Source organism: Aricia agestis, chromosome 20 (genome assembly GCF_905147365.1).
Source record: "Aricia agestis chromosome 20, ilAriAges1.1, whole genome shotgun sequence".
NCBI classification, from domain to species: domain Eukaryota; kingdom Metazoa; phylum Arthropoda; class Insecta; order Lepidoptera; family Lycaenidae; genus Aricia; species Aricia agestis.
In genome coordinates this window covers 11,904,733-11,976,821 of record NC_056425.1, presented here as the reverse complement: position 1 = coordinate 11,976,821, position 72,089 = coordinate 11,904,733, and the positions used below count along the sequence as shown (strand labels likewise).

At 36.5% G+C, this 72,089-nt stretch overlaps 2 protein-coding genes, 1 long non-coding RNA gene and 1 other non-coding gene across 4 annotated transcripts; 1 reads left to right on the top strand and 3 right to left on the bottom strand.

Annotated features, from left to right (window-relative positions):
• Nucleotides 1–8,756: 8,756 nt before the first annotated feature.
• Nucleotides 8,757–8,828, bottom strand: LOC121737506. The gene has a single exon (XR_006037152.1). It is a non-coding gene; the product is annotated as a small nucleolar RNA U3 (small nucleolar RNA).
• Nucleotides 8,829–34,589: 25,761 nt separating this feature from the next.
• On the top strand, nucleotides 34,590–35,432 carry LOC121737440. Its single transcript, XM_042129118.1, has one exon. It carries the CDS (start codon nucleotides 34,590–34,592, stop codon nucleotides 35,430–35,432), a length of 843 nt encoding a protein of 280 aa, XP_041985052.1.
• Nucleotides 35,433–46,176: 10,744 nt separating this feature from the next.
• Nucleotides 46,177–47,799, bottom strand: LOC121737201. Its single transcript, XM_042128800.1, has 2 exons — nucleotides 47,780–47,799; nucleotides 46,177–47,157 (listed from the first exon to the last, which is right to left on the bottom strand). Exon 2 carries the CDS (start codon nucleotides 47,104–47,106, stop codon nucleotides 46,282–46,284), a length of 825 nt encoding a protein of 274 aa, XP_041984734.1. The 5' UTR covers nucleotides 47,107–47,157; nucleotides 47,780–47,799; the 3' UTR covers nucleotides 46,177–46,281.
• Nucleotides 47,800–49,942: 2,143 nt separating this feature from the next.
• Nucleotides 49,943–69,797, bottom strand: LOC121737190. Its single transcript, XR_006037107.1, has 3 exons — nucleotides 69,607–69,797; nucleotides 62,977–62,984; nucleotides 49,943–49,953 (listed from the first exon to the last, which is right to left on the bottom strand). It is a non-coding gene; the product is annotated as an uncharacterized LOC121737190 (long non-coding RNA).
• Between the last annotated feature and the right edge of the window lie 2,292 nt (nucleotides 69,798–72,089).

Genomic DNA, 72,089 nt, shown 5'->3' with positions numbered 1-72,089 from the left:
TCGTTGTCCACAGTGATCAGAGCTTAGTATGTTTAAGACTTCTTTCTTTAAGGAGTCTATATTGGTAAAAATATTATCAATGCATGTAGCAGAGTTGCCACTGATCCTTGTGGGTTCATAAAACAAATTTGTCAAATTATATGATCTTAACAAAGAAGTGAATCTAACAGTGGTTGAATTATTGTCTAAAATATTTATATTAAAATCACCACAAAGTAAAATGTGTTTGTTAGATGCACTTATTTTTGTTAATAAAATCTCCATGTCCTTTTCAAATATATCATATAATCCTAGTGGAGGCCTGTATACACATATAATAATAAAGTTTCCCAAGTTGTTCGTTCTGTAGAGAGGCTCACTAAGTCCTTACGTTCTTTATATTTTAAATTCTTGTTAATTAGTATGAGTGAACCACCTCTTATGGCTTTTTCTCTGCAGAAAGAACTTGCCAGCTGGTGCATACTATAATTTAACATTATTTCATTTTTCTTGAACCAATGTTCAGTAATACATAAAATATCTACATTATTGTTATTTAAAAATAAATCAATTTCTAGTTCCTTATTTGACATTCCTTGTATATTTTGATGCACCAGCGTAAGTGAACTAAGTTTACTATTTTGAATTAGATCTACAGTGCTAGAGACATCCTCTGTTGTCTTATAGTCTAATTTAAATTATTTTTATTTGGAACATATTCCAAGCTGTCATTAGATGTCATATCATTATGACCAAACTGCTCAACAGAAGCAGTTATCGTCCTACTAGCCAAGTTCTTGGCTGAATTTAAAAATAAAAAATTGAATAGCGTACTTGCTATAAGTCGTGTAAAGTAAAATGATAGAAAATATCTATCTAATGTCAACTTACATAATTTATAATTAAGAATATTATTAATGTCAATAATGTTTATCTTATTCTCAGTTTCATTCAATAATATACAATTATTATTAACAGCCTTATACAATTGGCTATTAAGCTTATATCTTAATTTGTTTTCCCATGGCAACCGTTTTATGTAGGGAAATGTAAATAAGATAACTTTACTTACATTTTTAAGTAAACTTAGTGATTCTATATACTTACTTATAACTTTACTTACATTTTTAAGTAAACTTAGTGATTCTATATATTTTTAAGTAAACTTAGTGATTCTATATATTATATTTTTACTGTAAGACAAATTATTTAGTTTAGTATAGTTAGTATTTATAATTATTACTAGCTGTTGCTCGCGACTTCGTCCGCGTGGACTTCAGTTTATAGCGCGCGGTGTCAACAAAATTGGTGTCCAAAAGCTTTTTAAAACTCTGATACCCCTTAAATCAAAATACCCAAAACTGCCGTGTAGTGTGCACATATATTTTTTTTTAAATTAAACTTTTCTACCAAATTTTAAAGCTTATTTATCTATACACAACTTAGCTGCATTACACAACTTTAGATTTACACATAAACTATTTAGTATTAATTATTGGTATGCTGTAATTTTTAAATATTTCTGATATCTATGTAGGAAGGTGAGTTATTTGATAACGTGTAGGTATAACAATCGAAAGAATCGCTAATCAAAGCCCAACATGGTACCACCTCTTATAGAAATACATATGAGCAAGCGATAGCGCGATCTAGGCGACTCTTGGCGCCATCTGTTATGAGTTTTGGAACTAACTTAATTTGAACAAATTTACGCATTTTCATCCCCTTACAACCCCTTTTTCCAGTAAAAAAGTAGCCTATGTCCTTTCTCAGGCTTTAGACTATCTTTGTACAAAATTTCATTACAATCGGTTCAGTAGTTTTGGCGCTGTTGTTTCTGATAATTATCTAAGTTGGTAGGTGAGTTATTAATTATATCGTGTATAACAATCGAAAGAATCGAAAAACGTAGTTTAGCATGGTACCACCTCTTATAGTAATATATATGAGCAAGCGATAGCGCGATCTAGGCGACTCTTGGCGCCATCTGTTATGAGTTTTTGGAACTAACTTTATTTGAACAAATTCACGCATTTCCACCTCCTTACAACCCCTTTTTCCAGTTAAAAAGTAGCCTATGCCCTTTCTCAGGCTCTAGAATAGATGTGTACAAAATTTCATTGCAATCGGTTCAGTAGTTTTGGCGTGAAAGGGAGACAGACAGACAGACAGACAGACAGAGATACTTTTGTATTTATAATATTAGTATGGATAATATCCATTCATAAGAAGACGTGAGTGGAAGAATCGAACAAGTAACATTTCGTAACATGTGGACAATAACTCATTTTTTCCCTTATTATTTTCATAGGATTTTTAACTTATCTACTTCATAACCTAGCTAATATATCTGGCTACACATATAATCCATAGTTGTTTTATTTCAAATATTTTTTCCGGCCCTTTTTTCATGTTACTTACCATATTCTTCCACTGACGTCTTGAATTATTATGATGTAAGAATATTTTTAGTATCAAATCCTTCCATTTGTATCGGCAACATTTCGTATTCAACTTAGTGTTCGACATAGGCTCTTTTTTGTGAGCACTTTAGAAACAGCCTGTATAAAGTACACAGAGCATCTACATTAGTAGACGAAGTGTTTATTCTCGCCGGTTCCACGGCCCTGTGTAATGGATTGTAAAGGCTCGCCTGGGCGAATCTGCCTCCGGTGTGGCCTAAGTCACAAATGATAGCGTATTAACAATAGCGGATGCAGGACCATGAGTTTAAAAGCTATAGTATTTTTCGATACTCGATACCGATCACCGTAAATTTTTAGTATGGCAAATTTTGCAGCGCCTCTAGCAGTTACTTGCGGAACTAAAATCGCCATACTAAATATTTAAGTAGTCGGTATCGAGTATAGACTACGTATTCGTAGAGTATCGATAAATACTATAGTTTTAAACTCATGGTAGAGCTATTGCTGTATTAAAAATCCGTTAGCTACTTCCCTGAACAACCTTTTCTGATAATCTGCGTGCTGGCAGGCCGTGAGCGGTAGGTATGAGCGTAGTGGGGTGGGGGAAAAACGAAAAAAATGTAGGTTCAGCGACTTTAATTTTTTTCCAAACAGTTGCTCTATACTTCCTGTGCACTCATTTTTTTTTAAATCGAGGTGGGAAGAGGTTGCCAGCGTTAACTAAAAGTAGGAAAATTACCTATTATTATTTTCACTCTTACTTTTTAATATTGCCAGCCCATTTCCACAGACATTATTAATCCGCTTCAGCCTGTGCCGTGTACCAAAATCACACTATTTGTTCTAAGCGCTGAGTCGCCGAAATTTTTCTTTCAAATATATTTTTGTTGGTGATATATTTTGTCGTTTTCGGCAATTTATTGTATCATTTAAGGCCTTTAAACTCACATGATACTGAATTACGTCTAACTTTATTCCCTGGGACGATAACGTCAGGGTCGCGATATAAAAATATAGCATTGTTCCTGTTAAAGGCTTTATATTTCAGCTTAGGCTGTGATCCGACTAAGGTTATAAACTAGATATATACCTACTATTATACGTTATCGTTACCTCTTTACGCCCGAATCGCTGAACCGATTTTGATGAAATTTTGTATGGAGATATTTTGAGTGTCGGGAAAGAACAAAGTATAGTTTTTATCCCAGAAAAATGTACGGTTCCCGCGCGTCAGTAGTTGCGGGCGTCATATTATATAGATGCTTATAAACTTAATATTTTGTATTGTATCATAAACTAAAATAATGATGTTTATTATACTAAGTATTTTGCATTTTTTTCTGAAAACTATGTTTCTGGTGACTTCTTTTATAACGCGAGAAACGTACGTAAAAAACATAATATTCAGATTATTTATTAACCTGTGAATATAACTAATAATTAATTGAAAACCGCTTAGGTGTTAAACACTTAATAATCTGATATGAAAATTAGTTAATCGAAGAGCTGTTTAACGCATTCAGTTAAAATTCCAATGCGATGCCTCTCCAGTGCTCTCCACTTGGGTCTATTGAATTGATACCATATTAGATTTTCTCAATAATATTATTTCATTAAAAGTAACATGCATGCATGCATTTTTACGGCAAAATATTAATTCATCCTGTCTGGGACCCAAAGTATCTTCATACTAATCGACTTAGAGATTTAATCGTGAAGAGATAAGAGAAACTTTCGAATTTATAATATTAAGAGCCCATATGACCCTTACTTGACTTTAACCTAGATCTCAAAATCTGTAAGGTCTAGAAAACTGATTTTTTGACACAAGTAACTTCAGTTCATAAAGATTAAATGCTCAAGACGAAAACACGGTTACTCAAAAAATGCTCGATAGTTTCTTTTTTACAAAAAACCTTGTTTTAGACACATTTTTGCTTGGATCTTCGAAGTTTGCTGTCTTTTCTTTAATATTTTTTAATATCTAAAAAGGTATTGATAAAACCTAAATTTGCTCAAAACACTTTTTTCATAATCATTATAGTTCGTCTTTTATTCAAGTAAAACTAACTCGGCGATGATTCCGCGCCGTCCTTTTTCACCTGGCATATGAAAGACGGGCGTGAGTGTAAAGAGAGAAGGACGATGTTTGATTTTTAGAGTCAGGTGAGCTCTTAACGAAACTATTATAAAATATTTTATACAAAACTATGGTTGAACTTAAATTAAAGAAGTTAAAAGAAAACAAAGTTATTTTTTACAACCGAGAAGGATTCTGACATCCTTCTCGTCTCTATTATATCGTGCTTAAGCTTGTAAATAGCTTGTAAATACTTAAAGCAAATAACTCGTAATTACTTTTCTACATTAGTAGACGAAGCTTCAAGATGAATTAAAATATCGAGGAAAATCAGTACTAATAATAAAAATAATCTTACGACCTTTTTCTTTTTCAGTCTAAAAGGCCAAAAAAGACAAAAGGCACCAAGTGGAACGAATCAGTTATTAATTAATTTCGCCCGTGCAGTCCTCCCAGTAATTGCTTTTCAACCGTGCTCGCTCATTGTATGTGTATATACATTTGTACAATTATACACTGGTCAGTGTTATTTGACCTGTGATAGGATGAAGGTACACAAGGCTTCCCACAAAAACTAAAAAAAAACACACAATATTCAATATTTTGTTGAGAATTTCAGTGACGTGATGTTCCCATACTTAACTCTGTGTGTATTGTGTAACGTTTTCTTTTGCTTCTTGCGTTTAAAATAATAATCTCTATTATAGGGTAGATCTTTCTTTTTGAAAATCGTATTCTAAAGTTCTTCCTATTATAAAAAATTGTAATTCCCGTGCTATTTACGAATTTCAGGAAAACGTCTTTTAAAGTAAAACCAATTTGTTAATATTTTTACATCGTGGTCCTGCTGCTAAGCTACAAGTTTCTTCGATCGTACAGTGCGACATCCCTACGTAGTACGTCGATGCTATTCTTCGTAATCGTTTAACGTCATTTAGTCAATTGCCACATTCCTATGTCACATGGTGAAACATTTTTATTTGTTTTCCTGAGAAGTGTATTCTCACACATAACGTCATGTTGTATAAATTTTTCAGGGCCTTATTGGTCCCAAGAAGAGCCTCTATTTTCGTCACTTTCTAATAATAAGTATTCTATGTCCTTTCCCGGGGATCTATATATCTCTGTACCCAATGTCAGCAAAATCGGTTTAGCGGTTTGGGCGTGAAGAGGTATAGACAGACAGACAGGCAGACCGCAGACCCAATTTCGCATTTAAAATATTAGTATGAATATTGGCGTAAACATAAGAAATCCTTTTATGTAATTGATTGCACTATAATTCTTTTGGTGAAAATTCATCTTCAACATTACTTTTCTTGCACTCACCTACCATAACTTTGTCGAAAGTCGTGTATTTTGTTAAAAAATTGTTATAAATTAAAATAAAGTAAGTACTTACCTAAATATACTGGAAATACCAGAAAGGTGCGTTTCATCAATGTTGAATAAGTTGTCTCCGTTAAATCAAGGATACGGCAGAACCTGCCTGATACCTGCGTGTCCCATTTAAGTTGTAACCCACATCGAAATCATTGCTATCAATATCTTGACAATTGCGGCGAACGGCGCGTGCGTTCTGAATATTTATTTACCATTCCCATTTAATGCGCAGATAAAATTTTATAAGATGTCATGTTGGGAATAGGAATGATGCGTAATTCCCAGGTAATCCAGGGCGTTTGTCATGTGGAGTGGGAATTCTGGACGGAATGGGAATATTATGCGAGTGTATAGTGCTATTGATAATAAAATGTCTCCTTTACAGGTCACGGTGGCAGGTTTCATTGAAATGCTAGTTACACAAGGCAAATTTTATACTGCCCAAGTATTTAAAAATAATAATAATAATACCCCCCCACACCGGTTTCGGTGACGGTGGCCGGTTTCATTGACCAAGCGGGGGCACTATAAAATTTTATAGTGCCCAAGTGTGTGCGCAGTACACAAGAGCACTCTCTATTCCATTACTCTCATAACCCAGTGGGACGGAAGACCGACACGACTGGCGAGAGATCAGGCGCAGGACCGACTTTTTACATGCCCATCCGACGCATGGATCATCTTACTTGTCAGACAATCAGGTGATCAGCCTGCATTGTCCTAACCAAACTTGGAAATAACATGTTTCCAACGCGGGAATCGAACTCATGACCTCCGAGTCTAGAGCCCAGCTCTTAACCCCAGTGGTTAAGAGACCACGGAGGCGTGTGCCCAAGTATGTACGCAGTACTCTCTATTCAGAGTAACCGACCGACAGGACTGACGATATAGGCGCAGGACCGACTTTTAACATGTACGACGCATGGATCATCTTACTTGTCAGACCATCAGGTGATCAGTCTGCATTTTCCTAGCTAAACCTTAGGAAAAACATTTTACCAAACGCGGAAATATGAAACGTTTTTCGTTTGAATTTATTCAGTGATCTAGAACTCAAAAGTATTCCCTTTTGTCATTCCACAAGATCACTCTTCGCTGCTTTTGTAATGCGCTTTTTGATTCGGCATTAACATACTCCAGTGTCGGAGTGCTCTGTTACGTATTCAAAGTACTTCCTCGGACACTCAGATCCATCATCATCACTGTCATCATCTTCATTCTCCATCACCGTTTGCTGTTTGTTCAATGTTCATCTTCACTACGTAGTACACAAAATTACTGGCCGCTTTCCCTATTTTATAATAATAGATGGACAACGGATTTTTCACACATTTAAGGGAGATCGCAGACGACAGACTTTTTGTGCGATCGAGTCTGCGGCGCCCATACAGTCGGCATGGCCGCCATGCCGACTGTCTCTCTTAAGCTATTGCATTCCGTAACGAAATAATAATCGGCCAAGTATGAGTCGGACTCGCGCACGAAGGGTTCCGTACCGTTATAGAGCAATATTAGGCCAGCCCCTAAAATTTTTATTTTCAAATTCAAATTCTTTATTAAGCATACAATAATATACAATAGTATAAAAGCTAGGTAGCGTACATCACGTCGTCTAATACCATGCTAAGTAAAAACTTGTGTTATGGCAATCAGACAACGGATGCACGCCGAACTATTTTATCCTAATAGATATTATTATTATTAACAATTTTAATATTGTTATTAATTATTAAATTGTATATACCTATTATAATTAAGGATTTTGTGAAAATTTAATGTTGTCTGTCTGTCTGTTGCCATTATTCATAGCGAGTAAAAAAGCCAAAAAAAAAACACGTTTGTTGTATGGGAGCCCGCCTTTAATATTAATTTTATTTTGTTTTTAGTATTTGTTGTTGTAGCGACAATAGAAAGGATAAAGGATTTTGATAAATTCCAATCCCAAGGTGTTCAAATAGGGGATGAAAGTTTGCGTATAATATTACTTCTTAACGCGAGCGAAGCCGCGGGCAAAAGCTCGTTCATAATAAATACGAGTAAGAATATTCTTTCAAAAATTTTAGCGATTTATATAATTTCATCGTTTCAAATACGCTTCCCTAGCTAAGTGATATTTTGACAGGCGCACTCTCTAGCGCCAACATTTATCATCCGCGCGGCGCACCTACGGGTGCAACTGTCATTCGTTAAAGTGATGTGACGTGTACATATCGATACTTTTAAATTGTCAAAAGTTGACAGGTGACATAAAAGCGGTGACATTATAGATGTTTTGTTTGTGTATTAAGACTAGTCCACACCGCCCTTTTTTCCATACAAACGTTGTCCCCTGTTTCCTCCCTGGATAGTGCTAGTAGAGTTATAATTTTTTTCCTGAATATCTACGGCCACTAATACAATGTCCCTATGTTTTCTTTTTTTTTCATAATTTAATTATTAAATAAGATATGAACGTTCAAAACCCGAAAAAATAGCCAGATTGTCCGCTGTGTTCAAACATCCAGAAAACAGATTTGGCTAGATTAAAGAAGAAAAAAAAAACAGGAACACAGCTCAAGCCTTTCATTAATCTTTAATGAAAAAAGTATTTAAATCGGTTAAGTTTTGGAGAAGGAATCAGGAGACAACGAATCGTTGATTTTCTGCAGTTGTCTCTATCGCGTTTTGCGGTATAGGCTTGAGGTAAGGGAGACATCTATAGATATTACACGTACTTTTTTATTTCTCTAGCCCCTTTTTTAACATGGGGAAATGCTTTACGCATCCCCGACAAATTGGGGATATCGGCCGGGGTATGGGGGACTCCTGTCTACCCACTAAAACCCCATGGTGTTCCACTCATCGCTTATGGCAGAGTTGCGGGTACGATAGAACCTACTGCAACTCAAAAAGTGATCTCACATAGTGTGATGATCTCGTGAAGAGGTTACTATAGAAATGATCCTATGAAGTAAGGACTTTCTCTAGCCGCTGGTGTATCCTCTTAGATACCTATCACCTGCGCTCTATAAAGTTCTTTTTGTGCGTCACTAAACCCAAACGGCATACGAGAAAGGGAAGCCAGTTCGCCAAGCTAGCCTAAGCTGTCAATGTCATCCAAGCATAATTAACGAATCAAACACCTCGGGGTCTTTTAAGTGCCACCATGATACATTCATACCTTAAAAGACCCCAGAATTGCAAGGATTTTTTTGATGATAGATACCTATCTATCATCAAAAAAATCCTTGCAATTCTGTCGTATTGATTGATATTTCATATAGAATATTCTTTTTTAACGACGCTCAATAACTGGTTACAATACTCTAAAATACATAGATACTACACTGTAATTACTTATGATTGTACGTACGGCTGCCGTACTTTATTATTTTCAGATCTTATAATTTCTATCAGAAAAAAAGCCTTTAAAACTTCAATTAGTACATTTTTATTATAGTACGAGCTTTTGCCCGCGGCTTCGCTCGCATTAAGAAGGATTATTATATACACATTTTCATCCCCTATTTTAAGCTCTTGGAGTTGGAATTTATCAAAATCCTTTCTTAGCGGATGCCTACGCCATAACATCTACCTGCATGCCAAATTTCAGCCCGATCCGTCCAGTGGTTTGGGCTGTGCGTTGATAGATCACTATGTCAATCAGTCAGTCACCCTTGAGTTTTATATATTATATAGATATAGATATAGATTTGAGACATTTTAATTTTTAACTGTTACATTTCACATAGAAACACTCAATTTTTTCAGCCCCGAGTAACAACTAACAAGTAACAAAAAATTTTTGTCCCGATACATTCCCGAGTTGTAAACTCGAATAATATCTAGTAAAAAAATTTAACTATAGGTATCTTTACTGCACAACAACATGTAAACAATTTAAGACTGAAATTCTGAGCTTATTTATAAAATAATACCTATCAATCCGTGCTGGCTTAATCCAACCATATTCCGATGACAATTTTCAATATCCAAAACGTATTGGTTTCAAAATTGTCTGCGGAAATATACGCTGGAACTTGCCACAAATCCAGAATACAAGATCCCTTGTCAGACGTACAACTAGGGATGTGACTAAACGTTGGAAATTGTCGATAAAATTTTGCTTCGATTTTTTTTTTTAATTCTTGAAAAATATACAAATTGATTATTTTTGGTTTTCGTTTTTTTACTAACGAAAATCATTTGTGCATTTAGTATTCGACGTTGCATTTTTATTGTACTACTACTACCACGTGATATAATAATAATAATATAATATCTATGGACGCTTCACACCACGTCAGTCTGGCCCAGCGCTTAAAGTACCTGAAGGACTTGTGTTACGGGTACCAGACAACGGAAATATAATATTTAATACTTTTATACTATACATTTATTTAAGATTTTTTTTAATTATAAGAATAATATCAAACAATGTCGCTTTGTCTGTCCTCATGTCCCTTTGTTCCCTTTAATCTTTAAAACTACGCAACGGATTTTGATGCAGTTTTCTTTAGATAACTAAATAGATAGAGTGAATTCAAGAGGAAGGTTATGGGTATAATAACATTCATTAAATAGTGGAGAAATACTGTTATTTTTGGGGTTTCTAATGTGATATCGTAAATAATTACATTTTTTTCCGCTTACATTGCAAACGCAGGTTGAACCCTACGAGATTTATCAAAATAATGTACTAAGTACAATTGTACAAAATAAAAAGGTCTACGGAAAACTCTGCGATGGTATATTATGTCTATCTCTTATAGATATCCCACAATAACAGTTTTTTGTCACTTACTTTTTACCATAAATAATGACTAATTTTCGAAGCAATTTTAACCATTACGGCATTAATCCTTATTTAATTAAATACTTTAAAGACATTATTGATTTAATATCGATCTATATGGCCCTTTAAAGCATATGATTTAAAACTTAAATGAATATTTTCGACGATATTAAATATTATATAGAATATAGATAAAAAAATTGCGGGACGCATTTTTTGCGGCGGTACCGGCCAATGCGGGCCACGGGTAGTACTAAATATTAAATATAAATGAAAACTACTGAATCGATTTTAACCATTTTTGCAGTTAGTGACATAGGCTATATATTTTATACCCATGCGAAGCCGGGGCGGGTCGCTAGTTATATGATAAACATATTTAATACAGATCCACGACCCAGGAACTTTGAAAACTTTTTTTGTTCCGTCGGCGGGATTCGAACCCGCGATCCCCGGCTTGAGCTACATACAGACCACCAACTGAGCCACAGAGGTCGTATGCATTTAATTCATGCTATATAATAATTTATTTACATACAGTCATTATAGAGCAGCGGTAGGCAACAGATGGACCGCGGTCCGTATGCGGACCGCGAAAGGGCGAATCTCGGACCGCGAAATATTGTAATGTATTTTATACCAAGTAAGTATCAATAATTAATACATAGATAAGGTATACGTATACTTTTATTAATTAAAATAACATTTTTAAGCTACACAGGACAAGTGTATTTTTTTCTGGACCTCGTAAAAATTTCCCACTGTATCTGGACCCCACCAAAAATTACTTGCCGACATAACAGGGGTTATAGAGTCTTTATAAAATGACGCAAGTCTGGCTGTCGCTGGCTTTCGCGCCATTATATGACTACTATAATACTTATATAATATTATACATCTGTAAAATCCAAGTCGTTGAACAATTTTAAAACCTTAAAAAGGAGGTCCTTATTATGTTCCGCTACGTTTTTTGTTAGTGGATCCCCCGTATTACAGCATTTCATCAGACAAATCAACTATTTCACTCAAACAGGTCAAGTGTTTATTATATTTTGTATGTAAATACAGGGGGAGAGTAAAAGGTAGAGGGGGTAAAAAAGGTAGGGGGAGGTAGATTTACATTCGGAGCGGGGAGTGCCTCTATTTTTATTGTCTGATAAGATACCGCCTCTTGTCGTAGTTAGCAAGCGGAACTCTTATTTGGGACGATGTTTTAGATATCAGATGGTTTCACTAAAATTTATAAGCAGAAGTATTTTCACAGTGCCAACGTGTATGCGCAATTTTTGGACAAAAACTCGAAAACGGCGGTTTTTCTTGAAATATTCGTGGAATTCCAAGGAAATATTAGAAGAGAATTGACACGACTTTCAGCAGGTCATCTAGTAAAATATTTTTTTTCCTACAACGTAGTGGGATGAATAATGACAAGACCGGCGAGAAATCAGGTGATTTTATGTGGCACAGCTATAATAGAGTAAACTACGGTTTTTGAAAATTTGCTTATTAATGTAGGTAGAGCCGCCGCGCGTCTAAGATAAATGTCTGTGTCTAATGATACCTGCTCTAATATTTCTACCGTACCGCGAGTGAGTCCTCACAACCTTATAATGAAATTGTCGCAAGCCCTCGAAATTGTTGCGACTTTACAGGCTTGTTTCACAAAATATACTTGCCACAATATAGTACAGTAGAGTAACTCGGCCGCGGCCTTGAAATCAAACATCAAGGTTGCATTTACAATGAGCTTCATGATCAGAATTTAATTTCATTTCCGACCGATTTTTTGTAAGACGTAGATTGTAGGTATGCGCAGCACTATTTCAATCGGTATATTATTAATAGTCATTGCAATAGTCTTGTTTTTTATGTTCTATTTTACTCTTTTCTTTGCAAAAAGTTGGTCGCCGATTATTGAAGGTGGATAAGCACCCTTCACATTACAGGTAGGTACAAGTTTTTCACGCATTATTGGCAAGCCATGCACAATTTTAATATCGCTCAGTGAAACTGAAAGGGGCAATAGAGTGTACAAATATCTTCCAAACAACCTACAATTATTATATCCCCCAATAACTTGTTACCGTCTGCACGTGTACCTATCACTACACTACACATCTACATCGAATATAATATTATAGCCCTTCTGTATACATTCATTATACTGTGCACTTGCTCTCTTACGAGTCATAACTTAGATATATGACCAATTTTCAAGGAAATAAAAGGATACTACAAAAATATTGCACACGCGTGGTTAAAGCTTAAGACACAACAATCCTTAGTAAAGTAAGATACTTAACTGCCCGTAACGTTTTTTCTGTAAGTAGGTACTACTAGCTGTCACAGGAAATGTTGTTTTTCCATATAAAGTATTTCACCCATATTATTATTTTATTGAAGTTACTAAATAAGTAATATGTCACCATGGCAACGTCCATCGCTATCCCGTCGCACCAACAATGGTCGCCGTCAGTCTCGAGTTGTAATAATTTACCATTATTTATTCAACAAAATATGCACTTATCAATAGATGTCCTTATATATAACACTACAAAATACTCTATAATATAATAAATCCAAATATTCAAATATTATATACTTATACAAACTCATAGTATAAAAACTATAAAAAGAAAAACTTACTCATCCCCATCTGGCAGAGTGCCTAGCAAGCTGACAGCATTGCCACGTTGGATGGCAATTGCTATCCGCTGTGCCAGGTAGCTCCCGGCTCTGGGATCTCGGGTGGCTTCAATAAGCTTCTTAGATATCTGTCTAAAAAGCTTATGTGCCCCCGGCCCCCATGCGCCTAGGGTTTCCACCCCAAACGGTTCAAATATGAGATCTCCACTGAGGTTCTCATATTTGTGCCGCTTGAGGTTTTCTGCTTGGTTTGCGGCTGCGCCCGCACAGTTCGAGGTGCCCTGAACATGGGACGAGGCGAGTGTGTCAACACAATATCACTCACTGTCACTTATCAATATAAAAAGTAGCCAGTAGACGATTATGAGGCCAACTGAATATGCATATAAAATTTGATAAAAATCCGTAAAGCCGTTTCGGAGGAGTACGGTAACTAACATTGTGACACGAGATTTTATATATAAGAGATATTTTTATGATTGTAAAGGTCCTCATACATGAGGATTGAGGAGGCGGATTGAATCTAGTCGGACTGACGCAGGCGGATCTGACGGGACTAGTTCTGTGCATTCCCGTGTATGTACCCGACTCCGATCACATCCGCGTCCTGTCAGCTCGATCAGATTCGACCTCTCCGAGGGACCTCAATTTTTTCCCCTGTTAGCTTTTTATTAGTCAAGTAACAAGATACAAGCTTCATTAGTTATTTATAATATTATACCTCTAATATTTTAATTATTGTTTATTTTATTTAGAAAACTTACAGCATACAAATAATAGCTATTACACTAGCAGTTTGCGAGCGAAACGGTTGCACGGCGAACCCGCTAAGGGTCAATTCAGACCGCAACGCGATGCGTAGATGCATTTCTAAATTTGTATGGATATGACAGTGTTGCGGATGGGCACAAAAGGTTTAAGTTTTTAAGGTTTATATTATAGTGTCAATTGCCAAAGATTGAAAATAATATTGGTTATAATATTGATTTTTAACCTGAAATAAAGAATAATTATTAAGTATATTATGTGTTTATTCTCAACAGACAGATTTGCAAGACGTCTCACGCTATAATAATTGAAATCTGTTAATTCAGTACAATACGCGTCGCGTTGTGGTCTGAATTGACCCATAGCGGGTTTGATCGCAGCGAACACGCGCTGCGAGTTGGGGCTCTTACGAAATACCTAATTAAAGAAATGTAGAGGATTTTACTCAAATAACCGTCATGTTATTTCAATTCGCATTATCCACCCCCGTGACGTGTTCTTCGACTTGTAAAGTTGTAACTTCAATGCCAAAAAATTAAAGTATTTATCCGAAACAGCACTTAAAAGTTACTCACAATTTCTGAGTCCCGCGATGCAGAACAGATTTGAAGACAAGAATGAAGTGGGTAACTAACAATTGGATAACTGTTGTTGTTAGGGTTCCGTATCCAAAGGGTAAAAAACGGGACCATATCACTAAGACTTTGTTGTCTGTCCGTCTATCCGTCTGTCTATATGTCTGTCTCTAGGCTGTATATCGAAAACCACTATATCTAGACTTCTGAAATTTTCACAAATTGTGTATTTCTGCTGCCACTTTAACAACAAATACTAAAAATAAAAAAAGATATAGGGGCGGCTCCCACATAACAAACGTGATTTTTTGGCCATTTTTGCTTGTAATCAATAAATATGTAATAGCATCAGGTAGGCACTTGAACTATTTTATTATATATTTTAATTGTATTATTAATAATAATTAAAGTACAAATATTATAATAAAGGATTTAGAGGGGCGCTCCCATACGGAAAACACAATTTACCTACTTCAACTCTATAGCTATACGGATCCCTTCGTGTGCGAGCCCGACTCGCCCTTGCCTGATTTTTTGCGTTAATGGCGGCTATAAGACCGGGAAATGATTTGAAATAAAAAATTGTGGATTGGAGCTGGTAGGTAGATATTATATAAACTGTATTCGATGGTATTAGCTAGATCAGGGGTTACCAATTAGTTTCGCTCGCGGTCCGTTTTAAGACATGAAATGACCTTCGTGGTCTACATATTTTATATATAAAAAAAAATTAAACAAAGGTACTTAATTACGGAAATTACAAAGGTATTTTTAGATATCACTGAGAAAAGTAACCATTTTTTGTAGCTAATTATCTCTCTGAAGTTTGGAATGAAATAATATTGACATTAAATCTGAGATGTTGAAGTCCTAAGATGAACGAAGATCATCTTCGAATATGCTTGGTCCGCACACAATGGGTCGAGTGTCGACGGTCCGGATGCGGACCGCGGTCCGCCATTTGGTGACCCCTGATCTAGATTATGAAATAGGTAAGTTACAAGGTTTTTTTAGTGATTGCGCTTATATTGTAAAATATTAGTTACCCTCTTCATCCACTCATGTCATCTCAGAAAACGCGCCATGACAGTCCGACTGGTTTCTGTCAACTGAAAACTTCGTTTTTAAATCAATTAGCAGAAATGATATTTTAAATACTTAAGAAATTCAAGTTTGTTAGCGCGGAAAAGATATTTTAAAAGTTTGTAAGTTGGCATGTCTTTAAAATTTGTTGGAACTTAAGATTCTTTGTTCGATTTTAAAGTTTATTTTAAAGTGGACAGCACATTAATTTTGATCTATCGAGAATGTATTTTGTGTGGAGAATAGAGATAAAATTAAATGTTGCGTCAGCTATTTACAATATTTTCTTGGATGATCGTTTTTGCTTATAATTAATTATACAACGTTAAAGAAGAAAGTTTTAATCTTAAAAAAAAACTAGATCAAAATTGGTCCATCCGTTTGGATGCTACGATGCCACGGACAGATACACACACAGACAAACAGACAGACAGACAGATACGTCAAACTTATAACACTCCTTTCTTTGTCGGGGGTTAATAAAATAAGATTAAGTGACTAGGATTACAATTAATAACTAATTTCCATACGATCATTTTGGGTAACTTTGAATTGCGGTTTAAATTTAAACAATACAATAATGCATTTTTCAAAGTTTAACCCCTATTTAAAGTTACCCAAAATGACTGTACTCATTCTACTATTATAGAGAATATAATGTTTACATGCGCCGCAGACTCGATCGCACAAAAAGGCTGTCGGCTGCGATCTCCCTATAGGTAGTGTCTACATTTCCCCATGATCGGGGTCAATTGTGCATGTCGTCTTGCGAATCTGTCGAATCCATATAAATTTAGAAATGCATCTACGCGTCGCGTTGCGGTCTAAATCAACCCTAAGTGTCTAAACACACCATGCCGAAGTTCCGCGGCAGAAGTTCGGCATGATTGCGTCAGCAATGTCAAACGCATACAATATAACGCGGCGGAATTTCGGCATGGTGTGTTTAGACCATAAAGTTAATATACCTAGCGGAATAGAGAAACAAAGGCCTGAGCTAGAGAGATGTTACTATCATGCGTGGTAAAAAGAGAAGTGTGATTCATGACAGCAGCACTCTTTTTTTGACGTCCAGTCGGCACGTGCCGCACCGTTGACAATTTAATCTCATAGAAATCATGTTCAATTGTGTAAGCGTGTACACATATTTTTACACACAGATGAAACCAATTTCGGTTACGTTTGACAGCTCGAGATTGTTGCTCTATTCCGCTAGGTATATTAACTTTATGGTTTAGACACTAACAGTTTCAGATTGTCCATCATGGCCCAGACAACTAGGTTACTAATAATGATGATAAATGATTACAGAACAATACATCTCATTTAGTTTACGAGTATAATAAATATTTGTAATTAATGTTCTGCGAATCGCCGCTCTAAACGTTTGTCTTAACGACTCATCCTCACGATTTATTCCTAAAGTATTTTTCTAATGGCATCTTCATGCTGACTGCGTAATAAAATATGACATTGAAATTTCGTAGGCATAAAATATGTGGAAAAGTTGAGTTTACTTGTATTATGCATAGTTTTCAGGACGGTATAAATAAAAAAAAATTATCTTTAGTCTCCATAGCAATCAATACAGAATCTAAACACATAGTAATATAGTATGTGATGATGAGTGATGACAGATTTTGAGATATGTGATGTAAGACATTGATCGAAAATTGTGGAAAATCAGTTAGCGTTTAACAATGAAACCTATTAAGTATTTTATCTATAATAATTATATCTTCTTTCATGTACTTTCTATGCAATGTATATGATGGGCAGAAATATTACTAAGTACATAATATTATACATACTTGAATGGGATTCGACAGGGTGAGACTACGTAGTACCTACGTATCTTTTTCTTGGGACAGGGATTGGCGTTTGACAGGAGATATTCCACAACATCTGCTGTTTTTTTACATAATGCAATATTAATTGTTAACCGCCTATTAACATAGCTGTCGCGAGATACCGGCCAGCCGTTCTTGAAACCGCAGTGAGCATGAAGGAACCCTTAATTTGCTGGCGTTATCAACATTTTCTGGTTAGCTTGTTCCGGGATAATCGCTGGTTTTCATAATTCCCCCGCTTACCTGGACGGTGGACTTACTAATTACACTTTCAACGATTTGTTTAATGTATCGAGTGTTATGAATCTAGATTCTTTATAATAGGTACTCGATAATTTTATAAATCCCATTATTTAATTTACTTATAAAGATACTGGATGCCGCAACTTTTTTGCGCCAAAATTCGTTTCGCCGAAACAAGAAATTCCGTAACGAAAGAACCTAACCGCCCTCCATTTCGACCGGCAACGCCGGATTGATGCTGCGCACGCACGGCACGGCGTGTGCACGTTGTTTGTGTGCGTGCGACTAGACGTATGCAAATTATAATTGGCAATTGCATAAGTTGATAAAAAATTATAATATGCGATTGCTTTACCGCGGCAGTCTACAAGTGCCGCGGTACGTAACAATACGTAACGTATTTTTTATGACTAAGGAGGACGGGGGGAGAATTTATCCATTTTGTAGTTCGATTTATTTGGCAGTTGGCAGTTAAAATACAACTTGAATTAATAATTGTTGGATATCACATACAGTCGATTGCTTTCATGATTCATCACATCACTGCGCAGTGCGCTATCACGCCGTATCACCACTATCATGTTCCATCACTTGCAATTCAACAAATCTCTTTCAGATTCATTATAATAATGTTTTAAATAAATAATTCATTCGTAGATAATAGTACATCCTTAAAGTTTGAGGTGGTTTGGTAGTGGAAAGCAACTGTCAAAAAAGTCCGGCAGTGGGAGAGTTTATGCGTGGGAGAGCCATGCTTCGGCACGAATGGGCCGGCTCGACCGGATAAATACCACGTTCTCACAGAAAACCGGCGTGAAACAGCGCTTGCGCTGTGTTTCGCCGAGTGAGTGAGTTTACCGGAGGCCCAATCCCCTAACCCCTACCCTATTCCCTTCCCTTCCCTTCCCTTCCCTACCCTCCCCTATTCCCTCTTAAAAGGCCGGCAACGCACTTGCAGCTCTTCTGATGCTGCGAGTGTCCATGGGCGACGGAAGTTGCTTTCCATCAGGTGACCCGTTTGCTCGTTTGCCCCCTTATTTCATAAAAAAAAAAAAATACAAAACTTTCAGGTTTATAAAATGGCTGTCGATGACATTTGGGCCATTATCTTACTAACACTGACGTACCTACCTATTCTTTTTCATGAAAATGAAATTAGTGTCATCAGATAGAGGCCGGGTGCCATCGAAATTCTCATACAAATGTAATACCAAGATCATTTCCCACACAAGAATATTTACTATATTTGAGTTATTCTTATTATTCAGCTTAGTAACTACTAGGTTCCTGTACAAAGATTCATTACAAAATATTTACATACTTACCAAAAAATATGAACGATTACAATCTATATACAGTGTGTAACAAAAATAAGTGATAATATTTTAGGGTGTGTACGTGTTCCTTGTAGATAGTTCACTGTGAAAGTAGCAGCTCTGAAAGACGAAATTTTTTTTTCACTTTTGTATGGGCAAGGGCCCGAGCGTCACGAGTTTTCCCATACAAAAGTGAAAAAATTTTTTGGTCTTACAGCGCTGCTACTTTGACAGTGAACTCTCTACACGGAACACGTACACACCCTAAAGTATTATCACTTATTTTTGTTACACCCTGTATATAAAAATGGATTTTCAATTGTGTTAGTAACGCTAAAACTCGAAAACGACTGAACGGATTGGGCTAATTTTAGTCTTAAGATATTCGTAGAAGTCCAGGGAAGGTTTTAAAGTGACACGAAGTTCACCGGGACAGCTAGTTTATTATATTAATATTGTAACCGTTCATAATATTTTTGGTGTGTAAATATTTTGCAGTGAATCTTTGTACAGGAACCTAGGTAATTACTATCTTAAGCTGAATAATAACTCAAATATGGTAAATATTCTCGTCATGGGAAATGATCTTGGTATTACGTTTATATGAGAATTTCGATGGCACCCGGACTCTTAAAGTCCAAAGGCGCCTCTTCACAATGGTCCATACACGATACTGACATGACCATCGTCCGCCATCATACATACTACCCCGTCTACACAATGGCGATGGCTTGTAGTGGACCATGATTTGAAGAGGCGCCGATTCTAACGAAAATAAAAAGTAATTTTCGATAGTAATATTTATGAAGTGTCTGTAAGATTCGTATCGTGTTCTTATTTGTTACAGTTCTTTAATTATAACTTTAATTGTATAAATATTTCCAAGTTTTCGAAACTCTTCGATACTTGAATACGTACAATTGTCAAAAGGCAGACTAACTTGAACTATTAGCTGTTAGCTGTTAATTAGAAAGTTTCGTACTTGTTCAAGTGAGCAATAATAATTATTCAATCCATAATAATTTAACGAACAAGACTTGAAACTTGAAGTATAACAAAATGAGCAAATCCATACGACGTGGGAGAGCCATGCTTCGGCCCGAATGGGCCGGCTCGACTGGAGAAATACCACGTTCTCACAGAAAACCGGCGTGAAACAGCGCTTGCGTTGTGTTTCGCCGAGTGAGTGTGTTTACCGGAGGCCCAATCCCTTGCCCTATTCCCTTCCCTACCCTCCCCTATTCCCTTCCCTTCCCAGCCCTACCCTCCCCTATTATCCTATTCCCTAAGGCCGGCAACGCACCTGCAGCTCTTCTGATGCTGCGAGTGTCCATGGGCGACGGCAGTTGCTTTCCATCAGGTGACCCGATTGCTCGTTTGCATTATTTCATTAGAAAAAACTTAACATTACAAATGCGAAAGTGTGTCGTGTCTGTCTGTTACCTCTTCACGCTGAAACAAATTTGTTAAAAGGTGTGAGATACTTAGAGCCCCGGGACATAGGATTTTTTTTAATGAAATAAGGGGGCAAACGAGCAAACGGGTCACCTGATGGAAAGCAACTTCCGTCGCCCATGGACACTCGCAACATAAGAACAGCTGCAAGTGCGTTGCCGGCCTTTTAAGAGGGAATAGGGTAATAGGGGAGGGTAGGGAAGGGAAGGGAATAGGGGAGGGTAGGGAAAGGAATAGGGTAGGTGATTAGGCCTCCGGTAAACTCATTCACTCGCCGAAACACAGCGCAAGCGCTGTTTTACGCCGGTTTTCTGTGGGAACGTGGTTTTTCTGCGGTCGAGCCGGCCCACGGATATTTATCATCCTGGAAAAATGTACGGTTCCCACACGATAGACGAATTTTGGCGCTGTCATCTAGCATTTTATAAACGGACAAAATGTACTATCGTACGTTTGCAAAAATTTTTTGTTAGTATCGCTATAACTCGAGAACGGCTGAACCGATTTGTCTAATGTTAGTCTTGAAATATCCATGGAAGTAAAGGGATAGGTTTAAATTAGGAAGGATCTGATACGAAGCTCACCAGCGTCATATAGTGTTTAATAAATACTGAATGTTATTTATTCTATTATTATGATAAAAGCGGAAGTGCATCTAAAGTCGGCACTATATAATATAGGCGAACGCGTTGGCTGATGCGTTGGCCGACGCGTTGGCCGCTGCGCTGGCCCAATATTGTTTAGAACGGGCGAAATCGCGCGAACGCCCGTTCTACACGTCCGCCAACGCGTTCGCCTATATGTAGTGCCGACAGAACTATCAGTTATTTCTTTCTTTATGCGCTGCTGACTCGATTTAGGTGAAATTTGTTTTACGATACCAAGTATTAAATATATAATAAGACAGTTTCGCGTGAATACTTTCAGACTATAAAATATAGCCTAAGAGCTGTATATCCAATAAGATCGATAACTCATAACTTCGTCAAAGTCGTTAAGTTTACGCTCGTCATAACCAACCAGGTGGTTCAACAGATGATAATGGTAATTTATGTGATCAATAACTGATGTTTAGAGCTTAGTTTGCTGTTATAATATGGACTACGGTCACAGAATACGTGGGAGAGCCATGCTTCGGCACGAATGGGCCGGTTCGACCGGAGAAATACCACGTTCTCACAGAAAACCGGCGTGAAACAGCGCTTGCTCTGTGTTTCGCCGAGCGAGTCAGTTTACCGGAGGCCCAATCCCCTACCCTATTCCCTTCCCTACCCTCCCCTATTCCCTTCCCCTCCCATCCCTACCCTCTATTACCCTGTTCCCTCTTAAAAGGCCGGCAACGCACCTGCAGCTCTTCTGATGCTGCGAGTGTCCATGGGCGACGGAAGTTTCTTTCTATCAGGTGACCCGTTTGCTCGTTTGCCCCTTATTTCATAAAAAAAATATGGACTACGGCGCAAGATGTCTCCTAAAAGTGACATTTTACATAAACCCGGTAGTTCAGATTTAAGCAAAAAATAAGTAGACTTGTAAGTGCACCGAATCTCTGTCTAATTTACTACAAAACTCTTAATCCATTTTCTTTCTTAAATTCAATAGGTACTTAAACCTTAGGGTCAATTCAGACCGCAACGCGACGCGTAGATGCATTGCTGCGAAAAATAAGTAGACTTGTAAAGTGCACCGGATCTCTTTCTAATACTACAAAACTCTTTTTCCATATTCAATAGGTACTTAAACCTTAGGGTCAATTCAGACCGCAACGCGACGCGTAGATGCATTTCTAAGGTATGGATTTGACAGATTTGCAAGACGTCTCACGCTCAAGAATTCTGTCAATTCAGTACAAATTTAGAAATGCATCTACGCGTCGCGTTGTGGTCTGAATTGACCATAAAACCTCACTCGGCCTATAGAACAATATCTAGAATAAAATATTTTTCAATACTAGATGATAACTGCAAATTTTTAGGGCCCTAGAAAAGAGTTCGAACCTTTTTGTATGGAGCGTGGCATACCTAATTAGTTTCAAGTACTTAAAATGGCATATTTTTGTGTACACCTATCAACGTACGTCGATTGACGTATCACCTATGCATGATACGTCAATCGACAGAAAAAAATAATTAAGTACAAACAATGATGTTTTATTAAAGATGGCGTATGCTCATACAAAGCGGTCCTCAGAATTTGTTCCTGTACGACATATAAATACCTACCTCTGGTATATCTATAAATTACAACAATGAATGCGACAGATAATTACGTTACGAATGATATAGAGAAGGATTGCTATATACTTTGAGTTGCACATCGGCACGCATGCGCGATTATTCTGTCACACGATTATCTGTCCTTATCACGCTGCAGTTGTCGTCCGTATTTTCTATCCTTTTTTAGTTGAATTTTTTGTATTAAATAATTTGTCGATAATGTTGGAAAATATCCAAATAAAAATTAATTACTAGATGTTTTCATATACTTACTTATGGTACGTAACTTTTTCATCCTTTTTTTACCTTATAACTATAATTTTTGCATTTCCTAAAAACGCAGCTTGGCATTTTAAGTCAAAAACGTGACACATTGATATTCTAACGTGACACCTCGTCGCTCACTCGCTGCCAACATGCAACTAATTCAAAAGAAGGGACTTACCTTCATTTGGCCGCATCAGACTGTACGCGCTAGTGCGATATCTACCTTTTTTTATAATATAATATCATAGAGTACAAACAACAAATATTCTTTGACAAAATGTCGTAAATATTATACTTTTTTAAATATTTCAGGTTCTAAGATGTTATTAATTACGCACTTATGATAGTTTTTACAATGCAGTATCAAAACCGGTTCAGTGATTTAGGGTTGATTCAGACCACAACGCGACGCGTAGATGCATTTCTAAATTTGTACTGAATCGACAGATTGGCATGTCACCTCGCGCAATTGAAATCTGTCAAATCCATACAAAATGCCGCGCCGCGCCTCGCCACGCCTCGTCGCGTTGCGGTCTGAATTGACCCTTAGGCGTCACAAAACTTGTCGGAAAACATACAGACAGACACAAGTACTATTAGATATTTTTAAATACGTGCATTCTTCTAAGCACCCTCTCAGTTCGAATGGTTTTACGTTAGCCGTAACTGCTTATTTACGGGATTTACGAGATCTACGGGACTAACTGTCACTCTAACGTTTTTATTAATCTTTTATTACCGAGTGCCGGATTTTCGTAATTGGATCTTTGACTATACGGGGAAGTATTAGTGTTAGCTGTATAGTTTATTTCTTTGATTAAATTTTGAACAAGAGTTTAAATACAGGGTAACATTTTTTTAATTTGTATTTAGGACAAGCGCCCAAGTTTTTTGGCCATTTATAAGTTAAGAAGTTACTCTCTTAGCGCTGCTACTTTCACAGTTAACTCTTTACAAGGTACACAGGACACAACCTTAAGTTTTATTGATTTTGTTACACCCTGTATAACATTAGCAGGCCCGATAGATTGACAAATTTAAATTGTCAAAAGCAATAAGAAATTACATCATTTGTTGTATTTCATTTGTTGTATGGGAGTGTGTTACCTCCAGGCAATTATTCAAACATAAAAATACTTTAAAATTGTCGTTTGGTCTGTTTGAAAAAGCGGGATAAATGATTATGATTATGACAATTTCGGCCTGTTCGGACAGCGGGACAGACTCCCTGAAAGCGGGACTGTCCCGCCCAAACCGGGACATATGGTCACGTTACGTTTACTAAACTATAGATGACGAGATCTAAATTCGTCACGCTCATACATTTTCCGGCATAAAACGTATCTTTTGTCCTTTCCCGGGACTCAAAGTATCTCCATACCAAGTTTCAGCAAAATCGGTTCAGCGGCTTGGGCGTGAAGAGATAACAGACAGACAGACACACTTTCGCATTTATATGTATGGATATCTAAGAGGGTTTACAAAGTACACCTTTACAAAATTCGGAATCCAGTTTCAGAGTAAGTCCATATTAGCATAATTCATGTAGTTCAAAGATTGCAGCCCCTAACGAGCGTAACTGACTACGCCCCTGGGACTGCACTCGACGAGAGCTGAAATAATCGAGGGGCAACCGACTTCACCTATATACTGCACTGAAATAGAGTTAGTACAAAGTAGACAAAATAATTGAAGACGTTAGTGGATTAAGCAAGTATAGTTAAAAAATTGCCGTTTTTTGCATAAATGGAGGCTTGGTGACGCCTTGATAATTTGGCTGCAGCGATATCGATTTTTCTCAACAATGACTAAAGCTAAGAAATTAAAGTTCATTGTCAGTATTCATCATGTCTTTATCTTTGAATCGCCCATAGCATAACACGATTGGTCAACTTTTATAACACAGAATAATTAATCAAAAATACCGCTATAAAAACAGGGTTACTAATTTTGCTAACCGAGGACAGTGATTTAAGAGGATACACCAGGGGCTAGAGAAATGAAAGAAAAGTACGTGTAATATCTATAGCTGTCTCTCTTACCTCAAGCCTATACCGCAGAACGCGATAGAGACAACTGCAGAAAATCCAGAAAATCAACGATTCGTTGTCCCCTGATTCCTTCTCCAAAACTTAACCGATTTAAGTACTTTTTTCATTAAAGATTAAAAAAAGGCTTGAGCTGTGTTCCTATGTTTTGCTTTTTTTGTATAATCTAGCCAAATCTATTTTCTAGACGTTTGAACACAGCGGAAAATCTGGCCATTTTTTTGGGTTTTTGAACGTTCATATCTTATTTAATAATTAAATTATGAAAAAAAAGAAAACATAGGGACATTGTATTAGTGGCCGTAGATATTCAGGAATTTATAACTCTACTAGCATTATCCAGGGAGGAAACAGAGGACAACGTTTGTATGGAAAAAAGGGCGGTGTGGACTCCTCTTAAGCTTCCGAAATTTGTACATAGATTAGTTCAAGCATACACTATAATATGAAATATATCTATGGTTTTTAAATTACGCGACAAAAACCATTTTGTCGCTTTCCTTTCTTGCTGTTCTATTTCATGTCATCTCATAGATTTTTTTTTATGATTTGAATTTAAAACAAAAGTGTATTTTATATATAGCCAGATATATTTGCTAGATTATGAACTAGGTAAGTTACAATGTTTGTTAAAATTATAAAGAAAAATTAGAGTAAGTAAATATTTCCTCATGTTAATAAAATTAATTAGTTATCTCGTTCATCTTTCATTATCATTACTCTTAGGGCCTGTTTCACCACTTCCTGATAAGTGACGAATAGTCTATACACCAATTAACTTGACAGATCAAGTATGGAGAATCTGTCAAAAAAGTTGTGAATAGCCTATTAGGCACTTTATCAGAAAGTGATGAAACAGGCCCTTAGGCTTAGGACGGCCGGGGCTAAGCCAGTTGAAATTCGTAAAACTTCTTTTCCATCTTCATAATAATATCTTTTATATTTTCATCATAAGCGGTTTAGCGCTAGTTTCAAAAGGTGACTGGACTCTTTCCGATCTAAATTTAATTTAACCTTTAAGGTAGGTACTCTCCTTCTTAAAGTATTAGCAATTATTATTTACGATCCAGGATTCTGTTTCCTACCTAGACTTAGACATCTAGGACTCAACTTCAATTGAAATCTATTAAGTTCAATTAAATGCCGTCTAGAAATTGCTAACTTCAAGTTTCAAAGGAACAGGAAAAAACCGTTCCGTGGCACTTTACAACGCAGCCTTAGGAAATCTTTAAGAGCGAAGCCTTTAAATTTTGTAATTTAAAGTTGTTCATTGGTTGGAACTTGGAACCAGAGACTTAAGGCTGCACTCAGAAATATTTAAAGACTACTTAAATTTAATTTAATAAATATTTCGAAGTAAGCTTCTATTTTTTGTCAAACTTTACAATAAATTAAAGTAAAGTTATCATTGAAATAAATCTCTAGACATCAAGCCAAGTTTCGCTGTTCAGAATTTTAATTAATAATGATTAATGATATTAAAGAGAAGGCGTTGAGTGGAGTTGAGTATGCAAAACATTTGTGAAGTATTCGACAGTGTGTAACAAAAATAAGTGATAATACTTTAGGGTGTGTACATGCTCCTTGTAGAGTAGTTCACTGTGAAAGTAGCAGCTCTGAAAGACGAAAATTTTTTTTACTTTTGTATGGGCAAGGGCCCGAGCGTCCCCATACAAAAGTGAAAAAAAAATTAGATCTTTCAGCGCCGCTACTTTCACAATGAACTCTCTACAAGGAACACGTACACACCCTAAAGTATTATCACTTGTTTTTGTTACACCCTGTATAAATAAGATTAATCTAAGAAAATCATGCCGATTATGTTTTGTTGCAAAGAGTCATATTGGTCCTTTTTTTCACTGGATAGTAAAAATTACCCATCTGACTATTTTTTTAATCGGACAATTATTGGCCCATCACACATTCCCACCACAGTAACACGCCTGTGTGGCCAGGATCAACAGTGGTAACCAACCACGAAAATGGGCCAGGTAGCTGGCGTGGGACATTTCGCTAAACTCCAGCAGATTGCGCTTGGACGGCCAAGGGGATTAAGAAACCCACATTTTGGAAAATCTTACGTGAGATTGGGGGGTGGGGGAAGGGGTCGAATAATATTATCTCACGAAATCACACCAGGGGAGGTACAGAAAATTAAAAAAATACTCACGTAATTTGTGGACGCCCTAAGTTACAAGGTTTTTTCAAATTATAAGGGGTAATTGTCCGTACTATAAAACGTTAACTACGCACTTCTTCATCTTCAATTTACATTTCTTAGAACTCAAACAGACCTTGTTAAATTACCTTTGTATTTATCCTTCACTGAAACTACAAAAGTCCCGAAAACAAAGTCATTAAATTGAATTTCTCATAATACAAACTGGCATTATTAATGAGAATGTCTGTCAGTTACATTTTGCTTACACTGAACCGAAATAAAATCGGCCAAGTGCGAGTCGTACTCGCGCACGAAGGGTTCCGTACCGATACAGAGCAAAAGTATATAACAAAAAAAAACCGGCCAAGTGCGAGTCGGACTCGCGCACCGAGGGTTCCGACAGCTTAAAGGTATTATAGACCTGAGTATTTGGTATGAATTTCAATTTAATACCTCTACGCGTTTATGAGGAAATGGGTAGTAAGTTTAAAATTATTAAAATATATTATGTGATGTAACTAAAAATTTATGGTTTTCGTAATTTTTCCTTTATCTATGCTATAAAACGTTGCTTCGTACCAAATTTCAAGATTCTGAGTTCACGGGAAGCACCCTGTAGGTTTTGATTCCCTTGCAAGTGTCGAAAATTTGCGGCATAAACGGCTGTATCTTTTGATTGCGTTGGCTTAGAAGTTTGATTTTTTCACAGCTTCAAGGGACAGTAGACCTGAGTAATTGATATAAATTTCAGCTTCATACCTCCACGCGTTCCTGAGAAAAAGGGTCTTGACAGACGGACGGACGGACAGACGGACAACAAAGTGATCCTATAAGGGTTCCGTTTTTTCCTTTTGAGGTACGGAACCCTAAAAAAATTGTGAAAAATTCAAGAGCCTCTCTCTTGCCATTATTGATATAGAGTATAGACCGAAAAAGACCGAAAAAATCACATTTGTTGTATGGGAGCCCCCCTTAAATATTAATTTTATTTTGTTTTCAGTATTTGTTGTTATAGCGGCAACAGAAATATACATCTTTGAAAATTTCAGAACTCTAGCTATAGTTCTTGAGATACAGCCGGAGAGACAACGAAGTTTTAGTAATAGGGTCCCGTTTTTACTCTTTGTGTACGGAACCCTAAAAATGTGCACAGACTACAGAGAACATTGATTGCTGAAAAGCGATATTTTTATTTCAGAAAAATGTATGGTTTGCGCACGAATAAACATAATATGACACATCCATGACCCAGGAAAGCTGAAAACTTTTTCTTCCGTTGGGGAGATTCGAACCCGCTACCCCCGGCTTGATCTATAACTCATCATCCACTGAACCACAGAGTTCGTCAAAATATTTCGTTATTCGTAGATTGTAGCCATTATGCTTAAAGTGCAGAAACTCTAGCACATTAAAAGCATAATCACGGAACTCAAAAGTGCATAAAAGATATTAAAGTTAGCAAATATGTGAAAATTCAAGCTATATATCAGGCTTAAGCAACGTGTTGCCAGGCGAGCGTATATCACATGTTATGTTATTAAAATACTGTGTACGTTAACTGGCTTAAAAATGTAGAATAATCGCGCGTTCGTGCTTTTAAAGTTTTCCATGCAGTTTACATCGAGAGGCGACAAGAGAATATAGAAACAATAAGGATGCTTTATACAAGATGTTAGTGTAAACACCGTTATCCTTGCAACCATCAAATGAGCCCGTCAAAATTCAAACAACTTTTTCTATGAGAACAATCCTGGGACCTGCCGATCCGGGCATCCGTATGGGTATGAAGACGGCATTTTTTTTAATGTCCCAGTATTGTTCTCATAGAAAAACTTGTTCATTTTGACGGGCTCATTTGATGGTTTCAAGGATAGCGGTGTTTACACTAACACACTGTGTGTGTCCGCGCGAACCAACTGCTTGGTCGCTATACCACTATGACGTCACAAGCAATTGTAATTATAAATTATGTAACAATTTGTATAGCGGTGCGGTCGCGCCGTCGTTTAATTATTAGTAAAATAGTTTAATTTATTAATTATAATTTATAAATAGTTTTAGATAGGTAATCATTTGAAAGAAATACTTACATCGTAATAACTTCTAGTTTACACGAGAAAATTTGGTTTTTATTTAAGTATGTGATTTGAACGCGATTTGTTTAATATTTTTGTAAATAATTGACGTTAAAAGCGTACATATTATCGTGTACAAAACGATTTAGATCCTAGTAATAGTATATAATAGTATAGTTTTAGTAAAACAATCAAGATAAAAATTACCTATTTATAACGGCTTTTTGCCGGCCGCGGCCATTTTGAACTTTATTTGTATTGCACTAAGGACGAAGTTTGCTTGTGTATAATACCAAAACCGGTTTTTGTTACTCTTATCTCTTATCTGTTTAATGATAACAAGTTAAGTTATTTCAAAGAATTGTTTACATAAACAGTTTGTATAGCTCTGTGTTATTGAGATTATAATAATGTATTAATATATTTGTTGCGAAATAGTTAGAAACATAGATTTCAAAGTTTACAGTGGTGAGATGAATATCACATCTGACTAAATACTATATTATGATGGCTTGATAGATAGAAAATTTAACATATATTATAATATTTTTCACACAAACATAAAATATGGATTAGATGTAAGGTTATTACATTATTTGTACAAAGAGGGTAGGCCGGGCGCATTTTTTTTTTTGCACACCACGTACCCTACATTTTTGCAAAGATTTTGGCACTTACTGAAAGGTTAAAAGCTTTTATGTAACTTGCTCGGTATATATGTAAAATGTTGGGGTGAAATTTTGGAACTCAATTTTGAAGTAGATTATAATATTATGTATATTATTATTGTTTGAAATCTCGCGGGGTATCCTCAAAAACGGGAGTTCAGGCCGACGCATAATGAATACAGCCTAAGAGAGCCAAAAAAATCGTGTACCAACCATGAAGTTAATATACCTAGCGGAATAGAGCAACAATCTCGAGCTGTCAAACGTAACCAAAAATGGTTTTCATCTGTGTGAAAAATATGTGTACGTATTACACTTACACAAGCATGATTGAACATGATTTCTATGAGATTAAATTGTCAACGTGCGGCACGTGCCGACTGGACGTCAAAAGAAGAGTGCTGCTGCCATGTATCACACGTCATCATTTTACCACGCAGTGTTACTGATAGTGACATCTCTCTTGCTCAGGCCTTTGTTTCTCTATTCCGCTAGGTATATTAACTTTATGGTACTAACAAATCACTAATATGCGCCACTATTTAGACGCAGAAGTATACTGCACAAGACGAGCAAATATGCCGTGTGAACCAAGCCTAAGTCTGTATTTCTTAGTTATACATCTCTGTATGGATTGGTTCTTAATTATTTGAAAACTGTGTCTGAGGTTTTTTGACAGGAGTTGCTTATTCACTAAGCCCTAAAGCTTTTGATTGGCTAAAATCAAACAGCTGACCAATCAACAACTTGGTTGACTACTGAACCCCTTAAACGGAACCCTAACAAGCTGATTTTTTGTATATTGATAGGTTAATATTTATATAATTTAAGAGTAACATTGTCCTACAAATATAACAATCCATATTTTAGGACCATGAAGTCAAAGTATGAAATCCTTTCTATCTCTGTTAGCTACCACTTTCAAGATTTTTTGCAGATAAAAATGTTGTTCGTCTTATCAAAATGAAGCTACTCACAAAAAATTTGCTTGATAGTAATAAAAAAAAATGTTCTAGGGTACAATTATTGTAGTCATAGTACCTAGAACAATTTTTTTAAATTATTTTTCCGTAAAAAAATCTTCACGTTCTGCACAAATGTTGTTTTAATAAGTACATAGTAACTATGTACGTATAAAAATATCAATTTATTAATATCTTAAGCCCGATACAAATTAGTAAAGAAAACCTATCGGGTTTTCCCGGATTTAGGTGCAGGAAAAACGTGATACGCACGGGATTTTTCACTGCGATCCATTTCAATCAAATAACTCTACATCTCTTTGACAAACAGACGGCTGTGCAATATTTTGATATAATCTATCCTCTAGACTAATTTCAGCTGTATATATTTTGTATTAAAAAAATAGAAAAAAAAATATACTTACTTACTAAGAAAAAAAAATGGTTAAGTATGTACTCGTAATACTTACTCGTAAAGAAAAAAAAATAGTTGCACTCCAGAAGTGCCGGTAGACTTAAAGGCATTTATAATTTTAATAAAAATCGGCCAAGAGTGAGTCAGACTCGGTTACAAAGGGTTCCGTATTATTTATTGATATCGAGCAAAAGCGGTAGCGGTCTAAGATACAGCCTAGTGACAGACAGACAGGATGGACGGACGGCAATATTTTAGAATAGGGTTCCGTTGTTACCCTATGGTTACGGAACTCTAAAAAGTAGAGACAAATTTACTCTTCTTTATGAGCTGTCGCGTAAAGTCGAGTAAAACTTTCAGTATAATGTAATGTTTACCTTTACTTACAAAATACGAGATTTTTACTTAAATTCATTGTCTGAATCGTAGAGACGTGACAGAGCAGACGACAAACTCTGGAGATAAGAAAAAAGATATCTCAATAAATCTAACTCTCTACCATAGAGTAAGAGATAAAGCGATACGGCTCTAGAAAAAAGTAATTAAGAGCCCATATGACCCTAACTTGACTATTTACTTTAACCTAGATCTCAAAATCTGTATGGTCTAGAAAACTGATTTTTTGACACAAGTAACTTCAGTTCATAAAGATTAAATGCTCAAGACGAAAAATGCTCGATAGTTTCTTTTTTACAAAAAACCTTGTTTTAGACACATTTTTGCTTGGATCTTCGAAGTTTGCTGTCTTTTCTTTAATATTTTTTAATATCTAAAAAGGTATTGATAAAACCTAAATTTGCTCAAAACACTTTTTTCATAATCATTATAGTTCGTCTTTTATTCAAGTAAAACTAACTCGGCGATGATTCCGCGCCGTCCTTTTTCACCTGGCATATGAAAGACGGGCGTGAGTGTGAAGAGAGAAGGACGATGTTTGATTTTTAGAGTCAGGTGAGCTCTTAAATATGGAATGTTGTTTCATTATGAATTTCTTAAATGAAGATTAAGACGTATAATTTATATTAAGATTAAAATGTATTAATTATAAAATGTATTAATCTGATGGCAAATTTTGACGGCAAATTTTCAAAAAATATCCTTGATTATTGGATAAATTTTTATATTTGCATGTTTCACATACAGAATAAGCCGCTAAAAGGAAAAAAAGGAACAAAATGTTTTATTCAAATTACCCCGGCATTGCAAGAGTCAATTTAAGTTGTCACTTTTTGCCATCAGATTCTGGTAGACCTATAATCTGGGGGCAAGGGACTACCTACCTTTTCTCGAATAGTTTATTCTCTGTACCGAATTGAGAGAAGCGAATTAATCTCAAGCATCGAAAATGAGTTGTAGAAAATTATAACCATCATTTGAAACAAAACCTTCCTTTATATTATGAACAAGCTTGCGTTAATTCATTTAAAGTATAAGAATTATTTTTCTGCCTAAATGGCATTATATGAGCTGTAGATCATAATATTATTATGATCTATACAGATTACAGACATACTTAATATTATTAATATTAAGTATTTCTGTATGTATTCTGTAAACTTACAGTATTCTGTATTTTTTTTAATGAAATAAGGGGGCAAACGAGCAAACGGGTCACCTGATGGAAAGCAACTTCCGTCGCCCATGGACACTCGCAGCAGGTGCGTTGCCGGCCTTTTAAGAGGGAATAGGGTAATAGGGGAGGGTAGAGAAGAGAATAGGGGAGGGTAGGGAAGGAAATAGGCAAGGGTAGGGAAGGGAAAAGGGTAGGGGATTGGGCTTCCGGTAAACTCACTCACTCAGCGAAACACAGCGCAAGTGCTGTTTCACGCCGGTTTTCTGTGAGCCCGTGGTATTACTCCGGTCGAACCGGCCCATTCGTGCCGAAGCATGGCTCTCCCACAGGAAGTTTTTCACAGCATAAACAAAAGAAGCCTCCTAGCTTAGCTGTCTATTCTTCTTAGGTCTACAGTTTGAAAGATTGTAAACTCCGCATAAAATCCTAACTCAGACAAATGAAACATATTAAGGTGCCCAGACCCCGCATAGACTAGATAAGGACTAGACACCTTAAAAACCTTGGGTATTCGCCCCTTATACGGTTTCTAGTTTATATTGTCTGGATAAGGCGCAGCGCAGACGACATACTATCCGTGACGCACTTTTTAGTCCGTGGAAATAGAACCTATGCAATTATTTGCAGTAACGCACACGCCGCGCAGCGCGTCGTGTGCGGTGTACTTTTCAGTCCGTGGAAATAGAACCTAACCTAGTTGAGGTTAGGTTCTATTTCCACGGACTGAAAAGTGCGTCACGGATAGTATGTCGTCTGCGCTGCGCCTAAAGTTGAATAATGATCATGATTCATGCATCGATGTAAACAAACTAGAAGTATGAAACAATTCAATAGGAATATTAATTGATATTAATCTATTACATACTTAATTATATAAATTACTTACTTAATTATATAAATGCGAAAGAGTGTCCATCTTTTACCTCTTCAGGACCAAACACTGAACGGATTTTGCTGAAATTTAGTATGGTGGTACTTTTATTCCCGGTAAAGGACATGGGATACTTTTTGTCCCGGAAAAATGTACGGTTCCATCGCGATAAGAGAATTTTTGCATTATTGTCTTTTGCATTACCTATTGTCTTTTTTTTTTTTTTGGGAATTTGTTCTTCTTTTGTGCTTTTTGTCTTACCCAGTTACCTTCATAGTACGAGTATTTGTCTGTATTCTGTATTATTGTTCTAAAACAATCTTGATTGTTTGTATTGTGTCGTATTTTTCCTTTTATTTTAAATGTAGGTAGTTTGTGTAATGTTTAAATTTCCGTTGAATAAACGTTTATTTATTTATTTATTCAATGGATTTGCGTCACGCTTGTGTTAAAAAGTTTTGAAGGGAAAACTTTATCTTATAAAGGCATTCGACACAGTCGACAATGACATTCTCTTGTCAAAATTGGCTGAAGCAGGTTGTGCCCCGCATACCCTGGCTTTCTTTGCTAACTATCTGCGGGATAGATGTCAGTATGTGGATTGTGGCGGATGCTTTTCTGAATCGTATTTCACGAGATCTGGAGTGAGTCAGGGCAGCAATTTAGGTCCTCTTCTGTTCATTTTGACTTTGAATGACCTACCTGAAGTTGTAAAAAAAACGATAGCCTTACTGTTTGCTGATGACCTTAAAATCATAATGAAAATAATAGAGGACGCTGATCACATAAAATTGCAGCAGGATATTGACAGGATTGTGAAGTGGTCCATAGACAATAAGCTGTACTTCAACACGACTAAGTGCTGCGTATTGTCGTTCAGCCGCGCTCGCTCACCTCGTCAGCATCAATACTGCATAGAGGGAACACCACTAAAACGTGTCACTGAAATTAAAGATTTAGGAGTCAGCTTCACATCCGATCTAAACTTTAGAAAACATGTAGTTGAAGTATGTAAAAAGGCTTACCGCAATTTAGGGTTTCTGCTACGGCAAGCGCATCACTTCTCTAACATCGCAGCTTTGAAAGCCCTCTATGAGGCTCTAGTGAAAAGCCACTTAGAAGGCAATGCCGTCATTTGGTCCCCGTACGAAGACAAGTACATTAAAATGCTAGACCGTATCCAGAACAAATTTGTTCGTTTCATATACCTCAAGAGGTACGGGGTTTACCCAGGTTACCCTTTACTGTATCCAACGCTATTTGTTCTGGGTATGGTCGGATATTACAAATTAGAAGCTAGGAGGGAAGTAGCTTTAGCTACTTATGTAGTTAAAGTTTTGCGCGGTGAAACGCACAATCCAGCTGTGCTGCAAGGAGCCAGACTGAGTGTGCCGGACGGGTACGCGGAGCGGCGGCGCCGACCGCCGCTACTGGAGGTGTCGCGCGCGCGCACCAACCTGCTGCGGATGGCCCCGCTCACGCGGGCGCTGCGGACGCTGAACACGGTCGCAAACACGGTCGATTTGTTTACGTGCTCATTGAATGAGTTCACCAAGGTCACATATTGTGTAGCAAGTAAGCTAGAATATAATTTTATGTAAGTAATAGTAACGCTCTATTGTATTAGGTTTTAACCTGTAATGATAGTTGTGATTTGTAATAAATAAATAAATAAATAAATAAATAAATCTTTGTCGGCACTAATATAGGCGAATGCGACGCGTTCGCGCGTTGGCGGTAGGTATTTCGCCCATTCTACACATTGGGCCAGCGCGCCGGCCAACGCGTCGGCAAACGCGTTCGCCTATATGTAGTGCCGACTTTAGAAGGAGGAATCAATGTCCCCTTCTCTTTTTACTGCACCTGCATCTGCTGTTTCGTGTACATTTCTGCTAGTGCTCTCGAAATACAATCCTTTGTTTTTCTACGACGGGTTTACGCATTGTTAATCTTACAATATTTAAAATAAATTACCAGACTCTTCTTATACTCTAAAAATATAACCCCCCTTTTAAAACCACGATTGGGTAATTCCACCAATAAGCTCTCAACATGTCTGGTGTTGAGCGTCTATTAGGCTATCTGTCTGCTCGTTGCCATTAAAAGTGTCAGAAAATGGAATATCGAAAGGCTGTAGTGATAAAAGAGGTTTATTATTAATTTAAGACGGAAAACTCCGCGTTTATGGTCGAAAGACCTTGCTTAGAGTGTCCGATACGATGTCTGATAGTATTTTTATAATTATTTTCTCAAATACTCCCACATAGCCAAAGTAATTAAAATCATTATGTATGCCTTAAGAGAGTAAGATTATAGAAGACTATACATATATTAGGAAACCTTTTTTGAGAGAGATATATATATATATATATATATATATATATATATATATATATATATATATTAGAAAACCTTTTTTGCTATAAGATAGAAATCATGGTATTAGAAAAAATACGGCTTGAATATTACAGGAATCAGCTGTCACCCAACATTTTAACTGCTATGTCTTATGATAGTTTCAGGCTATAGCTTGCTACTCTCGACCTACTCTTATAACAATTACTGGGTGAATTCACATAGCATAATATGGACCGAAACAGGATAAAACAGGCACATCATTATTTAGTTTTTTACAAAAAAGTACTAATGTGCCATAATAATATTATAATAAATCGTTTTCAAGTAATTTCAGTTTTGATGGTTTCAACTTTGACTATCAAAGTTGGTAAAATATCGTAAGTTTTAAATAGATAATGTTTGATGGCCGTAAACGATGTGTCGTAAATAAGATAACTAACGTGTTTATGCGATATCGTACCGTATAATATTATCATCATCATCATGATAAGAAATATAATATAATATTATAAGCCAGCAAATATAGAAACAATTAATGTTACATTTTTATGGCGCTATCCATATCGATAGTCCATACTAGTAATATTATAAATGCGAAAGTGTGTCTGTCTGTATCCTCTTCAAGCCTAAACCGCTAAACCGATTTTTCTAAAATGATTTCTTAAGTTGACGCGAGTATCAAACCTTATAATATTATCACGATTTTTCTGAAATTTGGTATGCAGATACTTTCAGCCCCGGGTAAAGACATAGAATACTTTTTATCCCTGAAAAATTAACCATTCCTGCGCGAATTTGGTCCAACGGAGTTGCGGGTATCCTGCAGTCATGTAACAAAGATGTATGAATATGCGGTCTAAGCCGCTGCACCCCGTTTCAGTGTCCGCGTATCTTCACGGGGCTATGTTGTTTTGATCTTTGGGTCAATTCACATTGCAACCTGTTATTTCCCATACGTGGGAGAGCTTGCTTCGGCACGAATGGGCCGGCTCGACCGGAGAAATACCACGTTCTCACAGAAAACCGGCGTGAAACAGCGCTTGCGCTGTGTTTCGCCGAGTGAGTGAGTTTACCGGAGGCCCAATTCCCTTCCCTATCCTCCCCTATTCCCTTCCCTTCCCATCCCTACCCTCTCCTATTACCCTATTCCCTCTTAAAAGGCCGGCAACGCACCTGCAGCTCTTCTGATGCTGCGAGTGTCCATGGGCGACGGAAGTTGCTTTCCATCAGGTGACCCGTTTGCTCGTTTGTCCCCTTCTTTCATAAAAAAAATAACACATTAAATTGACAGACTTGCCTCCTGCGCTGACTATTAAAATTTTGAATGATTGAACAAACTGTCGCCAGCAATATTTCCGGACCAATACGACCTATAAACCTTCAAGAAGAGAGCGTATTATTACATCCTAAAAGGCTGGCAAGGTGCAACTCTTCTAATGTTGAGACGACATGGGCGACGGTAGTTTCCATCGTGTGACTTGTTTCCCCCTAATTAAAAAAAAAAAGTCAATTAAAAAATGCATAGCATCGGTCCCTGACGCTGCAATGTGCAATGTAAGCTAACCCTATACTAAACGATACTTGCCCCTCGTTTGATGTATGAACATGTGCGGTCGCGGCGGACATCGTATTTACAGAATATATTCCACCGGAGGACCCAACACCTAATCCACGATAAATTTTACACAAAATGGCGACGAAAATTCACTACAAAGGTTGTTTACTTGGCTAAGAGGCCTTATTTATCTTGTGTGGTTTTGGGATTCCGTGCTGAAAATGTCGTGTCTATCCATTCAAAGCGAAAGTATGTCCGTCTGTCTGTTACGTTCACGCTTAAACCACTAAGGCCCGATTCGACCAAACTTGAAGTTACACGAGTATAACTATCATGAGAATAATTTTACTCCTTTAATTTACTCTAGGGTATTATCGTTTGCATTTTACCAAGTTACTCAAAGAGTATGAAATAAAATGTCAATTATAGTTCACAATGACACCGACCGTGACAGTTGACATCCTGTTGTGCAACTATTCTCAGTTTAATATTTACTCCACCAAAATAGCCCGTGTAAATATTTACTCCCGTGTAATTACCTCATTCTTGGATTAGAAGTTGGAAAAACGCAAAACCAGCTTACTCTTAGATTAGGAGACAGTTATACTCGAGTAAAATTTTACTCCAGTTTGGTCGAATCCGCCCTAAACCGAACTTGGTGGGCATGGGTACACTTTGAGTCCCAGGAAAGGCCATGGGATACTTGTTATCCCGAAAAAATTTACGGCTCCCGTGCTATAAGTTATAACTGATTACTGAATTCATGCGTCCGGGGCCCGGGCGGGCGTCATCTGGTATATTAAAGTCAAACGATTGGCATTGAATATTTATATATTTTTATACCTTTGCTTATGCTTGCGTATACTCGTATCAAGCTAAACCTTTGGACTACACAAAGATTTTCTAATGAGAGTTTCGTCGTAATATGCTAAGTACTCGCATAATATGGTATAATTCGATAGTTTTACTCCAAATCGAGTAAAAATTATCGTGTGGGCCGCAAAGCTCACAACTCGAAGGTTCGCATCGAGCCGAGCTCGATGGAATTAATTAAATCTAATTTCCTTTGATCTTACTCGACACGAGCCGTCGAGCTTTAGTCAAGCGTGTGATTTTTGCGGTCTACACTATAATTTTTACTCGATTTGGAGTAAAACTATCGAGTAATGCTGAATGTGTGGACGAAAGCCCAAGGCGTGGTTTTTACTCTACGTGATTGTTCGATCGAGTAAAACCATATGTGAGTACGCAGACTAAGGGTCAATTCAGACCGCAACGCGAAGCCTAGAGTATTTCTAAATTTGTACTGAATTGACAGAATTCGTGAGCGTCTTGCAAATCTGTCAAATCCATACAAATAAATGTATCTACGCGTCGTGTTGCGGTCTGAATTGACCCTAGTGCATTAAAATTAACTATTTTGAACGAAAAATATGACTTTGACTTTAACTCTCAATATCGATAAAAATATATTCAGCAGCAGACAGTGAAGCGGGAATCAAATCGGCGAACATTACGCGTGTCTCACTGACGGCGCTCATGCACCCATAACTCACTAGTGATGTGGCCTGCTTGGCAATAAATATCGATAATATATTATTATATTATTTATTTTGTATAACTCTTACTATCGAATAAAGTGAAGCCACGTGTGTGGACGATAACAAATACTTACCAAATAATTGGTAAAAAAACTATTTGCTACAGTTAAACTTTTGGGGTTTTCTGAGTCTATTATAATATTTTGAAACATTTAATAGATATATTTGGTGATAAGTATAATTATATATTTAAATATAGTTTGTATTGTTAAATGATAGAGATTTTAATAGAAACTGGTGAGAGGTTATTATTCTATTAAATAAAGTTTATCTTTTTACCAATTGGAAACAAGGAATCATCCAAAATGCATAAAAATCTATCTGTCTGCATGATATCTCTTTACGATTTAACAGCTGAACGTCATGTTGGTGTTGAAAGTTGAAACCATAAAATTAATATAACTAGCGGAATAGAGCAACAATCTCGAGCTGTCAAACGAAACCGAAATTGATTTACGTCTGTGTGTAAAAATGTGTATATTAACTTTATATATTATTAACTTTATGGTTGAAACACGTTGACCAACCTGGAAAGCATACAATATAGTTTTTAGTATTGAAAATATCCTACTTCCGCGCGATAAAAAAATTTGAGCAAAACAGCATCATAATAATATTATTACTTATTATCTAATCTATTTATTTTACATAAAATATTATATTATTTATATCTATCACATTACACATACGTATTTTTCTTAATTGATAAACATTTAAACTGACACGTGAGTAAAAAAATCGATATTGAACTCGATATCGATATTTTTATTTCACATCACTACTCGGGCGTTAGGGCGACCGCAGACGCGGTGAATGTTGTGGCCTGAGTTATGTTCTGCAATTCGACCTAACCCGTGGCACAACACTATAATTATTTAGGTGTCGCGATGCAAGTACTAATAATGATTTATCTTGTTGCCTAACGATCTATTTGAGAAATGATCTAGGCTGGAACTAAATCGCTTGTCTCGTGTGTAATGTCGATAAATCGGGATGCACAAATCAGGTGATTGGTCTGCTCGTTTTACAATTTTAGATCAAAATTTATGCTAGTATTATAAAAGTAAAATGTTTGCTTGAATCAAACAGACTCTGAAACTTCTGGAGAGATTTTGATAATTTGGAAATCTGAGCACGAATACAATAATATTATGACTTTTATTTACATACTGTAGCCACAGAATAGATAATAGTACAAGTACTGTAGCGGGAATTACAGTTACCATGGGTAACTTCATAGTTCATACGACATACTAGGTCCAGATGTCCAGACGTGGGAGAGTCATGCTTCGGCACGAATGGACCGGCTCGACCGGAGAAATACCACGTTCTCACAGAAAACCGGCGTGAAACAGCGCTTGCGCTGTGTTTCGTTGAGTGAGTGAGTTTACCGGAGGCCCAATCCCCTACCCTATTCCCTTCTCTACCCTCCCCTATTCCCTTCCTTTCCCATCCCTACCCTCCCCTATTACCCTATTCCCTCTTAAAAGGCCGGCAACGCACCTGCAGCTCTTCTGATGCTGCGAGTGTCCATGGGCGACGGAAGTTGCTTTCCATCAGGTGACCCGTTTGCTCGTTTGCCCCCTTATTTCATAAAAAAAAAGATAGACAATCAAGTAGCTGTTTCTTAAAATCTGCAGTAGTATTTTTTTTTTGGAAAAGCAAAACAGACGTACCTACTCCCCGTATGGCATTATCGCAATGTAATTTTGTTTGCGACAGATATGCATAGGAATTTGACAGCAGACATACAACGCCTGTTGCGTTTCTGTCGCAAGCTGACGTTGGAGTCACTAGTGTGAACACACCCATCATTGAGTTATCTAGATCGATTGGTAATTAGTAACGGCCGTTCCCAATATTTGATCTATCTCTGGTTTTGCCCTACTAGAGACAGGAATAGCTCAGATTAGACATTAGAGACATATATTTTATGTCAATTGTGAGCTATTACTATCTCTAGTAGGGCAAAACCAGAGATAGATCAAATATTGGGAACGGCCGTTAGTCATCACTCAAGATAGTCCATCGTTGATTGCAAGATCCATCTGTAGGTTCCGATCATATCAGATTTTATGTAATACAGAACAAACAACCCTAGGAAAGGATGAATGGTATACTATGTCAAATAAAAAATTGTTCTTGGGATACAGCCTGAAGACAGACAGACAGACGGACAGACAGACATCGAAGTCTCAGTAACAGGGTCACCTTTTTACCTTTGGGTACGGAACCCTAAAAATACGTGTGGCACTCGGGGACTGCCGCGGTAAAGCTATTGCATAGCATTTTTATCAGCTTATGCAATTATAATAATTAGCATACGTCAAGTCGCACGCACACATACACCGTACTGAAGTCAGGCAACGCGGCACGAACTGGCACAGCGATGTCAGTGGTGTTAGGATTTTTTCGTTACGGAATTTCTTGATTCGGTCGCCGCGCTCAAAGCCCTCGTTGAAAACTTTGCAATAGCTTAAGCTCTAAGCTAATAGTTAATTATACTTTGTCTCTTAGTCCCGGAAAGGGCCATATAGGATACGTCTTAAGCCTTAAGTATCCTTTAAATGGCCTTCCTGGGACTAAGAGACAAAGTATATTCGTACCAAATTTCAGCAAAATCGGTTCACCGGTTTTATTTTATTTTTTTATTATGTGATCTGGAGTAGTACCTTTTAAGTTAAGATTAGTTAAAAATGAGCAGCTGTGTACGTTTTTTTGTCGCATTGTTTTCCTAGCCCGCAATAAACTCGACTTTCGGCATCATGCATTCCGAACTTTCTAAGAAATTCGTTCTTTATTTTACAAATTGGGATTGCTTTTTTTTTTTTTAATGAAATAAAGCAAACGAGCAAACGGGTCACCTGATGGAAAGCAACTTCCGTCGCCCATGGACACTCGCAGCATCAGAAGAGCTGCAGGTGCGTTGCCGGCCTTTTAAGAGGGAATAGGGTAATAGGGGAGGGTAGGGATGGGAAGGGAAGGGAATAGGGGAGGGTAGAGAAGGGAATAGGGTAGGGGATTGGGCCTCCGGTAAACTCACTCACTCGGCGAAACACAGCGCTAGCGCTGTTTTACGCCGGTTTTCTGTGAGAACGTGGTATTTCTCCGGTCGAGCCGACACATTCGTGCCGAAGCATGGCTCTCCCACGTGTATATGCTTGCATGTGTAGGCTGTTTTTGACCTGTGGATTATTATCTATCCGTTATCATATTCTCAGTTGAACATACACTTTCATATTAATTTTCGTCAATATATATCACTGTATATTGACGAAAAAGTTTAGATTTTTCTTCTCTCCATTTAACGACAACTCTCAATAACATCATAAAATGCACAGTACCTTCAGTGTCGTTATATAGTTTACACTGTAATATTATTACTTACTTACGGTTCTCCGGCTTAAGACGGACAGAAAGACATAACTTACAGACAGACAGGCAGACACAATTTCGCATTTATAATATTATTAGTGTTTAGTATACTAGAAGATATAGATTTTCACTCGCCGACGCCACTTCGAACGGCACACCCCATGTATTAAATTAATATCGAATCGGGCTTTGATTCCACAATACAGTTTGATTACAAATTGGCGGGCATACGTGCTTACCATTCATTATGACTGCGAAAATTGTTAGTATTTTATACCCTTGGCACAGTATAAACTATACAGGGTGTAACAAAAATAAGTGATAATACTTTAGGGTGTGTACGTGTTCCTTGTACAGAGTTCACTGTGAAAGTAGCAGCGCTGAAAGACCAAATTTTTTTTTCACTTTTGTATGGGAAAACTCGTGACGCTCGGGCCCTTGCCCATACAAAAGTGAAAAAAATGTTTGGTCTTTCAGCGTTGCTACTTTCACAGTGAACTCTCTACAAGGAACACGTACACACACTAAAGTATTATCACTTATTTTTGTTACACCCTGTACACAGCAAGACCATACTTATCCTAGATTACCCGAATCCATACTAATGGTATAAGTGCGAACGTACCTGTCTGTCTGTCTGTTACTTCACGCTTAAACCGCTGAACCGATTTTGATGAAAATTGGTATGCAGGTACTTTGAGTCCCGGGAAAAGGGACTGTGTTTTAAATGATGACTTCATTTAACTCATTAACCGCCAAAATGAAATCTGTGTTGACTCAATTTAAAGAACATAGCAAAATTACACTACCGTATTTATATTGTGCTTAGGGTTGCGACCTTTTTGTACCTGACGCAAAATAAAGCCACTTTTTGACCTTTCCCTTTTCAGTTTTAGCCTATCAAAGCAAATCTTTAGGTAATCTGAAGGAAAAATACATATTATAAAGCTGTCTTTATTTTTTAATAATACTGTTAGTAAGTACCACAGTAATTACTAATTAGCATATTAATATTATGTGAATTTCAAAGTTATGCAAAATTGATCAAAAACAGATTTTGGTATAATTGTAGAGAGCTAAATTATTTTTCTTTGTCTTTCTTTTCTATCATCTTTAGGAGAATAATTTCTTAAATTTTTCTTTATATTTAATCAATTAAAACTTTAATTGGGAACATACATACAACAGCACCTTATAATCTTTACTGAATTTAATAAATATTTTACTGAAAAAAAAAGAAATACATGATATTGTACTCTAAAAATATTATGGTTTAGTCTTAGTATACGTGGGAGAGCCATGCTTCGGCACGAATGGGTCGGCTCGACCGGAGAAATACCACGTTCTCACAGAAAACCGGCGTGAAACAGCGCTAGCGCTGTGTTTCGCCGAGTGAGTGAGTTTACCGGAGGCCCAATTCCCTACCCTATTCCCTTCCCTACCCTTCCCAATTCCCTTCCCATCCCTACCCTCCCCTATTACCCTATTCCCTCTTAAAAGGCCGGCAACGCACCTGCAGCTCTTCTGATGCTGCGAGTGTCCATGGGCGACGGAAGTTGCTTTCCATCAGGTGTCACGTTTGCTCGTTTGCCCCCTTATTTCATAAAAAAAAAAAAAAAAGTCTCAACGCATCTTGAAATAGGTAATTTACTGCCCTTTTTCTTAAAACGCAGAATGCGTTTGTCAAGCTGTAACTCTAAACATATTACTAACCTCCTAGTTTAAAGTCGGTTAAAAATAGGACTAATTTCGTAGATATATAATTATGTATCTGATTTAAGCATTTTGCTTAAATCAGATACATACTCCCGAACTGAGTCTAACTCATTACCTTATCAAATTAAAACTTTTTATTTGTACGATAAGGCTTGGACTTTTGCCAATTTTTTGTGCGGAATCCTAAACGAATTGGCCAAATTCACAATCAGAACCGAAAAATAAGGAAAACCGTTAAATCTGAAAGAAATTCACAGTGAATACAAATTTTAGTTAGGCAATAATAGCCGTCTATAGTCTATACCCCAATTTTTGAGGTTTCTCGACAGATTTTTTAAAATGAAATAAGGGGGCAAACGAGCAAACGGGTCACCTGATGGAAAGCAACTTCCGTCCCGCTTTGTCTCGGGGGCTGCTATCCGTCATGTGTGCGTTGCGACAACGCAGCGCGATGTGTGAACACCTTGGTTATTTGTATGTAAAACAACGCAAGGGCAGCACTGCGTCGACGCAACGCTGACGCAAAGCGCGGTGTGGACTGGCTATAACAGCCGCTCCGTTGTTGATTTTGACGTGAGCCAATCAAAAGCGCTTGTGAAAACGTCGATCAAAAAAAAACTATGCCTTTACTTCCGTAATGGATGATTTATACAGTATTTTTCAGAGCGAAGTAACCACTCCTCAAATACTGATAGTGCCTGGGACAAGATTTATAAATGTTTGTATGGTTTTTCAAGCGCATATTACGGCATTCTCGCATCAAAGTCGGCCTAGTCCAGAGGAAAGAACTAGTCAATATGTCTGGGACCAACTGTGTGCGGGTTTCCTCACGATGTTTTCCTTCACCGTATGAGCGTCCGTATTATATATGGACGCTGTTAAGCATTAGTGTACTAACCCACACAAAAATTACGTATTGAGTTATGAATGCAGTTATGTTCTGTAGATGATTTAGAACAAGACTGCATTCAAAATTTAACAACAAAAAAAATTGTGGGTTAGGATACTAATGCTTAACAGCGATCATATAATATATTATGCAATTGAGATCAGAAAATGTCTCATAGGTACACCTACACGTCTCTATCCGGGTTCGAACCTGCACCCTCTAAGAGTGCGAACCAAAAGTCTAAAGGGTAAAGTAGGGCCACGGACGTTTTAAACATTCGATAAACGTCGATCAAACATTATGTAAAACCGGGCATGAGATAAACATTATTTTGGTGTTGCTAGTTGCTCTCGTAGTATCTAAATCCAAAATGGCTTAGCATTTAATTAGTTTCTTTCAAAATTTATCAAATTTACACTACTCAATTATAATTGAATACCCCTTAATTTACACTGCATCTACTGTAATTAATAATTGTATGGGGACTTCCCGCAGAAATATTATGGTTAGGGGAATCCCCTTTCCTGCTTGAACGCACTTCAAAGTATTCGGAAGTGTTGAGTTACGCTGCCACCTAGGATTAGCCAAATTACATTGACATTATTATTTTCTATTTTAAACAATACTCTAAGGGCCTGTTTCACCACTTTCTTATAAAGTGCCGAATAGGCTATTCACAATTTTTTTGACAGATTCTCAAAGTGAATATTCTCAGAGTGAAACAGTAAAATTACCGTAACTCGCAGGGTCGGGTAGAGTTTATTTGAAGGATGTCACAGATTTATTCGTCTTTAAACCATAGACTTAATATATACTGTCGTATTATAGGTTTATGCTTTAAACTATTCTTCTGTTCTGTCAATGCTAAAAATATTTAGAATAACTTTTGACTTATAGGAAAATCTTCGTCGCGTACGTTCATAAATATTATATAAAGATCTCTAAGAAATATAAAATCATATGAAACCGTTTACTAAATAATTTCTTGCAACAGGAACAAGTTTTTCAGATTCTGTTGACACACCGCTATGAAGTGCCTTTTTGTGATCTTCATCATCATCTGGATCTTCCTTTTGAACTTTATCTTCTTTCTTTGTATCTTCTAGTATCGACCCTTCTTTGTCAACATGAACCTGTTCTTGCGACGTTACACCCTGTTCATGTACCTTTTTATTCTCTTTTGCTATAGGCGATGTTGAAGATATCAATTCAGAATTAGCCATAACATCATCACTTTTAATACCATCTATTTTTTGTGTTTCTTCACTGTCAACATGAAGCTCTTTTTGTGACGTAACATCTTGTTTATGAGATGATTTGTCTAACTCTTCTTTCTTTTTTGTTGCAGGTAATGTTGAAGATAACAATTCAGAATTAGCTATATCATCACTTTTAATACCATCCCTTTTTTGAGTTTCTTCACTGTCAACATGAAGATCTTTTTGTGACGTAACATCTTGTTCATGAGATGATTTGTCTAACTCTTCTCTCTTTTTTATTGCAGGTAATGTTGATTCATCATTACTATCGCTATCGGCCGATGAATCTGGTGGTGACATTTTAGTATCTTTATCAGGTGATGTTTTATATTTTTCGTGATTCTTGTAAGGCGATAATGTTGTAGGCAATACATTGCTTGTTGTGGTTTGTGTGACGGGACGGGCGTTGTTTTTTACTTCTTTATCAAAAATGTTAGTAATTACAGGTCGTTTTATTTCATCTGGAGTATTTTCTTCATCACTTATGATGAATTCATGATCATCTATGTCATCGTATCCCATAACTACTGGAGGTAATACTACAAGTTTGGCAACTTGTTTGATACATTGTATCTGAAATGGAAAGATGATGGTATCGTCTCAAATTCATGTCAAACAAGGTAACTAATAGTGTCATTCATGATATTTAAGAAGCAGTTGCTAACCCTGGCAGACATTGGCTGTTTGGTGTACGTTTGAGGCTTTTGTGTTGTTTTTTAACAGTATTTTCGGGCCTATACAACCTGCAAACCTTCAAGAAGAGAGCTTATTCCCTCTTAAAAGGCCGGCAATACGCCTGCAGCTCTTCTGATGTTGCGAGTGTCCATGGGCGACGGTAGTTGCTTAACATCACGACCCGTTTGCTCGTTTGCCCCCTTATTTAAAAAAAAGAGAAGTAATTAATTGCGTATGCCATTTAAAAATTTGGTTTGTCAGCATACAAAGATTTTGTTACCAATAATTAAAATCAGGCTGCAATTCGTGTTCTGTAAATAACCATGACAATTTAAACACATAACTGGTAGCGAGTTATATTATGTATCTGCAAAATAAACAGTCACTCGGCAGAATAATTACTTGGTCGGCAAGATTATACATTCGGTCAGCAGAGAAAGCATTTCAGTATTTTATTTAATTTCATTATTAATTTATTTATTTTATTAATTAATAAAGACTTAACAGAAGGCCTACTTACCACGGATACCGAAGCGGGGGGACGGGAGGGTGCAGCCAGCCGGATAGGGGGCTCGGGGGGCGCAGCCCCCCGCCAAACAAAAACAAACACAATCTAGAAAGTCCAAAAGTAGTTAGGTTAGGTTAGGTTACAACTTAGACCACAACACAGAGGGAGCCGAGCGAGCGAAGCGGGCGTGCTGCGGTAGCAGCCGGCGACCGTTATAAAACAAAAGGGGGGCACGGGGGGCGCAGCCCCCTGCCAAAACAAAAAAAATAAATCCAGAATTTTTTGCTTATTCTCTGAGTGCTTACCAAAATTTAATTAAATATAGGCCACTCATTGCAGCTTTGATAAATACTCAGCTGTCAAAAATTTACTGCTGCTCAGAATGATATATATTGCAGACTGATTTATAAATATTTGCTGAACACAAGTTGCTGTCCAACTATCAATTTTATCTTACCAATTACATATTTCTGCTCAAAAATATTTCAATACTTTGCTAACCGTTTAAATAGCACTCAAAAAAAATGTATGAAAAATAAATTAAAAATTGGGGTTAGATCTCCCGATCTTTGATACAAGGTTAGATTTGTTACCTTTCGTGTAAAAATTTACCTCAAATATAAAGCACATAAACAATGCACAAAGAAACATTGCACTTCTAAAAAATGTATTTCCTTATCGGCTCTAGCTTGTTTTATGTGATATCATACATTTTTTTACAAATAAAACATTACACACACTACAACACAAACACCCTAGGAAAAATGACAGATTTTTGAGTGACAAGCCTATACATACGAATTATACTCTTTTATTTATGGTTGAAGTCTATTGACAACAAGGTGACAAATTGAAAATGGATTATAATTTTTTTTATTGAATCTTAGATACTATTAGACAATGCTTACACAGCCAGTCTGAGATCAGCTGAGTCCCAGAGACAAGAGTTAAAAACGATAAATTCAATATTTTTTTACAAAATATAGGTTACGTCCTAATGTCGTTGAAACTAAGGTCGAATTTCGACCATTGGGCGATCTCTAGTTAGTACAATTTGCTCAATTGTAAATTGAGAATATTGTACTACATGACCTTAAATAATGAACTGACTATTTGCTGAATCTATTGACATATTATCTACCTAACTGATGCCATTAACCATTTCAAGATTTTTGATACTTATTTATCTTCTGAATTCTGTTATTTGACGAAGACATAAAATAAATGGAATGGCTTATAAAAAATGTTTCCAAGTGAACAGATTTATATCGGTGCGTCGTAAAAAATAATGCCTTAATCGGAAGAAAACGTTCAAACATACTTTATATGTTCAGCCAATTATAACCCACATCGCTGTGTTGTAAGAAAATTGCTACTTGTAAAATATTGCTATACTTGTATTTACCAGAAAATTTAACCTATGTTTTATGTTTTTATATAAAGCGATTAGAATTGTGTTTTTGTACTCGTTTGTTAATCGCTTTGTTATTGTGATGACAAATGTAAAATTGTGTTTTTGTACTCGTTTGTTAATCGCTTTTTTATTGTGATGACAAATGTAAAATTGTGTTTTTGTACTCGTTTGTTAATCGCTTTTTTATTGTGATGACAAATGTAAAATTGTGTTTTTGTACTCGTTTGTTAATCGCTTTTTTATTGTGATGACAAATGTAAAATTGTGTTTTTGTACTCGTTTGTTAATCGCTTTTTTATTGTGATGACAAATGTAAAATTGTGTTTTTGTACTCGTTTGTAAATCGCTTTTTTATTGTGATGACAAATGTAAAATTGTGTTTTTGTACTCGTTTGTTAATCGCTTTTTTATTGTGATGACAAATGTAAAATTGTGTTTTTGTACTCGTTTGTTAATCGCTTTTTTATTGTGATGACAAATGTAAAATTGTGTTTTTGTACTCGTTTGTTAATCGCTTTTTTATTGTGATGACAAATGTAAAATTGTGTTTTTGTACTCGTTTGTTAATCGCTTTTTTATTGTGATGACAAATGTAAAATTGTGTTTTTGTACTCGTTTGTAAATCGCTTTTTTATTGTGATGACAAATGTAAAATTGTGTTTTTGTACTCGTTTGTTAATCGCTTTTTTATTGTGATGACAAATGTAAAATTGTGTTTTTGTTCTTGTTTGTTAATCGCTTTTTTATTGCGATAACAAATGTAAAATTTTAACTTGTGTTTTTGTACTCGTTTGTTAATCGCTTTTTTATTGTGATGACAAATGTAAAATTTGTGGTCGGTTACCAATCCAGTAATGTAAACTAACACTTGAATGCACTGAAATACACTGAAATACATTGGAATACACTAGAATGTACTGAATTGCATACTTACCCGTTAAACATTAATCCATTACATTGGATTGCTGGATTGAAAGCTATTACATTATCACTGTGATCCAACCTTTCTATGTAATTTGTAACAAAACATAGTTTTATGAAATCGGGAAACTCATTTTTTCGTCCAATTTCCTCGCACACATTTTCGTCGGGCTGGCGAAATGGCTTCCTACACCCCATTGCATACTACATCTGTGGTGGAACAAAAAATATTTTGAGATATTTCCACAAATAGGTACTTCTAACATCCATGTTTCTAATATTATAAATGCGACAGTGTGTCTGTCTGTTACCCCTTCAGGCCCAAACCACTGAACTGGTTTTACTAATAATAATAATAATTTATCCATGCGTAAAGACAATACACATTAAAAACTAACAATTTTACAAAATTTTGATACCACTACAATATATAAAAAAATATATAATAATAAGTACTCGTAAGTATGTATAAAGACTATGTAGCAACAACATTACATAAAAAAAAAACGGGTTGCACTCCGGGAGTGCCGGCAGAAGTGAAAACTTGATTATTAACGTTGTGCATAATTTTTTTTAACCCATTTTCGAATCGAAATCTACTACTACAATCGATTTTCATGAAAAAAATGAAAAAATCAATTTTCATGAAAATTGATTTTTTTAATTAATCGAAACCCTTACAATTTTTTTTAACCCATTTCATATGAAAATCGATTTTTTAAAAATCGATTTTTTCAATTAATCGAAACCCTTACAAATTTTTTTAACCCACTTTTTATGAAAACCGATTTTTAAAAAATCGATTTTTTTAATTAATCGAAACCCTTACAATCGATTAAAAAATATCGACAATAAAAAAAAAACAATCGATTGTTCGATTAATCGATTTTACATTGTTGATTGTTCGATTAATCGATGTTACAACACTACTCTCCAACCGTCTTACGGTTTTTCGATCAGCACGAGAATCTGACGCGAGTTTCACAGTTTTTACCCATCCCACAAAAGTGCTCAACGCCGCTAAAGAAGTTTTCACTTCAAAAAAATATCAACATCCGAACATATAACCTCCTCCTTTTTGGAATTCGGTTAAAACAAGCTAGTAGCATACGACACACCCGCATAAAACAATTATTATAACATTTACATTTTGCTGTAATTTGGTACGAAGATACTTTGAGTCCTGGAAAAAGGACATAGTAAACTTTTTACCCCGGAAAAATGTACGGTGTTTTTGTATGTATATTGAAAGTATTTTGGGAGACGAAACATATAACCTCCTTTTTGGAAGTCGGTTAAAAAGGAGATCAGAATGGTTATATGCGAGTTTCAGTTTCCGTGCGATAAATGAATGCAGTATAAAATAAATTGTAAATCTTTTATTTAAAGTTAAAAACATACGAAACACAATCGCACATTCTCATTAATCATAATAATTCAGGTGTTCTCGGCAAAGCAGGTGTTATTAAAGTTTTTCTTTGTGAAACAAGAGAGTTCCAACCTTTGTTTTCTAATATTTTTCTTTACAGCCGTTTCGTTTGTAATTTGTGTATATTTTTTTAAATTTAGCGCAGCTAAGCTGGCTTAGGGTATGTATTACATATATTTAAAAAAACTGACTTTTGACCTTGTCTGTAGCATGAATATGAAAATATTGCAGTCTGTCTAGATCTAATTTATTAGGGTGGGTTGCACCAACTTTAACTAAGTATAACTTTAACTTTAACCATAACAAAATGTCAAATTAACTAATCCCTAGTAAAAGTCTATAATGGACATGGCGTCCAATTTGACGATAACCTTAGCCTTAACTATAACTACGCCTCTGGTGCAACCCACCCTTAGACTTAAAAAATTAATGGTTGAGTGCTACCAATTTTAAATTAAATGTTGCAATGTAAATAAGTGGGATAATATACAGTAAGTAAAAATCATTAAAAACGCGGCCTATACTCTGGTCTCTGATAATTCTCTTCTTAACGCAAGCGTACTGTGGTAATAACTAATAACTAATAATAATAATAATATAAAAAAACTATTTCAAAATTCCCTATTTAAAAAACTACAGGGGGGTAAGTCAAGATCTATTCTGTATCGCTTCTTTATAGAATCGCCGATCAAAATGTATGGAATTGACATAAGAGTCGAACGTCAACGTCATATTAACAAACGATTTTTTTAATTACTTAAATCGGACTTATAGTTGCGGAAATATGCGAATTGCGAACACAAAACATAAAAATATACCTACACCCATACACTTTTGAAATTTGGCATAATATTATATTTTGTTCTTAAGCTGATATAGACAAACGTTTGTACTAAAACTGGGCAGTTCTAGAAATATAACATACATATACCTACGGGTCCAATTGATAACCTCCTTTCAGAAGTCGGTTAAAAAAATCGTATTGTTTGTAACCAAACAAAGTTTATTGTTTGCGACAAATATATTTTCAACAACACAGCAAACATGAAAAATATACATTTGGGGATAAACTCGGGCGATCCATCACGACCAAACTGTGTGGACATTGATGAATTATATCATATTTACCTGCTTACAAAACTAATTAACACACGAAATTGGTCCCTATTTATGCGATGTTGCGTGTAATTTTAGACGAAAATGCCCTGCACTTGTAAAATACTCGTAATTATTTTTCTTGTTGAAAATACGAAACTTCTTGTTGAAAGTACAAGTGAAAGCGGATTTGAGAAAACTTTTTGAAAATCAACTTTTAGCGAGCTATTCATGCGTGTTATCCGCGCGAGGATAGTCCGCATGCGGGTGATAGCATGGTGCTGGCCGCGCGAGCGTTGCCCGCATGACAGGAATAACATTTATGAAATGACTAGCTGTTGCCCGCGACTTCGTCCGCGTGGACTTCAGTTTATAGTGCGCGATGTCAACAAAATTGGTGTCAAAAGCTTTTATAAAAAAACCCTGGTACCCCTTAAATCAATACAGCTGTGCAGTGTGCACACAATAAGTATTTCTTTTTTTATATTAAACTTTATATTTTATGCCAAATTTTAAAGCTTATTTAGCTCTCCAATTACACAACTTTACCCATAAACTATTTATCATTGATAGATTTAAGGTTACGTCACTGCACAGATAAAGTACTGAGTTATTTAATACCGTAGAATAGATATAACAATCGAAAAAAATCGAAACTTAAATGTAAGGTGATACCACGTCTTATAGAAAGACTTTTGAGCAAGCGTCAGCGCGATGTAGAAGACGCACGGCGCCATCTATTATAAATTATTGGAACTAACTTAATTTGAACAAATTTACGCATTTTCACGCCCTTACATCCCTTTTTTCCAGTAAAAAAGTAGCCTATGTCCTTTCTCAGGCTTTAGACTATCTGTATACAAAATTTCATTACAAGTAGTTTTGGTGTTTGGCGTGCAAGCGAGACTGACAGACAGACAGACAGATAGAGATACTTTTGGCGTTTGGCGTGAAAGCGAGACTGACAGACAGACATACAGACAGAGATACTTTCGCATTTATAATATTAGTATAGATTATGTACACACTGCACAGCTGTTTTTGGGTATTTTGATTAATTAAGGGCCGCGCTATACCGGAATGGCAGCGGCGAGGCGAGCACTTTCAGCGCTGCCATTCCGGTGTAGCGCGGCCCTAAGAGGGGTACCACTTACCAGGTTCTTAAAAAGTTTTTAAATTTGACACAAATTTTGTTGACACCGCGCGCTATAAACTAAAGTCCACGCGGACGAAGTCGCGGGCAACAGCTAGTTATGAATAAAAACAATATTATATAGTAAAGTAGGTATGATTAGTTCTGTTACATGTTAAAGTAAAAAATAAAACGCCATCTGTTTTCATATATTAGAATTAAAATGTTGATTGCATTGATATATTTTCTGGATGGAATATAGGCCAACACGGTACACTCGAACTCCTTTATTTTAGAGCGCCTTTTGTTGTCAACTTGTCACATATATTAGAAATGCAATAGGAGTTCTATAAGATAAGATAGATTGATTATTATTATACCAAGTGATTATATTATTAAACATAATATTCTAACGTATTAAAAACTATAAACAAAAACATAATAACTAATAAGTATGATTAGTTCTATGTTACAATAAAGTAAAAAATAAAACGCCATCTGTTGAATCGTATTAGAACTAAAATGTTCATTGCATCGATATATTTCTGGATTTTTTATACTTAATATTATACATAAAATATATTTAAGATTTTTGAAATATTATTTTAATACACATCCAAGACCCAGGAACATTGAAAACTTTTTGTTCCGCCTGCGGGACTCGAACCCAGGACCCCCGGGATGAGCGCTGGCCACGCGCAATGCGAATTAATTTTCATCGATATTTTCATGGAAATAAGATATTTTCCCACATCAAAATGTAGCCTATGTCCTTTCTCAGACTCTAGAATAACTGTGTACAAAATTTCATTGCAATCGGTTCAGTAGTTTTGGCGTGAAAGCGAGACAGACAGACAGACAGACAGAGATACTTTCGCATTTATAATATTAGTATGGATAAACTGCGGACAACTTAATTTATGTGGACCAGATCCGGGCGCGGGCGTTGACACACATGAAAGGAAAAACGCGTAATTTTTGGGGATGGACCTAAAAACTGTTAAACTCACTTTAGGCGTCAGGACAAATGACCTGATTGAAAATACGTAATATGGATGGAAAATAGAGACGAATACCGTCTGCTATAAAATAAAATAAATAAAATAAAATAAGCCTTTATTCAGACACTTACATTTCTTTCTTTTACATTTATACAGGGTGTAACAAAAATAAGTGATAATACTTTAGGGTGTGTACGTGTTCCTTGTAGAGAGTTCACTGTGAAAGTAACAGCGCTGAAATACCAAAAAATTTTTTCACTTTTGTATGGTGAAACTCGTGACGCTCGGGCCCTTGCCCATACAAAAGTGAAAAAAAATTTCGTCTATCAGAGCTGCTACTTTCAAGGTGAACTCTCTACAAGGAACACGTACACACCCTAAAGTATTATCACTTATTTTTGTTACACGCTGTATACTTTATACAATATTAATCGTCTGCTATAACAGTAAGTAAAAACATAGGGTAACATTAATAAAAGCAAAATATGCTTTTATTTTTGATGATAAATTGCGAGAGTCTTGAATAACTCAAAGAATATAATTTTAAAAAATTACTTACCATAAAAATATTTTGCTTAAATCCATTGAATTTTCAACTCCAATATTTATTCACTTTGGTACTGAATTGTGATTTGTGTGAAAGGTTAACGTTTTATCAAGATTGAGTTGACTGACCTTGGATTGTTTTGCATTAAGTTGACTGTTTCGAATATTTGTTTTGACAAATAATATTGGCGCGTTTCCAAAACTAACGCCATCTTGTTAAGCGTGACAATGTCATTTAAGTTTCATTTAAGCGTGTGGCCAAACTATAACCCCGGGCGCGCACTAGCGGCCAGGCCGCAACGGCCAGGCCGCGGCGGCCATCGAAAGTATGGTGTGGCCGCAGGTCGCGTTGCGGCCAGGTGCGCGTCGTCTATGGCGGTTTCATACAAAGGTATCTATCTCGATGGCCGCCGCGGCTTGGCCGCTAGTGCGCGCCCGGGCTAAAACTTACTCAAGTGTTCTTTTAAGCCCGGCCGCACATTGTCCGAAATTTCTGATACGAAACAGTTGAACGTCCGCGCTGTCTCTTACATTTTATACTGAGCCGAGTGAGCTCGAACTCGCCGGAAGGATATTTCGGATAGTGTGCGGGGTGGCGGTCCGGCGAAATTCAACTGTTTCTGATCAGAATTCGGACAATGTGCGGCCGGGCTAAGACGTTGCCAACCTAAAAAAAAAATAACTTCTGTAATTTATTACTCTATGTCCTCACTTAGTCAAAGAGACAAACACTGCTATGTTCAGATCGTGGTAATCGTTGGCTAGCGGCCCCGTATAGATCGTAGCCGAAATCCTCCAACGCGATTTAAACCGTGCACAGCGCTAATAAAGTAGAATTTCCTCTGCATTTTCACTATTAGCTTAGCTCGTAAATGTCAAATGAAATTTCATTGGCTTTTTCACAGGTTGAATGCGAAAATTTAGTAAAGCTCAGGTTGTCGGAAAATGCGCAATTTTAAGCTCTTTATAATTGCAAGGCACGGCGAAATAGAACAATATGTAAGTAGTACTTACAAAGACTATATGAAGGTCCAAGTTCGCTTGGATTAGGCTTTAAATTATGAGGCTGTTATTTCATAGGACTTAAAAAATAATTAAACAAGTATTGTTTACAAAAATTTATGTTTAACCAGAATTGTGGCAAATAGCAATACTGATTAAGCGTGAAGTCATAAAAAGAATTTGACCATTTTGCCAAAACCTTCTCATTAAGTATAGCCTTATAGAATCGCCGATCAAAATGTATGGAATTGACATTACATAGTCAAACGTCAACTTCATGATATTATCGAACGCATAAGTCAATTCCATACATTTTGATCGGCGATTATACATATTATAAAGAATAAATTTATTATTATTATTATTAATTAGCTATTATAGGGCATGGAGACACATAATATTGTGTCCGACATGCGTTAAAGGGTTAAAAATTACTCCCCGCAGAAGAAAAACGTGAATGCGACTCATTTTAAAATAAGACGCTCAACGCAGCGCTGCGTAGCGCGGTGAAAGACAATGAGCCATATTTTGTCTTCATAATATTATTTTGTCTTCGCCTAACGTCTCGTCGCGTTTTGTCCCGTTTCGATGCAAGCTAATCTATAATACCTTGATCGTGGGAATCGCAGACACAAAAGATTGTCAATTGTTATGCGACAGCCGGATGCCGCTTGAGGATTGGGTTAAGAAACGGCTTAACTGAATTGGTTTTAATATTTTACTACACTTTTTTACAAGCGTTACTATATTTAATAATCAAAATATTATTATAGTTTCATACAAATATTGACATTTTGTATTTTGTGTCTCAATTCGCCCTTGGAATTTTCAGTTCCATGCATCAGCTAATAGAATCTTCAGTATCGAAACAGGAGTTCAGAATTCATTAATACATGTTCTATATTGGGAACAATGGACTTTTTGTCTGTCCGTCTGTCTGCGCTAATTAATTTTGGACATGCTCACGCGCATGTACAATAGCGGAGACAAATGAATTCCTGAGAAAGTTAAAAATATTTAACAATATATAATAAAGCAGATGGCTTTTGAATCCCTTGGCGTAAGTCGTGAAATTCTTCTATCTATACTAATATAATAATAATAACAATGTCTATGGACGCTTCACACCACGTCAGTCTGGCCCCGTGGTAAGTACCTGAAAGACTTGTGTTACGGGTGCCAGACAACGGAAATACATTTAATATTTTCATACCATACATCATAGAATTAGAACGTTCATATCGTTGCCATACATAATATTATATTTAAGATTTTTATTACATGATACACAATATTATGTTTAATACACATTCATGACCCAGGAATATTGAAAACTTTTTGTTACATCAGCGGGATTCAAACCCGCGACCCCCGGCTTGAGCTTTCAACGTGCTCACCACTGAGCTACAGAGGTCGTATTATAAAGCTGAAGAGTTTGTTTGAAGGCGCTTATCTCACGAACTCTGATTCGAAATGATTTTTTTTGTTGATTAGTCCTTTTAACGACAAAGGCTTTAAGCTATTCAGAGAGAGAGAGAGAGAGAGAATCAGAAAATGTGGGAAACACGGGGAAAATTGTTTAAATTTTATTATGTTGTGTTGACACTTGACGGGTAAGAAGTTGCGGACAGCGCCGTAGTTAAAATATTAAAAACAATAATATTGTTATCTGCAAAGGGTCTACTCCAGTGTCACCAAATAGCAGTCCGCATCCGGACCGCCGACCCATGGTGTGCGGACCAAGCATTTTCGAAAATGAACTTCGTTGAAATATATTGCAGTCTCGACTTACTGATCAACATCTCCAGGATTTAATAGCTTGCACCAATTTCACTCCAAATATTAGAGAGATAACAATTAACTACAAAAATTGTCACTTTTCTTAGTGATATACTTAATTGTAAATGATGATGAAAAGAAAAACCTTTGTAATTCCCGTAATGTGCGGACCTTTCGGATTTCTTAAAATGGACCCCGAGCGGAACTAATTGGTGACCCCGTCTAGGCCTTCCAATTCTACTGAGGTGTAAATCGGGGGAACTATTTTGACAGCAAATTTTCTTTTTAGGCCAAAACACATAACCGCCATGCGGCACCGCGACGTGACGCCGAAATCGGTGCAGGTTTTTTAATGAGTTTGGAATGTTTTTAGGTGTTTTAACCACTTTCCCAAAAGAAAAATATTATGTTCGTCTAAATATATTTTTTTACACATTTTTGGTGCAGTAACGCGGTTGTGTGTTTATTAATTTCATTATGTCTTCTTTATTTAGCTGTATTCTAATAATCTATTTTAAATTATTTGATACTGTAACTAGAAGAGTAAAATATTATTTTATGGTCTTCTAAAATTTAATAATAAGTATGTTAAACTTTTCGGCGTTCAAATACAAATGTAGTGTACTAACAAAACTTCATTTCTTAAAATATAACTTTTGTAATACATTTTACAGGATCCATAGGTACTATAATTGTAGATCATGATTGATGTATTGTATTAAGAGGAGTCCACACCGCCGTTTTTCCATACAAACGTTGTCCCCTGTTTCCTCCATGGATAATGCCGGTAGAGTTATGATTTTTTTCCTGAATATCTATGGCCACTATTAGCATGTCCCTATGTTTTCTTTTTTTTCATAATTTTATTATTAAAAAAGATAAGAACGTGTAAAACCCGAAAAAATGGCCAGATTTTCCTCTGTGTTCAAACATCCCGAAAACAAAACTGGCTAAAATATACAAAAAAAAATAAAACATAGGAACACAGCTCAAGCCTTGCTTTAATTCTTAATGAAAAAAGTACTTAAATCGGTTAAGTTTTGGAGAAGGAATCAGCGGACAACGAATCGAAGATTTTCTGTTCTTTTATTAGAACTTTTGTCGTGTTGTCTCTATTGCGCTCTGCGGTGGGAGGCTTGAGATTGGTGAGACAGCAATACATTTTCAAATACTTATTTTCAATTTCTCTCGCCCCTGGTGTATCCTCTTAAGGCTACGCCTTGATTAAATTTGGCTGTAGCGATATCGATTTTTCTCAGCAATGAATAAAGCTAAGAAATTAAAGTTCATTGTCAGTATTCATCATGTCCTTGTCTTTGAATTACCCATAGCATGACACGATTGGTCAACTTTTATAACACAGAATAATCAATCAAAAAGACTTCTGTAAAAAAAGGGATTTCTATTTGGCCAACAGAGGAGAGCGATTTAAGAGGATACACCAGGGGCTAGAGAAATGAAAAAAAAGTACGTGTAATATCTATAGCTGTCTCCCTTACCTTAAGACTATACCGCAGAACGCGATAGAGACAACTGCAGAAAATCCAGAAAATCAACGATTCGTTGTCCTCTGATTCCTTCTCCAAAACTTAACCGATTTAAGTACTTTTTTCATTAGAGATTAAAAAAAGGCTTGAGCTGTGTTCCTATGTTTTGCTTTTTTTGTATAATCTAGCCAAATCGGTTTTCTGGACGTTTGAACACAGCGGAAAATCTGGCAATTTTTTTGGGTTTTTGAACGTTCATATCTTATTAAATAATTAAATTATGAAAAAAAAGAAAACATAGAGACATTGTATTAGTGGCCGTAGATATTCAGGAAAAAAATTATAACTCTACTAGAATTATCCAGGGAGGAAACAGGGGACAACGTTTGTATGGAAAAAAGGGCGGTGTGGACTCCTCTTAAGATTCCAAAATGTGTACATAGATTGGTTCAAGCATACACTTTAATTTGCCCATAGCTTATATGAAATGTATTTATGGTTTTTAAATTACGCGACAAAAACCATTTTATCGCTTACGCCCTCTCCATTTTTTGCTGTTCCATTGCTTGTTTTCCATGAGAGACCGGCCCGGCCGGCAATCTAAAACATAATATTATCCAACACGGTTTTTTACTTTAACGCGGCGTCACCTTAATGATGAATTTGGCCATTAGTATTTGTGTTTAATTACTGGCTATTTGAGAGCTATTATCCAAATGGCTAGATATAAATAGGTGGTATTTATACTTAAATAAATAATGCGATTGCCTTTTAATTAGGTACTAAAAGACATAATACCTTGTACTATTATCTATTCTGTGATAATACATCAGTTCAGTTTTAACATTTAATTAATGAATCATTAATTCATAATACTTAATCTAAATACACATTTACAGCTATCGCGATCCGATTAAGTACATATTATTATAAGGCCTTTCAAAATTAATAAAGACTAGCTTTTGCCCACCTAATTAATAATTATTTATAATCATATGTTAAGATTTAAGAAGTATGATTATTATTAATAAGGTATCAATTTCTCAGCCCGATCGGTTTAAAATTAACAAAGTTTCAAACAAATTTTCATCCTCTATTTTATCCCCTCTGGGGTAGAATTGATCAAAATCCTTTCTTAGCCGATGCCTACGTCATAACATCTACCTGCATGCCAAACAGCCCGATCCGTCCAGTGGTTTGGGCTGTGCGTTGATAGATCACTATATTATCAGTCAGTCCGTCACCTTTAATTTTACAGGTTTTCACATGGTGCTTAGCGATTCATGACTCACATCACATCCCCCCGTGCATTTTTTTTTCTATGGACGCTTTACACCACTTCAGTCTGGCCCCGTGGACCGTGTTATGTACCTGAATCCTGATGGACTTGTGTTACAGGTACCAGACAACGGAAATATATTTAATACTTTTACTATACAATATACATAATATAATATATTATTTAAGATTTTTTAAGAATTATTTAAGAAGACCTGGGAACATCGAAAACTTTTTGTTCCGCCCGCGTCGGCGGGTTTCTAATAAAAAGAAAGAGCATTGGTACGCTCACCCACTGAGCCACAGAGGTCGTCAAACATTGATATTTTCTAACTTCACTGTCAGCACTATAATACCCTTAAACGTTAATATTCGTGCACTGCATCCTTACTCTATGTATCTAATTCCTTCCCAGGAATCCCTAAACAAATATGAGGATTTACATACAAATTACACGCAAGAATCCTGGACTTAACATTATTTACCTTAGCCGTTAATTCTCCAAAAATAGCCAGGAATTCCCTCGATGTGCCGTGGAATTTAAATTGTTGCTTTATATATGGAGTACATTTGTCTGTCTGTCCGGTTTATTAAGGCGAGTCGGATTTACGAGCATGTTAAGGCGCATTTTTGGGGCGATTTTATTGTAGTGTTAAGCTAATGAAGCTTAAAATAGCTCTCTGCTGCAATGTTTCGGAAAGCCGCAGTGAGTGACTCAGTTGCAACTTGTAGGTTGTAGGTTGCAATAGTTTTGGTCAGTTATTCATTTATCTTTTATTTGTTTTTATTTATTTATTTGGCATATCAACAATATGAATACGAGCTTATATTAATAATTAACAATTAGGTCTTTTTTTATAATATCTATGGACGCTTCACACCACGTCAGTCTAGCCCCGTGGAACCCGAAGGACTTGTGTTACAGGTACCAGACAAGGCAATTATATTTAATACTTTTATACTATACATATATTTAAGATTTTTAATATATTATGATACACATATTTAATACACATCCATGACCCAGTAACTTTGAAAACTTTTTGTTCCGTCGGCGGGATTCGAACCCGCGACCCCCGGCTTGAGCTAACAATAGCCCACCAACTGAGCCACAGAGGTCGTCGTCTTTTACAGCATTCATATCAATTAGAGACATGCATGATGCACTTAACATTAATATTATTATTATTATTTTTAACAAAAAATTAAAACCGACTTCCAAGGTCATAACAATAATAACATTCTTATAATATTATGAACTAAAAAGTATGAAATAATTTTTCTTATCTAATAGTGCCTTTTTCCGATTTCGGCTAAGCCTCAACTATTTCTGTACTCAATCATCATTTTGAAGTCGGTACCAGATAGCTGAATCTTCAGTTCTCTGACAGAAAATTTAAAACTTTTGGAACTGGCGTCGACGACGTAATATTTAATATTCTACGTATCTTAATTCTTAGTACAATTTGTTAAGAGTCACACGTGCTCACAAATATCAGGTAAGTAGATAATTTTAAACAATATATTTAAAAAAAATCGAAGTAAACAGTAAACATGTGCTAGCCGCTAGGCAATAATTGTACTATATAAATATAGGTAACTTGCATAGAAATTCGATATGTATATGTATCAAAATCGTGTAAATATAAACCGTATCAACGAAGTATTTTTTATACTAATTGCGATTGTGTTTCTTATTCCTATTACGATGTAGATTAGCTGCGTATGTCCACACTGTGCACTTTCATCTTCGATTTTCGTAATCTTCTTTCATTCAACTTTCGTATTGGCGCATTCAATAATTGAATGAGTCAAAGAACGCAACGCCAACCGGCTGGTTTAATGCTCTAAGGTTGAAAAGTCTGTCAGCTTATTGTAGCATGTGCGACCTCAGAACAGGAAAATAAGGAGAAGTGTTATGTAGCGCCGTTTATATGGAAACCTATGTCGCCGACTTCAATGACACTATATTGTCAGCATAGTGTCAACGGTACACGGTCTAGTGATGTCCGGTCTATCTACGGTGTCGATTAATTATTATTACGACGATATCGATGTATTTTGGTAGGTATTTAAATACTATTAAAAGAATGAAAGTGATAAATAATTAATATTACAGTCTAACAAAAACAACTTAAAGGCCGAAAGGGGTTGAAATCATCCATGATTACGAAAAACTTTTACTATGGGACCAACTCAATTCGGCAAAATAATCAGCTGTTTGGCAAAATCCTAACTAGGCAATAGATAAACAAACATTCATAATATTATATAACCAGATTTTACGTTGGAAAAAGTCAAATATATCTGCGAAAACCGCATTCAAAACGGATCAGTAGTTCTCGTGTGATGCTGGAACAAACATACAGACAGACAGACAAACAGACAAAAAACTAGCTACAGCTTTGGCTTCTATAGCGATGTAGTAACATCCCCCGCTTATTATTTTTTGAATATCTTTAAGAAGGAAAAAAGGGACCCTATTCCTAAGACTTCGATGTCTTATTGTCTGTCTCGGCTGTATATCTCAATAACCGCTACACTTCTGAAATTTTCACAGATTGTGTATGTCTGTTACCGATATAATAACAGATACTAAAACAAATTAAATTAAATATTTAAGGGGCTCCCACACAACAAACGTGATTTTTTTGCTATTTTTTGCTCGATATCAATAATGGCAACAGGTACTAGGTAGGCACTTGAAAAGTACAAAATACTCCATTGTATTTATACTTTAACAATTACCTAATAATAAAATTAAAATAAACTAAATAAATAAGGATTCGTACAAAAACACATTATTTGCCTAATTTTGCTCTATTATGATAAGAAACCTTTCGTGCGCGAAACCAACTTGCACTTGGCCGATTTTTTTTTACATTTCTATTTGAATTTTGCGTCTCTGGGAAAACTGAAATAGGACTAAAAGCGATGAAGGTAATACAAATCATTCTTCAAAGATGCACTAATTATTGTGAGTTATTATATGAGTAAGCATTAAAGCACCACTTCTTTCGACTATAAAATAAAACTTCTGCATATTTATAATAAATTTAGACCTTCCGCGCGGCTTCACCCCCGTTAGGAATTTCAAAGACAAATTAGCCCACAAAAATAGCCTATGATCCTTCATGTGGTCTACTTTTTATTTATGCCAAACAACATAAAAATTGCTGGATGGTGCGTGAGATTAAGCCCTTTCAAAAATTTTTCCCCGTTTTTTCCACATTTTCCTCTGTTTCTTGGCTATGAGCTATCTAACTCTGAAAGGATACTTCAAAATTTCAAATCGGACTAGTAGTTCCTGAGATTAGCACGTTCAAACAAACAAACTCTTCAGCTTTATAATATTAGTGTAGATAATAACGCAACCGCATAAAAAATGTCGATAAAAATATCGATACCAAAATCTACATCACACCACATCACTAGTGCCTTAGTTTGATAGTTCACGGAACATTTTTCGTCAAGAATATTTTTCGTGAAGAATAATTGAGTTTTAAATTAAAAAGTCGTATAAATTACAGTTGGCTGTGATTGGTGATCCCGCTATTTTTGAAATTCACAGTATCGCTGCAATTTTTGTAGGTAATTATAGCACAAGTAAGCATTTTGTTCATAATTTACGGCGTAGTGAAAACGTGTAAGCCGTGGAGTGATTGACATACGACTGACAATTTGTGCCCATATGGGCAGGATTTGGCGACATGTGACACGCTCTTTTTTTTTTTTTTTTTTTTATGAAAGAAGGGGGCAAACGAGCAAACGGGTCACCTGATGGAAAGCAACTTCCGTCGCCCATGGACACTCGCAGCATCAGAAGAGCTGTAGGTGCGTTGCCGGCCTTTTAAGAGGGAATAGGGTAATAGGGAATGGTAGGGATGGGAATGGAAAGGAATAGGGGAGGATAGGAAAGGGAATTGGGCCTCCGGTAAACTCACTCACTCAGCGAAACACAGCGCAAGCGCTGTTTCACGCCGGTTTTCTGTGAGAACGTGGTATTTCTCCGGTCGAGCCGGTCCATTCGTACCGAAGCATGGCTCTCCCACGTATAAATGCTCTATAACATATCTCTTACTTCTAAAATCTGTGTGTGCGACGATAACATTTTACATTTTTTAATGTCAAATGTGTGCCTTACGCTCTGGAGTAAAGGTTGAATTTGTTACTTATGTTCAATTTTGTGGTACTTGAAATATGTATTTTGAAACAACATTAAGTATATTTTTTTAAATTAAAATCGCTATGAAATTTATACGTGGGAGAGCCATGCTTCGGCATGAATGGGCCGGCTCGACCGGATAAATACCACGTTCTCACAGAAAACCGGCGTGAAACAGCGCTTGCGCTGTGTTTCACTGAGTGAGTGGGTTTACCGGAGGCCCAATCCCCTACCCTATTCCCTTTCCTACCCTCCCCTATTCCCTTCCCTTCCCTACCCTCCCCTATTACCCTATTCCCTCTTAAAAGGCCGGCAACGCACATGCAGCTCTTCTGATGCTGCGAGTGTCCATGGGCGATGGAAGTTGCTTTCCATCAGGTGACCCGTATGCTCGTTTGCCCCCTTATTTCATAAAAAAAAAAGAAATGTACTAAATAAGGACATAACGTGATGACTGATGATATAATTATGGTGTTGTGTGTATATTGAATCCATAATATACAACCATGTGAGTTGTGACATTGGTGACTCTGACATGGTAGTGATGATGATGATGATGATGATGAATGTAATTTGCATAGTAGCATATGCTTTCAGTTCTTAAAACAACGCCTAAACCCCCAAACTTGTATCTATAAGGAATCCGGAGTTCTCTTAGTGTCTTCGGAACCATAGTATACCTTGGTGCAAAATTTTGGTAGCATATGCTTAGGATGCTTCTCATAAAACCAAAATCACCATATGTTTCCATATACATTTTGAGGAGTTCCCTCGATTACTCATGGATCCCATCATCAGATCACCACTTTTGTGAAAATGGGACCAAATTGGAGTGAAACCTAATATAACAAAACAAAAATTTTGAAAATCGGTTCACAAACGGCGGAGTAGTGGTCGAACATACAAAAATAAAAAATAAAAAAATATCCACAGCCGAATATATAACCTCCTCGTTTTTTGGAAGTCGGTTAAAAACACAATGCAACATAATTATTTTGGTAAAACTTAACAACTTAGCTTAACAACTAGAAAAGTTAATAAAAAGAAATTATGCAATGTCAATAATGATATTCATATTATTACTACATATTGTTATTGGGTTTGATTCCCGCGCTGGAAGAAATGTTAAATAGAATTACATACTACAAAGCCAAATTCAAAGATTTTTAATTAAAAAAAATACTTCATCTGTAAGTGTAAAAAAAGAACAAAATTTTCAGCTCATGTGGCATGAACTAGCTATTTCAAGCTAGCAAAGTCGCAGGGAAAAGCTAGTGACTTCTACTAGTTAGATATAAATATACTGTTGTAGCATGCAGATATTTCAAAGTACAAGAAGGGCACAAAGAGAAGTATTCCTGGATGTCTATAATTACTGCGTAGTGATACAAGAATGTACTATCTGTCTGTCGGTAAGAATAAAATTAACAGTGTTGTATAGGTACTGATACTTTGAATAGCAAACTTTAAACGCTAAGGGATTGTTTCACAACTTCTTGATAAGTGCTAAATAGGCTATCCACCACTTAACTTGACAGATGAAGTATGGGAGATCTGTAAAAGTGGTGAAACAGGCCCTAAATATTATAAAAATAAAAGTTCCTTGCGACTTTGTGTGTGTTTTAGGGTTACGTACCCCAAAAGTAAAAGAACCTCATATTAAGATTTTATTGTCCATCTGTATGTCAAAGTTCTTTAAAGCCTGGAAAAAATCATCGTTAAAAGATATAACGAAAAAAGAGGGAAAAAAGTTTTTAATCGATTTAGGAAATAAAAATTCAATGAGATTCAATTCAAATAATTGTATAATTAAGTAAAAAAATAAGGTAAAATTTTTAATGACTTAATTTTGAATGCCAACCATAATATTATAGCATCCCGTATTATATTTATGGCATATTAATACCCACAATAATCATAAATCCAGTGTTTTCCAAACTTTACATCCGTGTGTATCTTGGCGCCGTCTTCATCTTAGGATAATCTAATTAAATAACGCATATGTCGCAAAGTAAATAGGCCCTTCTGATTCATAGCCCTTATAAAACGAATGCGACTAATCGCAGTCATTCGTTACAAGAATATTTAGACATAATTGAAATATTCTTTATTGTGCACACTTATAAAGATACAAATTAAGGACATAATATTGTTGGAGCGAATATATTAACAACGATACTCGGAATATAAGGCGACGCCTTGATAATTTGGCTGTTTTAGCGATATCGATTTTTCTCAGCAATGACCAAGGCTAAGAAATTAAAGTTAATTATCAGTATTCATCATGTCTTTGTCTTTGAATTACCCATATCATAACGCCTCCGTGGTCTCGTGGTATAGAGCGAGGCTCTTGACTCGGAGGTCGTGGGTTCGATTCCCGCGTTGGAAACATGTTATTTCCAAGTTTGGTTAGGACAATGTAGGCTGATCACCTGATTGTCTGACAAGTAAGATGATCCATGAGTCGGATGGGCATGTAAAAAGTCGGTCCTGCGCCTGATCTCTCGCCAGTCGTGTCGGTCGTCCGTCCCACTGGGTTATGAGAGTAAAGGAATAGATAGTGCTCTTATGTGCTGTGCACACACTAGGGCACTATAAAATTACTCCTGCGTAGCTGGCCTGGTTTCACTGAAACCGGCCACCGTCACCGAAACCGGTGTTGGGAGCTATTTTTTTTTTTTTATTATTACCCATATCATAACACGATTGGTCAACTTTTATACCACAGAATAATCAATCAAAAAGACCTCTATAAAAAATCAGTAATAGATAGAGAGTTGAAAATATATTATTCACAGATTATGCATTTTTTTTTTTTATTTATTTATTTTAAGACGCTTTTCAACAACCAAGGTCATTAGTGACAATAATGATTACATTAAATACTATCATACATCTTTTAGAAAAATGTCAATTTCAGGTTGATCTTAAATTAGCTTGTAATTTACCAAATAACATAAAGGTTTGTTTATGTGACAAAGGATACAAACAGACCATTATGTATTTTTGCTGCCGCTATAACAACAAATACTAAAAACAAAATAAATTAAATATTTATGAGGGGCTCCCATACAATAAACGTGATTTTTTTGCCATTTTTTGCTCGATATCAATGATGGCAACACGTACGCACCCGAAATGTTCACAAATTACCTAATTGTATTTTTACTTTAATAATTAATAAAAAAAAATGAAAATAAAATAAATAATTAATCCCATACATAAAACACAATTTTTGTTCTATAATCGTACGGAACCCTTCGTCTCCGTATCGTTGCACTCGCGCAACTCGCACTTGACCGATTTTTTAAATTAAAATATCGGCTTTTGATATTTTAATTAATTTGAAATTTCGTCAATATCCGGTGTTATCCAGTTTGAACAGAACTCTTTAGCCAATACGTTTTTAACTGACTTCCAAAAAGGAGGAGGTTATATGTTCGGCTGTGGAGTTTTTTTTTTTGTATACTACTTCTATTCGGTATATTCGGATAAAACTCTACTATTTCTGTACTCAATCTTCATAATTTTGAAGTCGGTGCCAGTTCCAAAAGTTTCGAATATTCTGGCAAACTGAAGATATTTTATACGTGGGAGAGCCATGCTTCGGCACGAATGGGCCGGCTCGACCGGATAAATACCACGTTCTCACAGAAAACCGGCGTGAAACAGCGCTTGCGCTGTGTTTCGCCGAGTGAGTGAGTTTACCGGAGGCCCAATCCCCTAACCCCTACCCTATTCCCTTCCCTACCCTCCCCTATTACCCTATTCCCTCTTAAAAAGTCGGCAACGCACTTGCAGCTCTTCTGATGCTGCGAGTGTCCATGGGCGATGGAAGTTGCTTTCTATCAGGTGACCCGTTTGCTCGTTTGCCCCCTTATTTAAAAAAAAAAAAAAGATTCAGCTATCTGGTACCGTCTTCAAAATGATGAAGATTGAGTACAGAAATAGTAGAGTTTGAGCCGAATTCGGAAAAAGGCACTATTAGATAGGAAAAATTATTTAATACTTTTTAGTTCATATTATAAGGATGCTATTATTGTTTTTTACCTTGGAAGTCGGTTTTAATTTTTTGTTAAAAATAATCTTAGCGCCACTTTATACAATCGCCGATCGAATTGTATGGAATTGATAGCTAAGCGTTCGATAATATTATTAAGTTGACGTTTGACTCGTGTAATGTCAAATTTTTCTTACATTTTTATCGGCGATTCTATAAAGAAACGATAAAGAAAACGTCTTGGCTAGGGGCTCTGCTCGTATTCAAACATCGAGTACCAAAATAAAAGGCAATTCTAGGTAAATATAAAATGTAGATGAAGTTAAGAAACTTGTTACAAAGTTTCATATATTTGGGGTTTCCGAGAACGCAAAAATATTACGGTTACATCTGGTGATTATGTTTAAAAATAAATGTAAGGGTTCCGTTCCGATAACCGCGGCAAGCGACCGCGACCGACAAAAATTCAAATAAAAGTCACTTTATGACATAGGCATATTAGGTTTCATGTTGCTCTACGCCAGTATAAAGCAGCGGCGGCATGGGCCGCTAGACCAGTCGCTAGAAAATTGCGGCAAAGATCAGAAAACGAACTTTAGGTCTCCCGCACGCGGGCCACCGGCCACAACCACAAAACGCAGCTACCGGCATATTTCCTGTAGTTTTCCTACATTTTTTGACGCCGGTGACCGCCACACGCAACAACGATTCACTTTACGACCAGACTAGCTTAAAACGGCGTTTGTGGCTGTCGCGTGTGGCCCGTGTGCGGCGACACTAAGATATTAGCGAGCGGCTTAAGTCGCAAGACCTCTATTTTCAGATTCCGCGACCGACTGGTACTGAAACCTGTCAGTCTGTCTGTCTGTCTGTTACCTCATCACGCCTAAACCGCTGAACCGATTTTACTGAAATTTGGCATACCTTGAGTCCCGGGACCTTCGGGGGACCCCCGGGAAGAAGAGAGCGCATTCCTTCTTAAAAGGCCGACAACGCGCCCGCAGCTCTTCTGATGTTGCGAGTGTCCATGGGCGACGGCAGTTGCTTACCATCGGGTGACCCGTTTGCTCGTTTGCCCCCTTATTTAATAAAAAAAAACTTGCCCGGGACCTCAAGGTATGTCCATGCCAAATTTCAGTAAAATCGGTTCAGCGGATTAGGCATGATTATGCACTAGGTGTTCCAGTGCATCGTCGCGGAGTAATGTGGAATGGTGTATCCACGAGTTGAGCCTCAGGTGAGGCAGAGGCGGTGGGGCTGCGGTCGTATATCACGCATTTCCCGTAGTCCCACCTTCAGGAGCAGGAACACCGTTGGGGTTTTAGTGGGTAGTCCCGGGTGCGTCTTCCGTCCGCCCCGGGGAGTCCCACATACCTCGGTGGTCCTCCCCAGGCCCCGAGGATGCGTAAAAGCATTCCCCCAACGAAAAAAAAAAAAAAAAAAAAGTAACAGACAGATACTTTTTACGCCGGAAAAATGTATGGTTCTCACGTGATAAACGAATTTTGGCGCAACGGCATTGCGTGCATCATCCCTTAGGATAAGATAGTATTATCGATGCAAACGAACAACCAAAAATCGATAATACTATTTTAGTATTATAGATTTTCCTCGCTCGTTTGCATCTAACGCATTGGCTGCTTACTCAGAATAACACTTTTGTTCATAAAGTTTAGTCTTCAATTAGGTCTCTCTAGTCTAATTTAAGATTTTCCCCGGATCGACTCATAGCTTGAAGGCACATAAAAATGATTAACGTCTATTTCCAGCTCAAGCTAATTATTCTAGACATCTTAATGATCCACTGGATCTACATTATTTGTTGTATAAATTTTAATCGCAATATATTATTTCTAGTCTAAAGTGAACGCACGATTTAGTTAAAGTCATATTTTGTAAAAGTAAGTGCAATTATCTTTATTTAAATAAAGATTTAAAAAAAAAGTGCAACTTCGTGTGCAAACATAATTTAATAGCCCTAATTCCACCAATTGTCCTATACAACTATTATAATATTTTAAAAAAAATATAAAAAAAACTTGTTTTATTTCAGAATAGATTTGTAACAGATACTTTCAGAACGTTGATATTACTGGTGCCTACCACCGGTTCGGGAACTAACCCGGCGAGAAGAACCGGTATAAAAACTCGCACGGGGCCTACTTTTTACCAAAAAAGTGAGAAAAAATTAATCTAAAATAAAAAATATGACGTTTCTCACTCAAATCCATAAAAGGCATAAAAGTGTAACCGCCATCCATACATTTTTCATTTATAATGAAGTAGCTAATACAGTTTCGGCTCATCGATCACGGGCTTAAAATAAATCAGTAGCAAATAAAGGAGTGATTCACAGTGTAATAACGGTAGGGAAAGGGCCCTTTATACAGATAATCCGCACAATATGGTTTATGTAAATCAAATAGGCCCTACCCTTACCCCACAAAAATATATTATGTGAAATTGATAAAATTTTCTTCCAGAGTTTGTAAGAAACCAAACTGATAATACTTTAGGGCAGGGGTTCCCAAACTTTTTCAGCCTGCGGCGCACTTACAAGTCTCAATATTTAGTCGCGGCGCCTTACTCTACCTAGCTATTACAAAAACTTACATAATAATAAACACCATTAATGATTATAGTTAAGTTAGGCAAGTAAGTAATAATAATAAACAACTATTTAATCATCTACCTGCTTTAGGTATATAATTCATATTATAATTTTATTTTATAATATTTGTGGTTTTGGATAATGATGGAGGATCGACTCATGGCGCGGCGCCCCTCTTGCCTTTCCACGGCGCACCAGGGCGCCGCGGCGCACAGTTTGGGAACCCCTTGCTTTAGGGTGTATACTGTATATGCATATGAAACGCCTCCGTGGTCTAGTGGTATAGAGCGCGGCTCTTGACTCGTAGGTCGTGGGTTCGATTCCCGCGTTGGAAACATGTTATTTCCAAGTTTGGTTAGAACGATGCAGGCTGATCATATGATTATCTGACAAGTAAGAAAGTCGGTCCTGCGCCTGATCTCTCGCCGGTCGTGTCGGTCTTCCGTCCCACTGGGTTATGAG

Coding starts and splice junctions, on each gene's coding strand:
- LOC121737440 (XM_042129118.1), top strand. CDS start 34,590: ATGAAAATAATAGAGGACGCTGATCACATAAAATTGCAGCAGGATATT.
- LOC121737201 (XM_042128800.1), bottom strand. CDS start 47,106: ATGGGATACGATGACATAGATGATCATGAATTCATCATAAGTGATGAA.